Source organism: Nicotiana tomentosiformis, chromosome 1 (assembly GCF_000390325.3).
Source record: "Nicotiana tomentosiformis chromosome 1, ASM39032v3, whole genome shotgun sequence".
NCBI lineage: Eukaryota > Viridiplantae > Streptophyta > Magnoliopsida > Solanales > Solanaceae > Nicotiana > Nicotiana tomentosiformis.
The window spans coordinates 20,411,320-20,466,646 of record NC_090812.1 but is presented as its reverse complement, the minus strand read 5'-3'; the positions used below and the strand labels follow the sequence as shown (position 1 = coordinate 20,466,646).

Here is a 55,327-nt window from a genome sequence, read left to right as displayed (position 1 = left end):
GAAATAATCTCTTGTAGAATACAATAATAGACCTAATTTAGTCTGGGCATCCCTGAACGCCGTGCATAGCATGAACGCGGACCGGCCTTTTCTTAATATAGAAATATAAAAAGATAGAAGTTAGTATTGTGCCATTCTTCTATATGAAATTGTAGCAGCAGCTATAGACAAGAAGATTAGAACAATTGTTAGCTGTCTTGGTTTGTTTTAGATTTTGATAGTATTTTTCTCTTTAGTATATGAGGCTACTTAGGGATGTGAATTGTACAATTGACACATGGCTAAGTTGATTCTCATTGAATAACATTAGCTTTTTTGTTTTAAATCAGTTAGCAAATGCATCTTACCTTGTGTTTTAGTTGATTGACAAAATCAGGGTTCTAAATAGCAGTATATATTTACATGAACCCTCATAAGTTTGCCATTGAAACTTAGAAAACAAAGATATTTGAGATTTTTATGCGTTAAACGGGAAAAATTTAATTATACCTGTTGTTTATATTAAATCAATTATAACATGGCATGTGTCTTCAAACATTAAGTTTTATCACTTAAGTATAGTTAATCAACATGTAGTTTCACTTCATTTTATCGCTTAACAATTACCACTACAAATCAGTGCAGTTTAGGTAAACACTAAGTTTATTTCGTTTACCTTTCTACAGTTGCCAATATTTGTTTTCTCCTACCTGAACCTTTTAATTGATATTCACTTGCTTTGTGTATAGGAAGTTGCTAGAATTTTGTATCGATTATTGAATATTTGGTTCTTCATATTAAATCTGGACATACTAGATCTAATTTAAAACAAAATAACTTTTTGCTTTTAATAATACCCTCGACTTATATTAAGATGTATCACAATCTGATGAATGGTGAATTATTCAATCGCACACGATCAAAACTTAATAGCACAATGTAAGTTTTTAGCAGAGACGTATTGCTATTTACACGGCTCAAATAGTGTATACATTGGGTCAGTTTGATCTATATTTAGTTTTGGTTTGAGTTATTCGTCTTCTCGATTTTTATAGACAAACCAATGGAACGAATAAAAGTTGTACTGAAGTTGTTCTCCTTAAAAAAAATAACTTTCCCCCTATCCATTGATAAATGATAATGGACATATACAAGCAAAATAATGCGAAGTTGATATAATTTAAATCAGGACATAGTAGATATAATTTAAAACAAAATAACTTTTTGCGTCTAATAAAACCCTCGACTTTACCAAGAACTAATAAAAGGAAAAGTCAACAGGAACTGAAGAAAAAGAAAACAGAGGAGCAATCGTCTCCTGTTTGTCCTAAAGGCAGCAAATGGAGAAAATGATAGAGTAAACACGACTGGTATATATACAAATTGTTTGACTTGTATATTTATAATCAACTTGAATCTTTGATTATTGAATATTTGGTTCTCATGTTTAATCTGGACATACTATATCTTATTTAAAACAAATGTTTAATTTTAAATTGACAGAAATGTTCGAGATGCCTAAACTTGAAATTTTTTGTTTAGATCCCTCGTAAGCTTTATGAACTTGAAAATTTGATAGACTCGACCCCCCTACACGCTGATCATACTATATTATAAGTATGAACATTTTTAGGTAAAGTTAGTTTACTAAAATATCCTTCAAAAACTGAATGACCAAATTACCCTCTACCTAAAATTAAAATTACCTCCCATTAAATGATGTTTTATACTTCATGTTGTGGTAATAAATAATTCACAATATTTAATTTATGAAAGAAATAATCCCTATAAAGGTTGTCATACGTTCAACCGTTATTGTACACATTTTAGAGACGCTGCAAATTTTAATTAATTCATTGTATTTTATATGTTTTCATGTTAAATTGAAAATAACTTTTTAGAAAATTGTAGATGTACTCCGTGCAATGTTATTTAAAAAAGCAAACTTAGTTAGATTGTGGAATAAGAAATATACTTTAAACCTATATGGAGTACTTCAATCTCACGCTTCAGCATGTTCATCTCCCTTTTGGGTCCTAACAAACATAGTATAAATTCATCATATCGTATCATAATATATGTAATCATCATACTATATTATAAGTGTGAAGACTTTTAGTAAAAGTTATTTTACTAAAATCTCCTTCAAAAAATGAATGACCAAATAACCCTCTACCTTAAAATAATATTATTTTAATTTTATTTGAAATGCTGCTATGTGAAAATTTGAAGTTGGCCATTTAATTGGGGTCCTATTAAATGGTAAATTATAGATGCAATTAACATGTAAATGTGTGAATTGAAAAATGAAACTGGACATTTAATTAGGATCCTATTAAATGGTAAAACTATAGCTGTTATGTGAATTTGTGAACGGATAAAATGTAAATTGAAATTGGCCATTTAATTTGATACTATTAAATGGTAGGGTATAACTATTGCACATGTGAATTGAAAAGCATTTTTTTAGCACGACCAAAGCACTTTCACCTGCTGTGAATTGATTGAAAAAAGTTTGACATTTAATTGGGATCTTATCAAACGGTACTTTTTCTTAAAAATAATACCATGCTAGAAATATTTTTTCAGTTTTGTTTTTTCCATCTTCCACAGTAGATGTAATGCAGGCAGTCAGCACATTTCAGTTTTCTTTCTTTAATCTTCTATGACAATAGAAATATTTTTGCAGTCTTTTTACATTCTTTAATTCATACTATAAAAGTGTAATTCACACTATAAAAGTGCACATCAAATTATCTAACCACTGTATCACTTGCAAAACGAGGGCATCGTGTAGCTTTTTTCCTTTGAACAAGATACCAAAGCCTCAAAGTAAGACATTGAAAGACTAAAATAATCTTATAAAATTAAAAATATATAATATTCTTAAAAAAATCATTCCTATATAAACCAAACAACATGACCCTTAAATGATATAAAAGGATCCGAAGAATTTGAAAAGTTACACGAGTAATTCATCAATTATAGACTAAATTCATTCAAATAATTTAATACTACATCAAATTCATTTACTTAATGCAATTTATATATAATTGATCACCCGTTCATATATATCGTTTCGTTTCTCTTTTCCTAAAATCACTATATAACCATTTGTTTTATCAAGGTAAGATAAAATAAAGGAATCATTTGTGAGGGTGAAAAGTTTGAAGCATTGTAAATTTTTGGAGGGATGTTTGAAAATTAATATTAATTATGCTGACACAATGCTAAAAGATGGAAAGAGGAGAAAATCAGGTACAACTTATAGGTAAATTATATTAGTTAATTAGAAATTAAAAATGTCAAGAACTCTCCTGTATCTCCACTCTTTCTTTAAACTCTACTATAGTTATGGTAAATAAAGCTAAAGAAATAGTAAGCAAGAAACATGAGGGGGTGAGATCGGGGAGGAGAGTGGACCATTGGAATAGGTTGAATATGAAAATACGTTCTTAGCATGTTTTCTTAAAAATAAAATTTAATGCATAATGTACGCTTAACTTATTTTGAATGTTTAGGAGCAGTTGTATATATTTAAAATTTTAAATACAAAAATCTGAATTATGAATTTTTATTTAGTGAAAACTAATAAATATCTTTTTCTTATAATAATGTGCAACATTGCAACATATATGATGTATATGTTCTATGTCGAAATGATTCCAATTGTTACCGGTCCAGTGAAGTAGTTCTAATATCACAGGGAGAAAATTAGTTATAGAATAGTTTAGTTCGATAGAATATATTAGATTGGAGACATATCTAGAGAACAAATTTTAAAAAAAAACATATTAAGTCATTGCTCTCAATTCTCACCGATGGACTTAGTTCCAAATTCCTACCTATTTTACTCTTTGAAAAGATACAACTATATATGTTGTCGATGAACCTTAGGAGCGCTTCACATTTATTCCCCTCGTGATTTGTCTCTAATTTCTCAATCTTTTTACTTATTGTTGTTGTTGTCAATAAATATAGAATTTTTACGTCAAGGTTGTATATTTATATGATTTTTAAAAAGTTAATACTAAATAATATTAAAGTATACGCGCAACGCGCGTGCCCATAACTAGTATGGTAAAAAATGTGAATATACTCTGTTTTATGCGCGTGGGAGGGAAGAAAAATCGAAATTTTAACTTCCAAGTGAGGTGTTTTTCAATTATTAATTGTCACATAATTAAATATAATGATTTATTTGTTTCAATTGTATTTATCGTTGTTTCTTCTTAATATACATTGCATATTTTATCTCAATTGTGTTTATCTAGATATAATGAATATTTGTTTCTAAGCTAAATAAAAAAGAAGGTTTAGCCAAAGTAATGCAATACAAATATATTTTCTAAAAAGAAAAAGTACCGTGTATTTTTCTTTTCATGAAATGACTATTTGTTTAAACTATGCATTATTCGTATTCGGGTCAAATTCGTAAAATATTTGGTTAGAATTTTATTATTTTTAGCCAAAATATGAAGTTCCAACAACTTTTTTATTATTATCTTTAGCCAAATAAAAAATTATAGTCAAAATAATATTGTTCCAATTTTTTTTATGGATTGGCACGGAAAAAATAATTTACATAATTGGTGTACTTAAAAAGGTAAAAATATATATTATATTTAAAAAATACCACATAGACACAAAAAAAATCCATGTGGCAGCGCGTGTGTCACATTCCCATGGATTGTTAGCGCCCGGGGGAGTGAAGCTATTAAAATGCCAAGTTAAGAGGGTATTAAAGATCACGTGAAGTTTAATGAGTAACTAAACAAAAGTTGTCAAGTTCAGGGGATCCCAAACTATTCTGCCTTTTAAATTTGATAATAACCTGTTATTTTTAATAATACCCTTGACTTATATTAAGATGTATCCCAATCTGATGAGTGATGAATTATTTAATCGTATACGATTAAAATTTAATAGCAAAATGTAATTTCCTCTTCTTCTTTTTTGCACATGTATTATTTGTCTTATTTTGCTTTTCAACATCAGCTTGATCAATTTAATAGAAAAATTGTTATCCCAATTAATGTTTTTATCGAAAATACTCTAAATTGACGTATCCTTAAGTTAAATATCAACATGGAACATTGAAATCGGAGTTTGTGAAAATTTGGAGCAGTGTAATCTTTACTTACGTTGTAAGTTGTGCCCTGTAAGTGACGGCACGACACTTTCAACGGCAGCTTTGCATCGATATCCACACACAAATAAAGAGGATACGTTAAATCAAACTTATATACTCACTCCGTTTCGATTTACGAATCTTATTTTCTTTTTAGTCCGCAACAAAAAGAATAGTTTATTTTTCTATTTAGAAATAATTTATTTTTATAATGATTTATAGTCACATAAAATATATATATTTTATTTTATATCACAAGTTCAAAAGTCTTCTCTCTTTTTTAAAATTTTATGCCCAATCAAATAAGTTCACATAAATTAAAACTGACGAGTTATATTATAAGCCAAGGCGAACCTAAAATTTAAAAGCGACGAAAGCATTACTGTAGAATAAAAATTTAAGCAAATGGTGAAGTCAGAATCGAAACCAGGCAGACTAAAAATGAAGTTGTATAGCTTCCTAAGATTTGAATCTTATAATACCAATCAAAATACATGCCTATTAATTAAGATATATATACATATATATTTTTCGTAGTTAGGGACTGATTACCCCCTCTACCCAAAAAGTAGGTTGCCTCTGATTTTAAGTACGGTTTCCAACTTAAAAGAAGCGATAGAACAAAGAGGAAAAAGTATACAACAACAACAACAATAACAACTCAGTATAATCTCACTTGTGGGGTTTGCTCCTACCCTAGGATAGAGAGGCTGTTTCCAAATGACTCTCGGCATCCTTCCCTCCAATAACTCTCCACTTTGCTCTTGGGGTGACTCGAACTCACAACCTCTTGGTTGGAAGGGTGCTTACCATCAGAACTACACACCTTGTCTAAAGATGAAAAGTATAGTAAAATCTAATACATATTCTAATACTGTAGGATAAGGGTTTTGAGTTTTTCTTAATATTAATAGGTTAACAATAGGAGTTATTAAGTTTAAAATAAAATAATAATAAAAACAATTCCATGTGGACCAAGAAAAAAAATTAAAAAATGTCCATGTGGAGTGAGAAAAAAAACAAAATTCCACATGGAAAAAATAAAATACTATGCTTCTAGGGAAAAAATAAATGCATTGTAGTACAAATTTTAAAAATAGCTTTTCTTGTAAGTAGAAGTTGCTTTTAATTTTCTTAATATCCTTCGTGAATCATGGACAAAGACTAACACCAATGCATGTTGACACCACAATGACCGTAGGTAATACTAACACAAAAAAAAAAAAAAAAAATACAAGCGAATAACGTATAAAATAATACCAAATTATAGTATATATTTATTTTTATAAGCCTGAAAATTAATTGAGTATTTTTTGAAATCATGAAAGGACAATCAAGTGTACGAAGTATTCTGCATTCACACACTATCTAGAAAAAGTTCGCACTCTAAAGTATGCAATAAAAATACTTTACTCTAATGCAAACATCATAATTAATGTATTTTACACATTATACTAGCCTAGTTATCATTTATTTTAGGTTATGAATGAGTAATGTTTATTAAATAAATTTAGTACAATTACCTTATATAAGTGATTTAGTATTTTTACACCGTAATGCACAACTCTTAAATAAAGCTAAAGCTTTTTACCGTAATGCACGATCTAGGAAAAGCCGCTATTTATATTAAAGAAGAATTAACCTAAGCATGTTTGTCTAGCGGGGTTGACCCAGTTCCGGACCGGCCCAGATCGATATTAAACCAGATCGGCCTGGACCGGTGGTAGGGGGTCGGGTAGGGCTGAGTTTGTGGGGGTAAGGGGTTGGGACTTTTACATTTTCCTTATCTGTTAACCGGACCGGTCAAATCTGGTCAAGGAAAATCACTATTGAACCAGTTAATCGGACCGGTCTAGACCGGTTTAACGGTTATTTTATGAATTCATTTGACCAATTTGACTTTTGGCAACGGTCAGCTTCCAATTTGACCGTTGCCCAAAGGATATTTTGCAAGAATAGCCCTTTTTGGGAATTTTTTTTAAAAAAATAACACTTTTAGTAATTACTAATATAGCCCTTTGAAAAATTATAAAATACCCCCCCCCCCCCCCCCCCACACACACACACACACCTCTTCTTCATTTCTTCACTATCTCTCCAACTCAAATTCTCAATTGTCATTCTCTGATTCTTCACCTAAATTACCATAAACTATTTGGCTCTCATTTTTTTGGAATTTATTTTATCGTATTATTTGAACTTTGAACAATTGACGTTTCTTCGTGGTAACATTGGAGTTGTGAAAATCATCAAGTGTTCAATTTATTACGTAATTTGGTACACTACCTCCAACTCTTTCTCTTATTTACAATTTTATTTGCATATTTAATTTTGTTAGTATTTAAATTTTCACAATATGTTTAATATTGCAAAAAGAGTGTGTAATAAGGTTGCTAATCGGGAAAATAAAAAAAGAGGTATTACTTCAAAATCTAGTAGTAATTTAAATGACTTTACATATATTTCTGAAATATCACCTGATAATAATATAGATTATGAACAATTATATGAAGATTTCGGTATAGAAGATAATGTCACGACCCAAAAAAAAATCCGTAGGATATCGTGATGACACATAGTCTCTAAGATTAGGTCAGCCTATCAACATGCAGAATAATTAAAATAATCATAAATAGTAATAAAACTCAACAACTTAGTACATATAGAATTTTTCCCAAATCCGGCGAAAATACAAGTCACAAGCTCTAAGAATTTATTCTGAATATCTCTATACATCAGAGTAGGGTTGTGCAGAATTTGGTAAATACCGAATTACTGTACCGAGATCGAAAATTTTGGTATTTGGTATTCGGTATTTTGGTATTCGGTATGGTATTTGGTTTAAGTTTTTAAAAAATAAATGGTACTAGGTATGGTATTTTATATTTTAAAATAAAATGCCGATACCGTACCGAAATATATATTATATTACACAAAACACATATTATCAATTATAACATAAATATAAAAAAATCTAAAAAAAAATTCTTTCCTTTATTCTCTAAGTTTATCAATTAACTCTAAACAAGTAACAAGACATTTCTAATATTCAAATTTATTCTTTTATATACAGTTTTCTCTCTATGGGTCGATATTTATTGGTTTTGGACAAAACTTTTATCAACAAATATTTTTAGTTTTGTACTTTTGAGTACTTTAATTAAAAATATTAGAGTTTATGGCTCTATGTACTAGTTAGTATTCAAACCGAATAAATCGAAGTTATTGAACCGAATAAACCAAAACCGAAACCGAAAGAAGAAAAATCGAACCATACCGAATTTAATTAGGTACAGTATTGGTATAGAAGTTTATGAAACCGAATACCGAAAATACCGAACCGAAATATCTAAATACTGTATCGTACCGTACCGACCAACGAACACCCTTACATTAGAGTCTAATGAAGATAATGGAAACAACATAATAAAGATAGAGGGGGACTTTGAGGTCTGCAGACGCTGACAGATATACCTTGAAGTCTCCGCGTATTGCTAGCTCACTGATACCTGGTCTGGTAGAAAGTACCTGGATCTGCACAAAAAGATGTGCAGAAGCGTAGTATGAGTACACCACAGCGGTACCCAGTAAGTGTCAAGTCTAACCTCGGTAGAGTAGTGACGAGGTCAAGTCAGAGCCCTACTGAAAATAAATAATAAGGAACATGGCAAAAGATTTAACAATGTATAAAAACAATAATAATAATAATAATAATAATAATAATAATAATAATAATAATAATAATAATAATAATAATAATAATAATAATAATAATAATAATAATAAAAGGTATCTAATGGTATTTGGTAGTGAGGCGATGTGTTTATCCCCGTACCAAAGTTGGCGGTCACATACTGGTATGTTCTATATATGTGTTTGTGTGTATTTGTTAGAGGAAAGAGTATTATATTCTCTAATTGTCTTGTACTAGTGGAGTGGTGGTTGATAGTTATTTTTAGGTGGAAAAATTATATGTTTAGCTAAAAGTATATCCACTAAGAAGACCACTTATTTGATTTTTTTAATTAAACTGCTCATTCTGTGCTGCTAATGTTGAAAAAGTTGTACGTTTAGGCATGTTTTTCTTATTCCTTGTCTTTTCCCCCTTTTATCACTCCATATCTCATTTTTTTAAAGTTCTTGTGTAAAGCAAAGCAACCATAATATAGTATAATGGTGTCATGGTCATCTTTGAATATTGCTAACTGTATTTTAAGGAATCACTTTTTTTTTTAATTTGGCGATGCAGAGTGACATGTAATCTTTAGTTGGTGGAAGATGAATTTACATATTAAGGGAAACAAAACAAACAAAGACAAGCACACCAAATGAGAAATATCAACATGGTCACTCCCGAGTTACCGCCTCGTAGTCTCAAATCATAAATAATTTGACAATCTTTTCTTATATCACCGCGGGAGCCTTCACATTTAGTTTTAAAAATTATTTTTTCCAAAATAGCATCCCGCGTTTTAACCCACCTTATCACACCGCATGACTTCTAGTAGTTTTCCTACTAGTATCGCGTATCAAACCCACATTATCTCACCACATGCGTTTCAACACCCAGACCTTATACCACCGTATGTGTATCAATATCACAATTCGCACCTCAAGTGCCCAAATATTTTGACTTGCCAAATAAATCAACAATAATAATATTTTCCATAGTAAGGAGCTCACAACTCAATCACAATGTATACAAAAATCTCAACAAAATATTCGGGAGTGAACAACTCAACAGAATAATATTTAATAATTTAACACTTTTATTTCAATATGATTTACAACTTTTATATTTTAATACCAATTTCAATAATCGATATTCCATAATTTAACAACTCAATTAGGAATTCAACCTTCAAATAATGAGCACAAAATAAAAGGGAACAAAACTTCAACTAAACAAGTAAAGCAATTAGCAGGAAAAGGTAAGGCAAGTAGGACATATGAAAATAGAATAACGATGATGAATATAACATGATAGAATAATTTAATTAATATGTGACAGAGATCTACACAATTTAAAGTGAGAATTTCCTATATTTAGCCCGTGTACATACTCGTCACCTCGCGTACACGGCTTTCAATACATCACAATTATCATAACAATACCAATTCTAAGGAGAATTTCTCCCACACAAGGTTAGACAAGTCACTTAACTCGACTTACGTTAATTCAATCCACTAGTAGGCCTTTTCCTCGATTATCCAACCCCTAGTTGCTCGAATATTTTGCAGCAACACTTCAATAGTAGATTAATGAAAAGACTAAGAACAACTTGACCAGAAATAGATCTTTAGAGCAGAGATTGGATCGAAACCTTGACCAAATAGAACCTCGAACCAGAGGAATTTTGAGATATAAATAGAGGCTCAAGGTTATCACGTGATGTTGTTTCAGTGGTTTTTCTACAGGTTGAGTGTTGGGTTTAGATATCAAGGTGACATAATTTGAGTTAGGATGATGGACTGTGGATTTGAAGATGGGGCATGGAATTGAAAGAAGAGAGATGTCCGAAATGTTTGTGTTCTCTTCCTGCGTCCTCTATCTCTCTACTCTCTGATTTTTTTTATTTTTTATTTTTGTGAAAATGACGTGAGGTCACAAATTTTGTTAAAGGAAAAAGTAAATAATATGTACATATTAAAATAGTAAAAGACTAAATTTTATATAAAAGCAAGATACTACGTGCTAATTGCTTATACTGTGTACTTATAAATTAGAATAAAACTAACACTAAATAACAATATTAAAAATAGAGAAATATCCAAGCACTAAAAAGGTATAAGGTTTTGGGGAGGGTCAAAATTAGATGTCTACATTTGGTACCCTTTATGCCAAAAGAAACGACGCCGAAACATCAAATAAGAGCGCAGTACAATCTAAACCCATCTGAAACTTACCTGAGCCCTCGGGGCTCCTAACCAAACATCCACACAAGTTACATAACCACAATACAGCATAGAGAAAACAAAATTTCGGGGATCGGGGTTAAAATACTCATAACGACTGGCCAGGTCGTTACATTCTCCCCCTCTTAAACAAACGTTCGTCTTCGAACGAGTATAGAGGCATACCTGAAGTGGTGAAAAGATTTGGATAACGGCTACGCATATCATGCTCGATCTCCCAAGTCGCCTCATCGACCGGTTGACCCCTCCATCGGACCTTTACCGAAGCAATGTTCTTTGATCTCAACTTTCGAACCTGCCTGTCCAAAATAGCTACCGGCTACTTAAGATAAGATAAATCCTTGTCCAACTGGACTGATATGAAATCTAACACATAAGACGGATCACCATGATACTTTCAGAGCATAAAAACATGGAATACCGGATGAACTGCAGCTAAGCTAGGTTGCCATGCAAGCTTGTAAGCCACCTCACCAATCCTTTCAAGTATTTCAAAAGGTTCGATATACCTAGGGCTCAACTTGCCCTTCTCCCCGAACCTCATAACACCCTTTATGGGCGAAAACCGGAGTAAGACCCGCTCCACAACCATGAATGCCACATCATGAACCTTTCGATCCGCATAACTCTTCAGTCTTGATTGGGCTATACGAAGTCGATCCTGAATCAATTTAACCTTTTCTAAAGCATCCTCAACTAAGTCAGTACCCAATAGCCTAGCCTCGTCCGGCTCAAACCAACCTACTGGAGACCGACACTATCTCCCATACAAAGCCTCATAAGAAGCCATCTGAATGCTTGATTGGTAGATATTGTTATAAGCAAACTCTACTAGCGGCAGAAATTGATCCCAAGAACCTCCGAAATCTATAGCACAAGCGCGAAGCATATCCTCTAATATTTGAATAGTGCGCTCAGACTGTCCGTTCGTTTGAGGGTGAAATGATATACTCAACTCAACCCGCGTGCCTAACTCATATTGTACAACCCTCCAAAAATGCGATGTAAATTGCGTACCCCGGTCAGAGATGAGAGATACTGCCATGCCATAAAGCCTGACAATCTCGCGGATATAAACTCGAACCAACTGCTCAGAAAAATAAGTAGTCACCACTAGAATGAAATTAGCAGACTTGGTTAACCTATCAACAATTACCCAAACTGCATCAAACTTTTTTTGAGTCTGTGGAAGCCCAACAACAAAATCCATAGTAATCCACTCTCATTTCCACTCTAGAACCTCTAGTTTCTGAAGCAATCCACCTGGCTGTTGGTGCTCATACTTCACATGTTGACAATTTAGGCACCAAGCTACATGCTCTACTATGTCCTTCTTCATTCTTCTCTACCAGTATTGCTGCTTCAAGTCCTGATACATCTTCGCGGTGCCCGGATGGATGTAATACCATGAATTGTGGGCTTCTTAGAGAATGAACTCACGTAAACCATCTACATTGGGCACATATAACCGGTCTTGCATTCGCAACACACCGCCATCCTTAATAGTGACCTCTTTGGCATCACCATGTTGAACTGTGTCTTTGAGGACAAGCAAATGGGTGTCGTCATACTGACGCTCTCTGATACGATCATATAAGGAGGACTGAGAAACCACACATGCCAGAACTTGAATGGGCTCCAAGACATCCAATCGAATAAACTGGTTGGCTAAGGCCTGAACCTCTAGTGTTAGTGGTCTCTCTGCTACCGGTAGATATGCTAAACTACCCAAACTCCCCGCCTTTCGACTCAAGGCATCAGCCACCACATTGGCCTTCCCTAGACGATACAAGATGGTGATATCATAGTCCTTAAGTAACTTTAACCACCTCCGTTGTCACAAATTAAGATCTTTCTGTATGAACAAATGTTGTAAGTTCCAATGGTCGGTAAAGACCTCACAATGGACATCGTACAAATAATGTCATCAAATCTTCAAGGCATAAACAATAACTGCTAACTCGAGGTCATGGACCGGAAAAATTTTCTCATGTACCTTTAACTATCTAGATGCATAGGCAATCACCCTATCGTCTTGCATCAACACTACGCCGAGACCGATAAGCGACGCATCATAGTACACAGTATAAGACCCTAAACCTGTAGGCAACGCCAATGCTGAAGATATAGTCAAAGTTGTTTTGAGCCTTTGAAAGCTCTTCTCACATTCCTCGGTCCACCTGAGCGGAGCACCCTTCTGAGTCAATCTGGTCATAGGTGCAGCAATAGACGAGAAACCCTATGCAAATCGACGATAGTACCCTGCCAAACTAAGAAAACTCTGGATCTCAGTAACTGATGACGGTCTAGGCCAATTTTGCACTGCTTCAATTTTCTTCGGATCTACTTGGATCCCCTTGATCGATACTACATGACCCAAAAATCCCACGGAATCAAGCCAGAATTCGCACTTTGGAAATTTTTCATATAACTTCTTTTCCCTCAAAGTCTGAAGTACAGTCCTCATGTAATGCTCATGATCCTTCTCGCTCCGGGAGTACACCAGAATGTCATTAATAAACGCAATGATGAATGAGTTAAGATAAGGCTGAAATACACTATTCGGCAAGTGCATAAATGTTGTTGGGGAGTTGGTTAGCCCAAATGACATTACAAGGAACTCGTAATGACCATACCGAGTCCTGAAAGCAGTCTTTGGAATATTCGGGCCCCGAATCTTCAACTGATGATATCCTGACCTCAAATCAATTTTTGAGAACACTCTGGCACCTTGTAGTTGATCAAATAGGTCATCAATACGAGGCAATGAGTACCTGTTTTTCACTGTAACCTTGTTCAACTACCGATAATCAATACATATGCTCATGGAACCATCTTTATTCTTTATAAACAAGACTGGAGCACCCCAAGGCAATACACTAGGCCGAACAAAACCTTTATCAAGCAACTCATGTAACTGCTCTTTTAATTCCTTCAATTCTGCTGGGGCCATACGATATGGTGGAATAGAAATGGGCTGAACGCCCGGTAATAAATCAATTCCAAAGTCAATATCCCTATCGGGTGGCATACCCGACAGATTTGTAGAAAATACATCCGAAAAGTCTCGCAGTACTGAAACAGAGTCAACAGTAGGAGTATCAACATTAACATCTCTCACGAAGGCTAGATAAGTATCACACCCTTTTTCAACCATACGCTGAGCCTTTAAAAAGGAAATAACCCTGCTAGGAACATAATTTAAAGCACCCCCCACTCTATCCGTGGTAATCCTGGCATAGTCAGAGTCACAGTTTTAGCGTGACAATCGAGAATAGCATGATAGGGCGACAACCAGCCCATGCCCAAAATAATATCAAAATCTACCATACTGATCAGTAAGAGATCAACTCTAGTCTCAAAACCATTAATAACAATTAAACACGACCGATACACACAGTCAACAATAACAGAATCTCCCACGGGTGTAGACACATGTACGAGAGAACTCAGAGAATTACGGAATACCTCTAAATATGGAGCAAAATAAGATGACACATAGGAATAGGTGGAGCCTGGATCAAACAAAGCTGAAGCCTCTCTATGACAAACCGAAATAATACATGTGATAACTGAGTCAGATGCAACTGCCTCAGTCCTAGTTGGAAGAGCATAATATCTGGCCTGGCCTTCCCCTCTAGGGCGACCTCTACCTACCCGACCTCCACCTCGAGCTGGTTGTGTAGGTGGAGTGACAACTGGTGCAGTAACCATGGTCTGAGAAGCCTAAGGGCCCTATGGAATACGTGAGGCTTAAGTAACCTGTGGAGGTGCACTTTTCCTAAGTCTAGGGCAATTCCTCACTACATGACGAGTGTCACCACACTCAAAACATGCCCTCGGAGGACGTGGCTTCTGAGACTGGCTCGGGCCTTATCGGCTTGACTAGCCACTGAAAGCACCCCGTGCAAGAGGTACAGTAGACAATGGCGGTGCATAATAGGGAACCTGAGGTCTGGGAGTAGCCGAAATACCACTGGAAGCTGGAAGTGCTGAGTGAATAGGATGACTCACATAGCCTCTACCATAACGAGTTGCAGCTGGGGCACGAGAACTGTTATATCTGTCAAAATCTCGAGGCCTCTTAGCCTCCCTCTCGTCTCTCTCCTGGGTCCGCATACCCTCAAATGTCCTAGAGACTGCCACTACCTGTTGGTATGCGATGTCAATCTCCAGCTCTCGGACTATGCTGAATCTGATACTAGGGTTGAGACCCTCAATAAATCGGCGAATACACTATCTGACAGTAGCAACCAAGGCTGGTGCATGCCTGGATAAATCACTGAATCAGACTGCATACTCTGATACTGTCATAGAGCCCTGGCGCAACTGCTCAAACTCTGCATGCCATGCATCTCTAAGACTCTGGGAACATACTCCCTCAAGAACATATCCGAGAACTGAGTCCAAGTGAGTGACGATGCCTCAGTCGGACTACCCAACTCATATGCATGCCACCACTGATAAGTCGCTCCCTTAAGCTGGAACACAGTGAAAGAAACCCTACTAGACTCCACAATACCCATAATACGAAGGATAAAGTGGCACTCCTCAAGAAAACCTTGGGCTTCCTCTGACGCCAATCCGCTAAAAGTAGGAGGGTGGTACCTCTTGTACCTCTCGAGCCTGAGCTGCTCCCCCTCATAAACTACTCCTCTAATCTCGGGTTGTACCGGGACAACCGGTTGTACAGGTATGACCCCTGGAACATGGTCAACCTGGAACCATGGCTCTGGGGTACGGGCAACGGGAGTCTGTGCTCCTCCCCAGCCTGAGATATGGTAGGAGCAAGTGGAATCAACCCTGCCTGAGCTAGAGTACCAACACATGCTCACAAACTGGGTAAGAGTCTCTTGAAGTGTAGAGGTAGTAACAAGCGTCTCAGGTGCATGCTCTCCAACTAGAGTTATCGATGGCTCCTTTGAAGCAGCTCGTGCAGGTGTTCTGGTTGCACTACGTAGTCGTCCTCGGCCTCTAACTCAGCCTCTGCCCTGGCCCCGGCCTCTCACGGCTCTAACATGAGGTGCGAGTGTGTGATCATATGATCCAGTTGTGCATGTCCTCACCATATGTGAGAGAATAGAAAGACATAGATTTAGAATTTTGAATTCAGTAAATTCGCACGATAAGGGATCAAAGAAATAAAGCTTCCTAATAGTTCCATAGCCTCCCGAAGATAAGTACATACATCTCCATACCGATCCGCGAGACTCTACTAAACATGCTTGTGACTCATAATACCTATGAACCTAATGCTCTAATACCAACTTGTCAAGACCCAATTTTTTCCTCCGTAGGATATCGTGACGGCACCTAGTCTCTAAGACTAGGTCAACCTATCAACATGCAAAATAATTAAAATAATCATAAATACTATTAAAACTTAACAACTTAGTACATATAGAGTTTTTTCAAAACCCGGCGAAAATACAAGTCACAAGCTCTAAGAATTTATTTCGAATATATCTATACATCAAAGTCTAATGAAGATAAGGGAACAACATAATAAATATAGAGGGGGGACTCCGAGGTATGTGGACGCTGGCAGATATACCTTGAAGTCTCTACGTACTGCTAGCTTACTGATACCTGATCTCGTAAGAAGTACCCGGATCTGCACAAAAATATATGCAGAAGCGTAGTATGAGTACACCACAGCGGTACCCAGTAAGTGCTAAGCCTCACCTCGGTAGAGTAGTGACGAGGTCAAGTCAGAGCCCTACTGAAAATAAATAATAAGGAACATGGCAATAGATTTAACAATGTATAAAAATAACAAGAATAACAATAATAACAATAATAGTAATAACAATAATAATAATAATAATAATAATAATAATAATAAAAAGGTATCTAATTGTGTGTTGGGAGTGAGGCGATGTATTTATGCCCGTACCAAAGTTGGCGGTCACATACTGGTCTATTCTATATATGTATTTGTGTGTATTTGTTAGAGGAAAGAGTATTGTATTCTCTAATTGTCTTATGCTAGTGGAGTGGTGGTTGATAGTTTTTTTAGGGGGACAAATTATATGTTTAGCTAAAAGTATGTCCACTAAGAAGACCACTTATTTGATTTTTTTAATTAAACTGCTCATTCTGTGCTGCTAATGTTGAAAAAGTTGTACGTTTATGCATGTTTTTCTTATTCCTTGTCTTTTCCCCCTTTTATCACTCCATATCTCAATTTTTTTAAAGTTCTTGTGTAAAGCAAAGCAACCATAATATAGTATAATGGCGTCCTGGTCACCTTTGAATATTGCTAACTGTATTTTAAGGAATCACTTTTTTTTAATTTGGCGATGCAGAGTGACCTGTAATCTTTAGTTAGTGGAAGATGAATTTACATAATAAGGGAAACAAAACAAACAAAGACAAGTACACCAAATGAGAAATATCAACATGGTCACTCCCGAGTTACCGCCTCGTAGTCTCAAATCATAAATAATTTCATAATCTTTTCTTATATCACCGCGGAAGCCTTCACATTTAGTTTTAAAAATTATTTTTCCCAAAATAGCATCCCGCGTTTTAGCCCACCTTATCACACAACATGCATTCTAGTAGTTCCCCTACTAGCAACGCGTATCCAACCCACCTTATCTCACCGCATGCGTTTCAACACCTAGACTTTATACCACCGCATGCGTATCAATATCACAATTCGCACCTCAAGTGCCCAAATATTTTGACTTGCCAAATAAATCAACAATAATAATATTTCCCATAGTAAGGAGCTCACAGCTCAATCACAATGTAGACAAAAATCTCAACAAAATATTCGGGAGTGAACAACTCAACAGAATAATATTTATTAATTTAACACTTTTATTTTAATATTATTTACGATTTTTATATTTTAATACCAATTTCAATAATCGATATTCCATAATTTAACAACTCAATTAAGGAATTCAACCTTCAAATAATGAGCACAAAATAAAAGGGAACAAAACTTCAACTAAACAAGTAAAACAATTAACAGGAAAAGGTAAGGCAAGTAGGACATATGAAAATAGAATAACAATGATGAATATAACATGATAGAATAATTTAATTAATATGTGACAGAGATCTACACAATTTAAAGTCAGAATTTTCTACATTTAGCCCGTGTACACACTCGTCACCTCGCGTACACGGCTTTCAATACATCACAATTATCATAACAATACCAATTCTAAGGAGAATTTCTCCCACACAAGGTTAGACAAGTCACTTAACTCGACTTGCGTTAATTCAATCCACTAGTAGGCCTTTTCCTCGATTATCCAACTCCAAGTGGATTGAATATTTTGCAGCAACACTTCAATATCAGATTACTGAGAAGACCAAGAACAGCTTGACCAGAAATAGATCTTTACAACAGATATTGGATCGAAACCTTGACCAAATAGAACTTTGAACCAGAGGAATTTTGAGATACAAATAGAGGCTCAAGGTTATCATGTGATGTTGTTTCGATGGTTTTGTTTCATGTTGAGTGTTGGGTTTAGATATTAAGGTGACATAATTTGAGTTAGGACGATGGACTGTGGATTTGAAGATGAGGCGTGAAATTGAAAGAAGAGAGATGTCTGAAAGGTTTGTGTTCTCTTCCTCCGTCCTCTATCTCTCTACTCTCTGATTTTTTTTTTTTTTTTTGTGAAAATGACGCGAGGTCACAAATTTTATTAAAGGAAAAAATAAATAATATGTACATATTAAAATAGTAAAAGACTAAATTTCAGAGAAAAGCAAGATACTACGTGCTAATTGCTTATACTGTGTACATCTAAATTAGAATAAAACTAACACTAAATAACAATATTAGAACTAAAGAAATATCTAAGCACTAAAAAGGTATAAGGTTTCGGGGATGATCAAAATTAGATGTCTACATGTAGTACCCTTTATACCAAACGAAACATCAAATAAGAGTGTGGTACAATCCAAACACATCCGAAACTTACCCGGGCCTTCGGGGCTCCAAACCAAATATCCACACAAGTTACATAACCACAATATAGTATAAAGAAACCATAATTTAGGGGGATCGAGGTTAAAATACTCCTAACAACTGGTCGGGTCGCTACGGATAATGAATTAGAAATTGAAGATGAGACACCACTTACACCTAGTAGTGTTGGATTTGGTAGCAGGGGTGGTGGTCGTGGCATTAGTAGTAGACCACATGTGGCTCCGACTACTAATGGGAGGAAAAAAATTAAAGTTTTGAAATATTTTGATGAAATAGAGAATTCTGATAGAGTTAGATGCAAACTTTGTAAAGATGATTTTAAACATAAGATTGGAGGAAGTTTAGGGGGGAGTGAAACACTTAGTAGACATATGAAAATTACTCATCCTATAGAATGGAGCTCTGATTTAGATGAAAATCAAGGAACTCTAAACCCTAGTACTGGAGGACTTATGAAATTTGATAAAATGAAGGATCGTGAGGAGTTAGCAAAACTGATTGCTTTGGGTTGTCTACCTTTTTCTTTTGCTTCTTCATCATATCTGACTATGTATATTCAAAGGATTTATAATCCCGTATTTAAAGGTATCCCTAGAAGTACTTGTAGATTTGATATCTTTAGACTTCGTGGATAATATCAGACATACAAACGTTATTTGTTTGATCACCTTGCTTGTAGAGTTTCTCTAACTTCTGATATTGGACATGTTGTAAATGGAAATGATTATTTGACAATTACATGTCATTGGATAGATAATAATTATTGTATGCAAAAAACGTATTATCGATATGATGAGATCAAAGCCATACTGCTATCTTTATAAGTACTACTATTTGCGAAGTTATTGAATTTTATAATCTTAATAAGAAAGTATTGTGTATGTCTTTTGATAATGCTTCTATTATATTCTATTATCTTAAATTCTTAATGAAATATTCAAATATAAGGATTTTAAAGCCTTTGCATCATTTATTCACACACTCTTTTTATAAGATTGTTTTTTTGTTTTATATTTTTACTTTATCTTAATATAAATTACGGTAGTTATACAAAATACAAAAAAAATAATAATAAAAAAACCCGGCCCGACCCGACGCCTTTGGCTCGTAACCGTTCCGGTTCAATAAAATATCGGATGGGCCCGAACCCGGTTGGCAAAACCCGGTATCGGCCCGGATTGGTGATCGACCGGTCACATTTTTCTTCAACTCGGACCGGACCGCCTGCCCCGTCACACATAAATTAACATAAACAGTCGCCTACCCAACAACTTAAACTAAAGATAGTCAGTACAAGTATAATATGTATTTAAGTTATGTATTATATATTTATAGGTATATAATTATATATAATTAATGTAAAATCTACGTATATGACCGGCTATTTTTGCATAAATAAAAGCTAACTTTTTAAAAGAAATAAGCAATTACTAAAGACATTGTTTAGTTGTTCGTTCCAAACTGACAATTGTATCCATTCTTCTGTCAACTGTTTAGTGTGTGTCAGTAATTCGTCTGTCCTGTTGTTTATCGAAGTAACTTAACTTTGTTGTAATCTAACATAGATTTCTCCAAATCCCACTTGATTCTTCTTTCCTGAATAGGGCTCTTCTCTTCAATTCAAAACCTTATTACAACAATCTCTCTTTCTCTTTATCCCTCTTCTCCCCCCCAATTGTCTATCCAATGGTAGCAGAATCAGCTTTCTGTTGAAGAAGGTTAGACAAGTAAAGCTAATTAATTTCTTTTTTGATTTTTTTTCTTGTGAACATCTTTTAGTTGATCAAAACGACATTCATGTTTTCTAGGTAAATCGGTGTGCGAGTTGTCTAAAAATCTCCATCTTTTTTTTTTTGGTAATGATTCTTGTGATTTCTTTAGAATTTTATGCTTTTTCTTATATTTTTTCTAAAAGGGTTTGTTTTCTTTAAATTTTTGCACCAAGAAAAAAAGATCATCCTGTCTGCATTCTAATTTTGATTATCTGAACTAAACCAGTGGCTTTTCTTGATTACAGTGAAGTGGGTCTCTGGTAATAAACTTTTGGCCTATATATATCAAAGAACCTCAATGGCGAAGAAGAGGGGCAGGCCCAGGAAATTGAAGAAAGAAGAAATAGCTGAAGATTGGTGCTTTGAATGTAAAGATGGAGGAGAGCTCATGATTTGTGATTATGGGTAAGTCATTTTAGTAAAAACCATTTTATTTTTATACGACGAAACAGTTGAGGTATACCAAGCTAATCTGAATATAAAAGTTACAGTATTTTTTCCCCTTCTTGTCGGGCTTTACTTTGGTCAATGAAAACGTGGTCATGAAATGTGGGAACTTTAATTTTTTTTCTGGGTTGAAAAAGACACCTTTACTAAATTTAGGTCAAAATTGACCCTCTGCATGGTGGTTTTTACATGGATGGTGATGGAACTTTTTGTCTTTTTCCAGAACCCTAGGCTGTGTCTTGTCTTTTTCTATATTTTGCGTTAACTGGCCCTATAAGATTTGTTGATGTGAAGTAATAGCCACTGTTTGGCTTTCTGGGGAAAGGTTATTTTCTTTTCCGTGACAAACCATAAATTTCTGTGGATAAACTCAAGCTTGCTTGCAAACATTGTTAGTTGGCTCCTCATAATTCAAAAAAAATGAATGAAAAATGAAACAGGTTAATTCCTTCAGTTTTCAGCTGGGACTTCTTTTATTAGGAACTTGTCAACTTGACTTCTATGAAACGCAAAGTCTGTAGATTTACAGATGTCCAATAACAGCCTTGGATGCTAGAGTGGGGTGTGAGTGGACAGTAATTCATAACCTCATGCTCTACTTGCTGGCACAATGTATATACCTTCGAAAGAAAGGGATGGCATAGTAATTCTGGTCAACATTACTTTTAATGAAAGGATAAAGTAAGAGTGTATCTTTGGAATGTGAGGGGATGAATCACACGGACAAAAGGAGAAGTGTAAAAGGAGGGAGGTGGATTAAGTATGGTATTCCGATTTGAGGGAATGCGGGGCCGAGAGAAAATTGGAGGTAACGGAGGTAAAAAAAAGGAGAATCCATGATAGCAGCTCTTAGAAATTGCATGGAAAAAATAAGGGAGGTTCGTGATAATTTTTCAATCTTTTCTAAATTTCAGAAAGGCGTGCTTCGCTGAGGCGAGGATGCCTTGTCAGCGACTAAAAATTTAAACGTTGGGAAGTTTTGGTGCTTTTTGGAATGTATATGGGTCGGCGGGGAGGGTCAAATTAGAGGTTTTGGGTTGAGTTTTTTTTTGATAAGGTAAATTGTATTAATCAAAAGGGGGAGAACTCCCGTATACACGAAGTATACCAAAGACGTAGAGAATTTACCTCAGAACATGATTCTCTACAAAAAACGCCCAATCTTCTATACTATTAGGGACTAAATGAGTGCACCAAAAAGCGATCAAAGATAAAAGACTATTTTTAAGATGTGAAAAAGGAGACTCAATCTTCTCAAAAGCTCTCTTATTTCTCTCCCCCCATACTACCCACATGAGAGCTAACGGGGCGAACTTTCACACCTTCTGCTTTCTTCTTCTCCGAAAACCGCCCCAGCTATGTAACATTTCCTTTACAGTGCTTGGCATCACCCATTGAACACCAAAAAGATTCAGGATTGCCCTCCACAAAGCAGAGGACACAGGGCAATGCAACATAAGGTGATCAACTTCTTCCCTGAGCTTTTGCACATGTAGCACCAACTAACAAGTGTAATTCCCCTCTATTCGGAGATTTTCAGCAGTCAAGATCACTCCCCTTGCCGCTAGGCATGCAAAAAAGCACATCTTCGTGGGCGTCCTAGGAATCCAGATCGAGGATTATGGAAAAGTGGTCTCCTCTCTCACCAACATACTCTGGTAAAAGGACTTTACGGTGAACAAACCATCGCCACGCAAGCCCCATCTCCAAGAGTCACAGGATGGCTGAAGCCTGTCTTGCCCGTATAGCAGCGCCAACAAAACTTGGAGCTCCGCAATCTCCCAATCTTGCATGTTCCTCCTGAATGAGAGGTCCCATACTACCCTCTTCAAGCTCCTTGCGAATCTGTTGGACCATCAGTTCTTTCTGGTTTGAAACTATGAAGACGTGGGGGAAGGAGACCCTGAGAGTATCCTCTACACACTACCTATGATTCCAAAAGCTGATTCTCCTTCCATCTCCCACCCTGTAAGTGACCTATGATTCCAAAAGCTGATTCTCCTTCCATCTCCCACCCTGTAAGTGATGTTGCCACTGAATGCTTCCCAATTCTTCATGATACTCCTCCATATGCCACAACCGAAAGGTGTTGTGATCGCCTTGGTCCTCCAACCCCCTCCCGTTGAGTCGTACTTTTCTATTATGACCTCCCTCCATAGAGCATGCTCTTCTACCCCGAATCTCCACAACCACTTTCCCATTAAAGCTCTGTTAAAAACCCTAAGATCTTTCACTCCAAGTCCACCCCACTTCTTTGGGGAAGTGACTGTCTGCCAATTCACTAGATGAAACTTTCTAGTTCCATCCGCCGCATCCCACAGAAAGTTCCTTTGAAGTCGCTCCAGTTTTTCTGTGATGCTCACCGGTGCTTGAAACAATGATAAGTAATAGGTGGGCATACTCGATAAAGTGCTTTTGATAAGCACTTCCTTACCTCCTTTTGACAAATACCGTTTCTGCCACCCTGCTAATCTTTTTTCAACCCGTTCGATCACTGGATTCCAAACCGTAGTATCCTTATATGAAGCGCCCAAAGGGAGACCCGGGTAAGTAGTGGGAAGGGAACCCACCTTGCATCTGAGAACACTAGACAAGGCATCAATATTAGTAACCACACCTACCGGGAAAATCTCACACTTGCCGATGTTGATTTTGAGTCCTGATACTAACTGAAACCACTGCAGGACCTGCTTCAGGTAGGTCAACTGATTCATGTCGGCATCACAGAAAACCAGTGTGTCATCCGCAAAAAGCAAATGTGAGACTCTTCGGGCACTGAGCACTCCAATCGGAGCTGAGAATCCTCTTAAGAAACCTCCGCCCGCCGCACGATCCATCATCTTGCTCAGAGCATCCATCACTACATGGGGGATTAAGGGGGTCACCTTGCCTAAAACCCCTGGAGCTGCCAAAGAAATCACACGGACTACCATTAACCAGGACAGAGAATCTGACTGAGGAAATGCAGAACTTTATCCATCCCCTCCATCTTTCCCCAAACCCCATCCGCATCATAATGACGTCCAGGAACTCCCAATTGACATGGTCGAAAGCCTTCTCAAGATCCAACTTGCATAGTAAGCCGGGTTCTCTATTTTTCCTTCTGGAGTCTACAAGTTCATTTGCCACTAAGGTAGCATCCAGTATCTGCCTACCTTCCACAAACGCATTCTGGGAGGACGAAACAGTCATGTCAAGTACCTTCTTAAATCTGTTGGAAAGCACTTTAGAAATAATCTTGTAAATGCTCCCCACGAGACTAATATGCCTGTAGTCTCTGATACAAGATGCATCTTCTTTCTTAGGCACAATAGTAATAAAGGAAGCATTGATACTTCTCTCAAAAACACCATTCGCATGGAAGTATTCAATGGCTTCCTTCAACTCCCCTTTGATGGTGTCCCAGAAGAACTGAAAGAAAGCCAAGGAGAAACCATCAGGCCCGAGGGCCTTATCGTCAGCACAACACGACACAGCCTTGTGCACCTCCTCCTCCTCGAAAGCCCTTTCTAGCCACTCACTATCTCCCTCCCCTATATGGTTGAACTCTATTCCCCCAAAGTAGGCCTCCAACTAACTTCCTCTTTATATAAGTTCTCATAAAAACCCGTTATAGCCCCTTTTACCTCCTCCTCTCCCTCAATCCTCACCCCATCCACAACTAAAGACTCTATGAAGTTTCTCCTTCGATTTGCGACCGTCACCCTATGGAAAAACTTGGTATTCGAATCCCCCTCCTTTAACCAGAGCACCCTCGATTTTTGCCGCCAACTAGTCTCCTGAGCTATTGCTAACTCGACTATTTCCCTCTTAACCTCCCCCAATCTCTCTTTCTCAGATTCGTCTAACTCCCCCGCCCCTTCCCCTCTTTCTAAGTCCCCCAATTCATGCATAAGCTCCCTCATTTTAACCTCTACCCTCCCCAAAACTTCCTTATTCCACCTAATAATATCTCCCTTGAGCAATTTGAGTTTCTTCGAAAGACGGTATGAAGGTGACCCTGATACCCCGTAGCCTGTCCACCATTCTTTCACCTTGTCCCCGAATCCTGGCACTTTCAACCACATGTTTTCGAATCGGAAGGGAGCACGCACCCCCTCCCTCTGCATCCATCTAGCAAAATAGGCAAATGATCTGAAGTCAACCTGGGTAAAGGAATCTGCAGCACATTCGGCACCAGCTCATCCCACGAGGGAGATGTCAGGAATCTATCAAGTCTAGACCTTGAGTTGGAATCCTCCGCCCTGGCCCAAGTAAACCTTTCCCCTGACAGAGGAAGGTCAATGAGAAAGTGATCATTGATGAAGTCAGAAAACTCCTCCATGGCCCTCGAAATCCCACTACACCCTAATCTCTCCTCCGGGAATCTAATAGTGTTAAAGTCTCCCCCTAGAACCCATGGAATGTCCCATTCCCCCATAATATTGGCCAGTTCCTCCCAGAAAGACACCTTGGACCCTTTCCCTACCGGCCCATACACTCCCCCAAATCCCCACTCACTCTATCTTTGACGAGAGCTGCCAAAGAGAAAACTCCCTTCCTAATCTCCTTTACCTCCAAGCTTCTATCATCCCACATAAGTAGAATGCCCCCGGCACTTCCGCTGCTGGGACCCAATCATATTTCACCCAACTACCTCCCCAGACACTTTTCATGATCGCATCCGACAAAACTTCCATTTTGGTCTCCTGAAAACAAACTAGGTTGGCACCCCACTCCCTAACTCCCACTTTGATGATGGCCCTTTTGTTTGGGTCATTCATCCCCTTGACATTCCATGAAAGGATCTTAACTTCCATAAGCAACAATAGCCCCAATTTTCCCACCCCCCTAGCCGAGGTCCCTTTCTCCATGTCACGCACTCGACCCCTTCTCTGATACACCACTACATCCCCTATTTTATTTTGATTAACACCTTTACCCAACTCCCTCCCCTCGCCTTCGTAACAAGGCTGTTTCTCAATCTCCCTCAACAGTTCTAGCACCCTATCTTCCTTCCCTTCAAAAGAAACACCTAAGAACTTCCCAAAGTTTAATAGTTTATCCTCCATCCATAAGGACATATCCCCTTCTCCAATTCGTGACTAAATTGGACATGCGTCTTCTGTAATTACCTTTTCCTTGCCCCTATCGGAGGAATGCAAGACCATAGCATTGCTAGTAATAGGAACTCTGGGTGCTGGGTGGATCACGTCGTTTCTTTGAGAGGCACCAACCTCAGGAATTAATGCCTCTCTTGGAGGAGATTGTATTGTAACCTCAGCATATCTAAGCACAATGAGAGATGAGGGGGCGATGGAGCTGGGTCCATCAGAGGCGGGGGGCCGTGGAATAACACCGCTAGCTTTAGCCGGTGCTGCCCCTGGAACAATGGCCGAAGAGGGGCACAAGTCCCTAGTGCTTGGTGAAGAAATAACACTGTGTGAGGCATCATTGGCAGAAGAAGGAGGAGTGACTGCTCCCATATGTTTAGGAGCCTTAACGGACGCAGCTTGATATAAACTTGGGGCCCTTTGGATCGATTCTAATAGAATTGGGAAAAGTTGCTGGGCCCATGTGTGGAGGCCCAGGACTATGCTTGCTGAAATCTTTCCCGACCCTATAATTGTTAAAAGAGTACCGACCCATTCTACCTTTCCAGCCCGCATCACTAACCCATTCACGTCTTTTTCTCCTGTTAAAATTTTGTCTTCTGTTCCCAAAATCAAACCTCCCGTCACTTCTCGATCTACCGTCTGTTTCCAGCTTAATCCACTGATCCGGTGAGCCCTCCCCTCCCCTCGGAAACTGATTTCCCCTTCCCTCCCTTCTATTTGACCTTTCCTTTTCTTCCGCCAAAATCACAGGCATAAAGATAGGGCGAAATTCAGGGCTCAACCAAACCCTGTAGCTCAAATAGCCATCTTCCACCACAGTGGAGACAGAGATTATGCCCCCTTTCCTCACCACATGCCTTACGCGCGAGAGATCGTGCAAGCTGCAAGTGACATCAATGAAACCCCCACAGATTTCCCCAACCTTCTTGAATAGGTCAAGACACCAGAGATGCACCGGGAGACCCACCATGTTGACCACCAATGTTTCGCCAGCGAAACGAGGGTCGAGACACCCATCGTGCTCCACCCATCTGTCTAACTTTAAGAAATCCCCGTCGAGCCACCTGTTTCCTCTGACAAGAATTTCTGAAGCTTGAGACTCGTCGACGAATCGAAAAAGATATTGCGTGTCCCCCAGTTGCGATATTTTCAGCCCGTCCTTGACGTTCCATGCCTCTGCTGCCCAGTTCCTAACAGCTTCTAGAGAAACAACCCATTTGGAGAAAGACCCAATCAAACAAGAGTCCAAGAAACCTTTATGCCTGAGAGTGTGCTCCTCAGACAGCGAGAAGTGTGGCTCCTGCCCTACGTCAAGCTTTCGCTGGCATCTTTCCCCAAGTTCGAGGGCTGGCCAAGATGCAGCTTTGCTAAAAGACATGCTTTCCAATTTTCTAGATTCTAGGGAGAAGTAGGAGCTTCTCTCTGTAGAGTCCATCATAGCTAAACCAAGAGCCTCGCGAGGAGACTGACTGAAGAAGAGAAAGTGAGAGGGAGTGAAATCTGGCCGGAAAAAGACACCCCAGTCGCCGGAAAATAGCAAAAGTGGTCGGAAATTGGAGGTTGATGGATGGGTGAGGTCGGAACAGTCTCGCGAAGAGGCTGTCTGAAGGAAAAAAGTTGGGATCTGGCCTGGAAAGGTGCCACGCGCCGGCGCGTGGGCTAGGGGTGGTTGGAGATCTGCCGCACGTGACGGCGCGTGGGGTGTCAGATCCCGGCGATTCTTTTTGGGGTAGTGTCGCGACAGGGTTGGCTCTCGGATGGTGGTGGTGAGGTCCTAGGATTCATGATTCATGGTGGTGGTGAAGGGGTGGGTTGGGGTGTCTGTGTGCTACAGTGTCTTAGAAGGGGATTTCTTTATTCCTTTCCAGGTTCATGCTTCTAAAGGAAGTGTTTCTATCTCCTACTACAGTGATCCTATGATATCTATCATTGAATCTGCATCCTGTACAAAATCTTCCTTACACCAAAAGTGAAACAAAAATAAGCAGTTCATCTTGATCTTCTGTAAGGAGTTGCTGTGTCCTTCAAAACATCTACTGTTAATGTTAAGAGTCCTTCATGACCTTACTCTTTAAGAATTTTTTTTTGGGCTGAGTTATCCACCTCTATGGTGGAATGGGATTTTCCATGGGTTGGGGGGAGGGGACCTCAAAATACTATTATTAGCTTTCTGGAGGAAATGATGGGATGCAGAACAGTGTCTAAGGGCAATGGAGGAGTTCTGGAAGCTCATTGATAACCATTATCTTATTAATCTTTCTTTCATTGGGATTGGCCAAAGGCGGAGGAATCGACATCAAGATCAAGACTTGTTAGATTCTTGGTGTCAACCTCCTAGGAGGAACAGGTAGCAAATGTGCTTCAGATTCCCTTGCCAGCGCTAATCTCGCCCTACTCTCCCATCATGCTAGACTAGAAGGTAGTAGAGGTACAAACATGCAAGCTCATCTCAGATTTGAGAATCTGCAGCTAAAGGCAGGATTTCAACATAGAGTAGCGGGCTGGTGCAATGGATTTCTAATCACTGGCAAACCATCATTCCAACTTGCAAAGAAGTTAAAAATGCTGAAAGGGGCATACATGTGTGGAATAGGGAAGTTCTTGGGAGGGTAAATGTGAAGAGAGCTTATGAAGGAGTTGGGGGGAAGTTGAGAGGGGCGAAAGGATGACGGGAAAAGAGAGGAAGAAGGAGGCGAAGAGAGAGATAACTACGTCGGCAATAGCTCAAGCGACTAGTAGGAGACAAAAATCGAGGGCTTTATGGTTGGAGGAGGGGTTTTTAAATACACAATTCTTTCATATGGTAGCAGTAGCGAATAAGAGGAGAAATTTAGCCTATGGAATTGGATGAGGGGTATATTAGGGAGATGAGGTAAGGGCAATAGAGGAATTTTTATAAACGCTTGAGTGATTATGTAAGATCATTTCTACATTTTATTGCACTTGCTTGAATACAATAATGCTTTTGTCTTTCTCTCTCTCAACTTAGGCCATGTTCAATTGAGAAAGCGGAAGTATGGATGAAATACACCGTGTATCTTCGAGAAACAGTGGCACACTAGTAATAATAAGCATGTCCTCTAATTTAATAGATGTAAACAATCTTTTCTACACAGTCCGTATGCAAAATTAAATTCAGTTTCTTGGGGTTCATTCACTCTCGCCGCAATTGCAGTTTATTTCCTTTCTCATAACTCAAAGAGTTAAAGAAGTTCACGGTGCACCGTGATTGATTACTTTTGCTGCTGATGTTTACCCTTTGACTTGGTGACTAATTTCTTTCTCTACATGTACTTTTACTAAATAATATATTTTTTATTTTGCAGGCAATGCTTGAAAGCGTATCACCCTGAATGTGTGGGGATAGCTGACTCGTTTCTGACAAGTGATAAACGTTGGATATGTGGCAAGCCTCTTAATTCATTCTCCTTCAAGCAAATTTAATATTTTTAAATTTACTCTTTCTCCTTTTGTTTTGTCTGTAGTATTTCTTCTTTTGCTAATTTATCGATTTTGAATTGCCAAAGTGAAGCGTTAAAGCATACTGTATATTGAGCGAGAAAAGGCAATTGGATTTTGAGTTCTGTTATATTTAGATTTTTCAAAATAATCACTGGAAGAAAAAACTGCCTTTGCCATTTTTCCATGTATACTAAAATGAAAAGAGATATGAATTGCTCTCCTTAGATTAATGCTTAACTACCTCGCCTATTTACCCTATCATAGTTACTTGGATGAACTAAAATAGTTTTCTTTGATGAAGAGACAATGTAAAAGGGACAATTAATTATATAGTAGGAGAACTGGAGAAGTCCCTTGAAACTATATGTTGTCTACAAGGAATTACAAAGATGCCACTTTGACAAACAAGGTTTCCAGTGATTTGAATGTTTAGGAAATACTTGTTGTAAGCTGGTGATTTTTTGTTTTTTGTTTTGCAAGTAAATAATTCTCGTTAAGGAATAAGTTTCCAACAAGGACAAATGATTCCTCCTGTAATGGTATGTCGTCCATAGTTGCTGAAGTTCTCCTTCATGCCAGTTTAGCCATTTTAGGAATAAAGTTAATTTTTTGGATCCATTGTAATTACACTCTTATCTTGCCTCAATGGAATCTTTTGATGGCTGGATGCTACATTTAAAATCTTAACAACTTGCTAGTTATGCTCAGCTGCCTTTGGTCGCTTATGCACTAAAGTGTTGCTTTTAAATTTGCTCATTATAAATCATCTTTGTTTTCTCATCCAAATTTATGAACCACATTGATCTCCACCGGAGCAGTTCGGGTATTCCAAACCTTCAAAAATTCCAAAGTTTGGACTCATCAGTCCACCAAACTCATCACCTGAATCTCCCTCTTGTAATAAAAGTGATTCTGCTGTTGGTTTCAAGGTAAATATGAAGAGAAAATTTGCATTGGGGAGCCAATTCACGTGCTTTCCATATGGAACGGTTACTCTTGAACATTGTTTCTATCAGGTGATCTAGAATAGCATCCAGCCAAACAATGTTGCAAAACATGGGTAAATAAATCGGTGCAAAACTGCTCCTATTAGGCAGGGTGGCTACGTTGATAACCAATTGTAATACTGAAAATTTGCTGTATGGGATTGTTTTTAAGGGTTGGAAATCTATGTGCATTTTATTGCCTGTAAAAATATTTATTACTTGTAGACATTAGTTAAACATGTCAAAACTAGGGAATGAATGTTATATGGCAATAATTACTTGAACGTAGTTAGTGCCTACGCGCCTCACGTGGGTTTGGACGAGGAGGTTAAAAAATGCTTCTGGGAAGATTTGGATGGGTTAGTGCGGGGTATACCGTCCACCGAGAAGCTTATTATAGAAGGTGATTTTAACGGCCACATTGGGAGGTTGCTTGGTGGATATGACGGTGTGCATGGTGGCTTCGGTTTTGGAGATAGAAACAGAGGAGGTACTTCATTGCTGGAGTATGCTAAAGCTTTTGAGCTGGTGATCGCTAACTCGTGTTACCCGAAGAAGGCAGAGCACCTGATAACTTTTCGGAGTACGATGGCCAAGACCCAGATTGATTATCTACTTCTGCGGAAATGTGATAGAGGTTTATGCACGGATTGCAAGGTCATCCCTAGTGTGAATCTTACGACCCAGCATATGTTTTTGGTTATGGACTTAGAGATCAGGTGGACGAAGAAGAAGAGGGCTATGTCTGGTATACCTAGGGTCAGGTGGGGTGCATTGACCAAGGACAAGGCCCAGGAGTTGGGGGAGAAGTTGCTGGCTATGGGGGCCTGGAGGAGTAGCGGGGACGCGAGTTGTATGTGGGCTATGACAACAAATTGTATTAGAGAGGCGGCGAAGGAGGTGTTAGGGGTTTCGAAGGGTTTTTCTGGTGGCCATAAAGGGGACTGGTGGTGGAACGAAGAGGTTCAAGGAAAAGTAAAAGCTAAGAAGGCGTCATATTTGAAGCTAGTAGAGAGTATAAACGGGGGGCTTGAGTGCTAACAGGGAGGGGTATAAAAAGGCTAGGAAGGAGGCAAAGTTGGTGGTTACTGCGGCTAAGACCGCGACGTTTAGTCGTCTATACGAAGAAATTAGAGATAAAGGCGGGGACAAGAAGCTGTACAGGCTGGCGAAGGTGAGAGAGCGGAAAGCCCGGGATCTGGACCAAGTGAGGTGCATAAAAGACGGGGAGGGTAGAGTTTTAGGGGAGGGGGCACAGATTAGGCATATATGGCATTCTTACTTCCATAAACACTTGAATGAAGAGGGAGATAGGAGCATTGTGCTGGGGGAGTTGGAGTACTCGGTGTGACATCGAGATTTTGGGTACTGTAGACGCATACGAGTGGGGGAGGTTGTAGGGGCTATGCGCAGGATGAGTAGGGGTAGAGCGACTGGGCCGGACGAGATCCCGGTGGAATTCTGGAAGAGCGTGGGTAAGGAGGGCGTGGAATGGCTTGCTAGGTTGTTTAACGTCATTTTTAGGACGAAGAAGATGCCCGAAGAGTGGAGGCGGAGTACGATGATTTCGTTGTACAAGAACAAGGGGGGTGTCCAAAACTGCAACAACTATAGGGGTATCAAGTTGTTAAGCCACACGATGAAAGTGTGGGAGAAGGTGATTGAAGGGAGGTTGAGGAGTAGTGTGTTCATTTCCGAGAACTAGTTTGGTTTCATGCCGGGACGGTCGACTACTGAGGCCATTCACATTGTGAGGAGGAGCAGTATAGGGCGATGAAGAAAGATTTGCATATGGTGTTCATTGACCTGGAGAAAGCCTATGACAAAGTCCCGAGAGGTTCTATGGATATGTTTGGAGGCTAAAGGAGTGCCTTTAGCGTATATTAGAGTGATTCAGGACATGTATGATGGAGCTAAGACACGGGTTAGGACAACAGAAGGAGACTCTGAATATTTTACGGTTGTGATGGGGTTGCATCAGGGATCAACACTTAGCCCGTTTTTGTTTTCCCTGGCAATGGATTCATTGACGCGACACATTCAAGGGGAGGTGCCTTGGTGCTTGTTATTTGCGGATGACATAGTCCTGATGGATGAGACGCTTGGCGTTAACGAGAGGCTAGAGGTCTGGAGACATACTCTGGAGTCTGAGGGTTTCAAGTTGACCAGGACCAAGACAGAATACTTGGATTGCAAGTTCAAGGGTGTTACCCAGGAGGCTGACGGGGATGTGAGGCTCGATACGCAAGTCATTCCAATAAGAGAGAGTTTCAAGTATCTGGGATCTATAATTCAGAAAGACGGGGAGATAGATGAGGATGTCACACACACCGTATCGGAGCAGGGTGGATGAAGTGGAGGCTCGCTTCCGGGGTCTTGTGTGATAAGAATGTGCCGTTGAGACTTAAGGGTAAGTTCTACAAGGTAGTGGTTAGACCGACTATGTTGTATGGGGCAGAGTGTTGGCCAGTCAAAATCTCCCATGTCCAGCAGATGAAAGTAACTGAGATGAGGATGTTGAGATGGATGTGTGGGCATACTAGGTTGGGTAGAATTAAGAATGAAGTTATTCGGGGTAAGGTGGGAGTGGCCCCTGTGGAGGCTAAGATGCGTGAGGCGAGGTTGAGATGGTTCGGGCATGTTAAGAGGAGAAGCACAAATGCCCCAGTCATGAGATGTGGGAGGTTGGCCTTGGGAGGTGAGAGGAGGGGTAGAAGTAGGCCAAAGAAGTCTTGGGGAGAGGTGATCAGGCGAGACATGGCGCAACTTGAGCTAACCGAGGACATAACCCTAGATACAAGGGTGTGGAGGTTGAAGATTAGGGTAGAAGGTTAGTAGGTAGTCGTGCGTTTCTCTTTGACTTCTATAGTTCGATAGTATTAGTGCTAGTACGGTACCCTTTTTTCCTTAGTGTGCTATATTCACATGTCTTGTTCTGTTATTACTTGTCATCAGTAATTCCGTAGTTTGCTGGCAGTACTTCGTTCATATTCTCGTTTGCTGCCTTGGATTTAGTTTTCTACATTTATTGTCTTGTTATTACTTGTTATCGGTACCTCTTTCATATTCTCTGTTGCTATCTTCGATTTAGTTTTCTAATTATTTGTCTTGCTATTACTTGCTATCAGGGTTTCTTTCATCTTCTTTAGCCGAGGGTCTATCGGAAACAGTCTCTCTGCCCTGGCAGGGTAGGGGTAAGGCTGCGTACATCATACCCTCCCCAAACCCTACTTGTGAGATTATACTGGATTGTTGTTGTTGTAGATTGTCTCTCAACTTGCTCTTTATGTGTAGCCTAATTTTTTTTCTGATTATCTATCCCAATTTTATTTATAAATGTATGGCGCAAGGTCAACTATTTTTGGATTGGTTAGTCTGTTTAGTAAATGACTTGTCATGGCTGATGCTTGTACTTCCTTAATCAGCAAACACGAGTCTATTTGATAAGTTTTACGTTTTTAAATCTTGCTAGAGTTTTTATAACCTTGTTCAACCATACTTGTTTTTGAGTGACTTAATTAGTTAAAATCAGTGAGCATTACTAGGACCATGTATTGATTTTTTTACTACACTTGATTTAAGTTTTCAATCAAAATTTTGAAAGATCAAGATGAGAGAACGTAGATCGACTGGCCACAATGCAATTGGTGGAAGTAGGAATAACCAAAAGATATTTCTGTTGCATTTTGATTGGGTTCATTTTAATAAACTAATAATTGCAGCACCTAAGGGTATCCTCTAGTGGCCAATAAAGTGGGTAAAAACCTTGGAGACCAGGGTTCAAATCTCGGACAAAACATTAGGTGATTTCTTCCCATCTCCCTAAGCCCGGGTAGGCAGAGCTACCCGGTACCTGTGCTGGTGGAAAGTAGCAAGCACCTGGTAGCGTAGTCGAGTTGCGCACAAGCTGGCTCAGACATCACCCAAGTAATAGTTTCATTCTTTTTGTAAGTAGTAATAATTGTATTATTGTACGAGAAAATTCTCTTGTATACAAGTGCTATACAAGAGTAGAGAATCTAACAATAATATTAATTATGCCTATTAATTATGTATGAATATATGCTAACTTCATGGGTGTACCAAAACTTTACAAAAACGAAGGAGTTCTTCTAATTTAGGAAGAGTTTTTCTTCCCTTCAAAAAAAATCCTATTTCTCTTCTTCTATATTGTCCACATAAGTACTAAGGGTATACATCCCATGCTATGCTCGTCATCTTTTTCTTTCCGAAGGCCTAATTAAGGAGCATGTTTTTATTCATAACACACAACCCATTGTACTCCGGAGAAATTCAAAGAGGCTCCCCCACAATTGGTGCACAACCTTGTAGTGCAAAATAAGATGGTCCACGTCTTCCCTAAAGTTCTTGCACATGTCGCACCAACCTACATGTGTTACTTCCCTGCTTCTAAGGTTCTTGAGAGTAAGGATGGCCCCTCATGCCCCTAGCCTAGTGAAAAAGCAAAGTCTTCTTGGTGTTCTATGTTGTGTCTTCTGGTGTCCTCTATGATAGAAAGATTCAACCGAGAAGAGTCCAACTTTCCCATCCCAATTCCAGATGTCACTTGTTACATTTTGAGAAGAAAATATTGACATGTGTATAGTAAACTCTTAATAGTTTTGAGTTAATAGTCTCCAACCAATCTCTAAAACGATGGCCTAGCGGCTAGGAGCTGGAATAACAACCTTGGGAACCAAGGTTCGAATCCAAACGGTGAGTAGTTATCCAGTAGTTGGAAGTAGCAGATGTCCAAACAATTAGTCGAAGTGTACGCAAGCTGGTGTAGATACCACAACGATATACATTTCATCAGAAGAAGAAGAGAAAATCTTCTCGATGAATAGCAGATTTCCAAAAGCAATTTTATTCCAGCTAACAAAGTTGATATTTCTAATACTTAGTATTAAAATATTTTAGAAAAAATCTTTGGAGTGTTATTGTCATAATTGAAGGTGATTGGTACGTAATTGTCATAATTCGATCCATGGAAGCATCCACTAATGCTTACGTTAAGGTAGACTGTCTACATCAACCCCTTCAATCCCTTGGTGTGCGGCCTCCCGCGGACCCTGCATGAACACGGGATGCTTTGTGCATCAAGTTACCCTGATATGCAATACATAGTATATTGTTGTAATTAACCTAAGTCGTTCAAGATCTTTTAATCTCCCTCCATAACATATGTTTCTTTACAAAGATGATGGATAAAATAGAGATAGAAGTTTTAATGGAAATTTTATTATGAATTTATGATAGCTCTTTAAACGAGTTTGCATATTGCCAAATACCATTATATACTTTTTCCGTTCCTAAAAGAAAGTCGTACTTCTCTTTTTGGTCTGTTCCAATTTGGAGTTCAATTTCCTTAAATAGAAAGTCTTAGATATTTTATACAACATAAATATTTTGTAGGACCACATTACCATGATGAATACAATTTTCCTTACTCCATTCCTCAATAACACAAAAATTAATATTTGATCTCATGTGCTTTCAAAAACAAATATTGAAGAACTGATCTTGTCAATCCTTCTCTTGTTACAGCGCCAAAAATTAAACGAGGAAAATACATCAGTATGGGGAAGAGAAAAAAGTTTGCTTGAGGATTGATTATGAATCTATTCCATTCTAAATGCACAAAGCTTAACTTGTAGAGTTTTAGTTCTGTTGATGGCATATGAAAAGCTCTTGTTGATTTTGAGTGATGAGGAAACCAAGATCGAGAAAGATTTGAGACAACCCCTCTATAACTTTTAATGTCTAGCTATGGATGATTTTACAGCAAATTGGTCCATGTTTTATAGATCAAATCATATTCTCTAAGAATGTAAGCATGCAAGCTTCAACAATAATTTGCATATTCAGACTCAAAGAGTTAATGTGACGTTTCCTCTACACCTACTGATGCAATATCTTGGCAAACTAATTTCTTAAACTTCATGCGGAGTCAAATTGATCAAGCAAGATGAAGCTGAGATTTTTGTTACAAAATTTGTGGCATAATAGAAACTGAGATACTTGTTTTTCAACAACATATTTAACAAAAGCACCACTATTCCTTATGTAGCTTCTTTTTGCTACTTTATTGTGAAATTTTTTGCTAACTGTCTTGGCACAAATGGAAAGAGTTACTTTCTAGGCAATTTCGGAGGGTCTCACATTTCTCCGTACATAGTCTTTTTGATGCAGTTGCATGGTGTTGGAGAAAACCTACTCGTAGAGAAAGGAAGGAGGATAACTGCTCTTTGCTAGAACCAGTATTTTTCTTTATTCCTTTGTGTAGTTAGTGTTTCTATTTGTTGCACAAGGCAGGAGGAAAATAAAAATAGAAAGGAACCAAAAAGAAGATTAAAAGTATTTGGTGGCTAGCCCTATTTCAGGATGAGCAAGTATGATAGTGTTGATTTAATCCTGAAATTAAAACTGCATAAGGAATTGTTTTCTCATTATTTGGAGATAAAATTACGATAAGGAAATTGTTAAGCTCAAAAGTAGTCTTAGATTTTAAAAAAGCCTTATATGTAGATACAAGTTTGAATTTCGTCACCTAACTGAAGCCATAATTCTCTAGGGTTCGGTCTCTTTAAATCATAAGTGCGTATGCTTAACATACCTTGATTATAATATGATAATATACTTGAGTCAAGAGAATATAAAAGGGCTTAAAATAGTAATATACTAAGAAATGGATTGTTGGAATCACATTTTCTGGAGTGTTGAGTTTGATTTAGAAACAATTTTGCCTCTAAATTACAAAAATATATTAGAATAAATTCAATTGTTTTATTTGGCTCCAAATTGATACTGCACCACTTTTTGGAATGATGAACTACAATGCTAGAGTATATATGTGGTAACTGCTTCTGAAATAAATGAGTTTGTCTGTAATCTCAAACACATTAGATTGCACTCAAATATTTTTAGTGTGAGAAGGCACGGGAGAAAATATGTTATTGATATTGGATGATAAATACAATACAAGAGGTCCCTATTTATAGCTATACAATACAAGGAGATATTACTCCTCTTCCAATGTGGGACAAGACTACACTATACATATCTATAAACTAACATTTAGTTTGAGTACTTATCTTCTGGTCATGTGTTGCCTTTTTCATTACATAGAGTTAAATAATTGTGTGAAAAATATAATCAGTTTTACCATGTTCCAGGATGGCATAAATGCTTAGTTTGCCAGAGAAGTCCAAATTATCACTGTTATTGTTGTGATAGAGCTGTATGCTCTCGGTGCATTGGTCGAGTCGAGTTTGTCCTTCTTAAAGGGAAGTATGGATTCTGCAATAACTGCCTAAAGCTCGCATTGCTCGTGGAAGAAGACGTGAATGTTGATTCTGATGGGGTATGCATGACTATTATGGTTATTCTCAAACTATTAAGTTTTGGTTCAGTACTAATTAATTGCTTACTTTACTATTTTGGAAATGTTTATCTTTACATCTGAAGAAAACTTGTCATGGGAACTATTAACTGAACTAGCCCAGGAAATAACTTGAAATGCACCTTACTAGCATGATGCTTTACAGCATTGACATATAATTGTGTTTTATATTCATGATAGTAGGAGATAAATGAAGCCAAATCTCGAAAGCACTTTGAGACCCAACAGGCTTTGACAATAGGAAAGTATGAGATGCTTTATGTGTCTCTCTTTAAAAAACTATCTATATTCATCTGTGATTATTTTAAAAAAAGTAATAGAGATTATATAAGGAAAAAGACAGAAAATCCTGTTCAATTTGTAAGGTGAACTGTATTTTATGGAAGTTTAAAAAGTTACTTGTCTCTTACAAAGTGGCTTCACACTGGTTTAACAGGAGAGGAGCTCGGTAGACAAAGTTGTATTTAAGGGGCGTAAGTTGGATCATCATTTTGTTGTTTTCTGGATTTTCTTCTTCTAGGGTTCCGAAGTTGAATTTATTCTAGCAACATGTGATGTGGATATTATGATAATTGATCTTTTTTGTCACAAACTCTATTTAACAGCTAACATTTCCTCGGTTTGAGCATGTAAGATTACGTCTTGTGGTTTTATCACTATTATCAGATTGGCAATATTCAGTTAGAGGAGTCTTCTTTTATTTCTTGCTATAATCTTCCTCTCTTATTTGCTCTGTTAATCCAGTAGTTGATGAAGTAATCTGTTTCATTTCTCATACGAATGATTGTTGTTTTCCAGGAAAGCGTAGACCTCAGAGATCGGGAAACATACGAGGGCCTTTTCAGGGAGTATTACGAGATAGTAAAGGAAAAAGAAGGATTTGACAAAAATAGTGTTCTTGCTGCTAAGGCTCAACTAGACAAGGAAAAAAGTTGCCGTATTAACTCTGATTCAGATAAATGTAGTGATGAAGAGGATGAATTTAGTGAAGAAGAGGATGAGCAACTCGCTTCGGACGATGGAGATTTAAATGACGGAGAACCTTACAAGAAAGGACTTAAAAAGAAGAGATGTACACAGCAAAAAGCAAAGATGCAAAGAACAGTAAAGTCAAAGAAAAATGAATTTGTTGGATGGGGATCAAAAGCTCTAATTGACTTTCTTCAGTTTATTGGCCAAGATACTAGAGAAAAATTATCTCAATATGATGTGACCTCGATCATAAGTAAATATGTAAAAGAACATAACCTTATCCATCCAGTTAAAAAGAAAAGGATCGTTTGTGATGTTTGGTTACAAGCTGTTTTTGGGAAGAAAGAGGTCAACAGACACAGAATATATAGCCTCCTTGACAGCCACTTTGTTGAAAATGAGGAGCGATCAGAAAAGGATGAGCTTGATCATGATCTTGAAGACAATGACACAGAAAAGGTGGCTGAGAAAAAGGCTGAACAAAACAAGATGTCCTCAGTCAAGTATTCAACTGCAGCTCAAAGTCCACCTGAACAAAACAAGATGTTCTCAGTTAAGTATTCAACCGCAGTTAAGAGTCCGTTTGCAGCCTTGATTCCTGAAAATATCAAACTTGTTTACCTGAAGAGGAGCTTGGTGCTGGAGATTATCAAACAGCCTCAGCCAATTGAAACAAAGATTATAGGAAGTTTTGTCCGGATCAAGTTAGACCCATGTGATTACAAGCGGAGTAACTCTCATCAGCTTGTGCAAATTGCAGGTTGTTTTAACAATGAGTTCATACTTTGATTTATCTTGAAATAGTTGCCAAACATCCCTCGCGTCTTCCATAAGAAGTTTTTGGATAATTGGACAGTAACTTACCAGAAGGCCTGTTTTTTCCCATTTTGATTGATTTATGTTTCCTTCACCTTTTGTTGTTATCATGTCATTGATAATATGTTCAAGCATCTAACTATAATGTTCCTAATAGCACATGAAATGAAAGTGAAACTTGAAACTCGTTTTTCATCTTCCCATGAACTAAGGGTGTGTTTGGTAGGAGGGATTTCCCATTTTCCCATGTTTGGTTGGCTTAAATATTTTGAAAAATATTTTCTTCATGAACTCATTTTCCTCTAATTGGAGGAAAAATGTTTTCCCTATCAAGAGAAGGGAAAACTTTTCCAACCTTCCTTCCATTCCCCATCCCCACCAACGCCCACAACCCACCCCCACCCTAACTCCACCCACCCTCGCCCCACTCCCACCCTAAATAGAAATATTATTAATAGCACTTTCTTTTCATGTTATAGATAGAGCATTTTTTTTTCATTTCAACAAATGAGTATTTTTTTTTCATGATATAAAAAAAGTTTTTTTTTTTTCGTTTTAACAAAAGAAAGTACTGTCTTTTCATGATGTAGAAAAAAAAATTCTTTCATTTCAACAAAATGAGTACTTTATTTTCATGTTGTAGAAATAGTACTTTCTTTTTCAACAAAAAAAAAAGTATTTTTTTTTAGTATGGAGCACTAAGGGGGGGGAAGCATAGGAAACATAGGGACTTGAGGGAAGGGAGATGAGAGTAGCATAAAAAAATATTTTCTACTCTCTAACCAAACACTAGAAAATATTTTCCGGAAAAGGAAAACTCACCAACCAAACAAGGGAAAATAAGTGATAAAACAACTCATTTTCCATGAAAAACATTTTCCTTCGTACCAAACACACCCTAAATTTCCTTTTGTTAGTCATTTTGCTGTGTTCTTAATATTGTGAGGACAATTTAGTCTTAACACCCTTCTGTATTTTGTTTGGAACAAACAAACCTTCTATGGTTTTAAATTTTATTATACTTCCTCTGCCCATGTTGTTTGGTACTTTTACTATTTGGGGAGTCAAACCTGTATCTTTCTTTGACTACAAATATGTTAGAATAAGTTTAAATCAGATTTTACCTAAATAATTGTGATTAACAGTAATTTCTATCTTATTTTTAAATATGTAAATATTTTTAAAAAATATTAAAAAGTGAATGTCTGAATTCACATAGAGAATTAAATAAGTTGACTCCGGATTGTACAACTCTTTTCGCGATGGAGGATGACGGTTGCTAAACTTAAACATATTTTCTTCCATCCGGAAGAAGAGTAGAAGACCTAGTTCGACTAGCATCAATTTTGAGAGAGAAAATTAAATATAGGTTACTATAATTTAATTTAATAGGAAGATGTTTTAATGTGAAAGGGTCACAAATAAGGAGCCTTTTCGGTGAAATCTGCTTATCATTTCATCAACATTACTACTAATCCTACTCAAGGATGGCCATGGAAACAAATTTGGAGGGTCAGGGCGCCCACAAAAGTGTTATGCTTCACATGGTTAGTAGCAAGGGAAGCTGTTCTAACTCGGGATAATCTTATTAGGAGAGGAATTCAGCTACAAGCTAGGTGTAGTCTTTGTGGCAAAGATGTGGAGTCAGTTTTCCATCTCTTTATACACTGTCCAGTCACTACTCAACTTTGGCATTTCTATCTTAATTTGGCTGGAATCTCATGGACAATGCCCAATAACACTGCACCTCTTCTAAGTGTAACTGGAACAATGGAGGTGCAAATATTAAACAGAAGAAATGGTAGAAAGTAGTTCATGCTTGCATCTGGTGGGTCATATGGAAGGAAAGGAATGCCGGAGTTTTTGAAGATAGGCCTAGCTCTTACCAGAAAATTAAGCTTAATTGTTTTTTGTTATTTTATTTTTGGTGCAAAGAGAGCTATAGGGAGGATGTACATTCTTTACTAGATTTGCTAGAAGAAATGTAATCGAACAGAATAGGCTACGCAATCCCAAATCTTTTGGGGTCTGAATGTGGCTTACACAATCTCTTGTAAATATTTTACTCTTTTATAAAATTTATTACCATTATCAAAAAAAAAATTAATTTAATAGGATGTGGAGAAATTTGAAAGTAAAAATTTGAAATGTGAATAAAGTGGAATAGATCACTGAAAAGATATGACATGATGAAAATAAGACAAAATCAATCTATTAAAGATTATGATTAAATTGGGGAGAGAAAAGAGCAAGCAGGTCAAGTAAATGGGATGGAGAGAGTGAGGCAAAGATCATTCAAATCTTATTCCATTCTTACAAGTCTTATATAGAATATTATCTTCCCTTTAAGATCTTAATCTTCAGCTTGCTTCCAAACTGATTTCTTTCTTGTTCAAGCGAGTTTTCTCAGGGATCAAGCACGGATCAAGCGATAACTGCAACAGCGAGATTTTTCTTCAAGTTTCAAATATGTCCACAGATGTTTGCTTGACCATGCTTTCTGATGATGAGTTTTCTAGGGTAACCTACTTCTTTTTAGAAATCGGTCTATTCAATCATTACCTACAATTTGACATGATTCTGCAGCTACATATACCGCAAATGGCTGTGAATATTTTTGTATGCCTGCTCAGAAGTCCACTCAACTTCTTCTCATTTTGAGGAGGCAGATATACACAACCCTTATCATTCTACCAATGCATTCATGAGATATAGAGGTTAAATGTTGTTAATCAAAGTCTTGCATGAACAAATACTTGTCGCGCTTCTAACTTGGTGTTAGATGTCAAAACTGCTGACAGCTTCCTTGCAAAAGAAGTAGTTGCTTTTTGATGTTGATTATTTTCAACGTTATATTTGTTGCTCTTCTCCAAGTGTAAATGAAGCTAGGTGTGCCAAAGCATTATGTTGCTCTTCTAAAAATATCATAGGTTTTCTCTTGTTTTGAGAAGTTGTTGTAATTGGCTGTCTAAGATTTTGGCTTTGTTTCATTAAAATAAGATTTTAACCTAGGTCAAGATCCCAAGTGGAGCCAATGATAGGCTGTGTGGCATGTAGATTAGCTATCCTTTTCTATATCGAATGGAGGAAAATGGTTTTTTTGACCTTTTAGTTAGGAGGAGTAATCTGCACTGCAGAAATCGTATCTTCCTACCTTTTCTAGTTATGGTAAAAACCAAACTCAGTGACTGAAGACTGGCTTCGTTTGGGTTACCAATATTCTCAACTTTGTGAAGCTGAGGTTGTTTTGCCGCGTGATCATCAAATTAAAAGTAATGTAAAATATCATAGGTGATAAGATCTATGTTTGATAGCATTCTAGAGCCACTGGACTGTGCACATGTAATTGGCAGCACTCATATTATTTTGTCATTCTAGAGCCACTGGACTGTGCACATGTAATTGGAAGCACTCATATTATTTGTACAGTCTTTTGAGCATCCTCTTGGTGCTTTTACATTAATGAGAATTGAGAAATACTTATCCAAAACAATTATAGGCCTAATTAGGAAGGTACCTACTGATTGTTCCCTTTTCCATTTACTTTTCAGTTGAGAGTTTGTGATCGTTTTTGAGTATTTTTAATTGTGGAGGACAAAACCCGATTGAACGTTTCTAGTACTCTAGATCTAAATGGAAGCTAGTTTTTTGTTGTTTCAGAATACAATATAGTATCTGACCATTAGTTGATTTGAAGCTGTTACTAGTATTCCTCTATACTTGAGAAACATCCAGTGAGGAACTACCCAGTGACTGAACTCAGCTTTCATGGTTGACCCTTCAACTCAATGTATTTTAACATTTTACTCTGTGTTTCAGGAAGAATGTGATGATCTGAGAGAGAAGGTGAAAAAAGGCCTGCTTAAAAAGCCTACAATTGTAAGTATTTTTTGCTTGCATTGTGACATAACTATTCCATTGAAACATTGTCTAGATATTCTTGGATGACTGAAAGCTTTAATATGTTTAACTATCATATTCTAGCATTTTTACCCCCAAAAAAAATGGCGTGATCTCCCTGTTCGCACTGCTAGTGCAAGCAGTGGTTTCCCTCTAGGACAACCAATTTCTCTTTTATTATTTAATGTTATAGCTTGTAGTATGGATTACAATTGGGAGCTAGTTTCTCCAGTCTAAAAGAATTACAGGCGCACAAGTGAATTCTCAATCTTCCTCTTCGTCTAATCCATTTCCCTTATCGTTGTTGATGGAAAATGGGTCACTACAATGCGAAGAAGGTTGATGGTTAGTTTCTCCAGTCCTGGGCTCTTGCAGTTTAAATATTCCGTGTACTTGATATTGTCCTCAGTTTTGGTGTCACCAAGTAAAAGTGCGTGGTAGCTGGTCCTTATTACTGTCTTCCATTTCAAATAAAGAGCATGCCCCGCTGAAACCCATTGTACATCTTTCTTTTTGAGCAAACACTACAGCGCCAGCAAGTGACTTCCCATCGTCTGCATGTCACATAATTTTCTTTCCTCCCAAAGAACAAGATGACTTTAGAGTTGCATTAATGGGAAGGTTTTAAGGTAACTGGACATTGAATATGTTCATCTAGAACACCACTTCAGATCAGCCGAGCAACGTGATTCAATAGTGGTTACATGGATTCGTCCACTTCTTGCCCAGTGGGAGATAATGAGGGACTCTTCCAGCTTGCCAGTTTACATAATGCCTCTTTTGTTGTTCCCTTTCTAGTATATGGAGAGTCCTTTTGAATTGTGTGTCACCTCTACTAAATGTTTAAGGTATTAGAATGCTTGTACTTTTATGTTGGTCTTCTACATATCTGAAAAGATATAAGCGCAAAGCGCAGTGCATCAAGTTTTCCAGTTATAGATTCATCTGAACTCCAATTTTATTTAGTACTACCATAAAACTCTCTCCTTTTTGCAGGTGGAGCTTGAACAGAAGGCTAAAATCCTTCATGAGGACATCACAAAGCATGTATGGTTTCAGTCTTACACTACTAGTTTATACTCCATCAGCATGAGAATACAGAATATGATCCTGCAACACGGATCAAGTGTTATAAAATGATTTCAGCTTCCATTTCAGTAACATGAAAATATTCTTCACCTGTTTTTTTTGTATCTTCAATCAATGTATTTGCTGAACATCTGAATATCTGATGCCACCCACCTTTAAAATTATTTGGTTCTTCTTTTTCCTTTTTAATGTCAGAGGATTGCTCGAGAGCTGGATTTATTGAAGAAACTCATTGACCGGGCAAATGAGAAAGGATGGAGATATGAATATCCTTTTTTCTTTTCTTTTTTGGTGACTAATAGCTTGTTTGGTCAAGCTTCTCCAATTCTTGAAAAAAAGTGTTTTTTTTTTCAAAGTTGAAGTGTTTGGCCAAGCTTTTGGAAGAAAAAAAAAGTGTTTTTGAGGTGAAGCAGAAGCAGTTTTGGAGAAGCAGAAAAAAGTAGCTTCTCTCCAAAAGCACTTTTGAGAAAAATACACTTAGAAGCTGTTTTTAAAAGCTTGGCCAAACGCTAATTGTTGCTCATAAGTGCTTTTCAAATTAATTAGCCAAACACAAACTGCTTTTCGCCAAAAGTACTTTTTGAAAAAAGCAGTTTTGAGAAAAATCACTTCTCAAAATAAGCCGATTTTTGCAGCTTAGCCAAACAGGCTATAAATAACATGACTTTCTGTGGATCACCAATTTTAGCGTCTCTTCCTTCTCATTTGTGTGTGTGTATTGTTGTCTCGCTGTTCTTCATCCTGGTCTATTCTGCAAAGAAAGGAAAGTGTTTCCTTAACCCCTCTGGTCTTTACACTTTTCCGGCATTTGGAGAGAAAAAAGCTCCTACAGCAACCTTCGTACCTGTCATGTGTGCTACAGAATATTCCCGGAGTGATTCCTGAGGAAGTAGAGCTTGAAGCTCTGGCTAAGGATGAGAGCGATGGTAATGAGATGCAGCAATGCTCAGATAAGACAACCCCTCCAAAGCAGAATATTTTGGGAGTGATTCCTGAGGAAGTAGAGCTTGAAGCTCTGGCTAAGGATGAGAGTGATGGTAATGAGATGCAGCAATGCTCAGATAAGACAACCCCTCCAAAGCAGAATATTTCGGGAGTGATTCCTGTGGAAGAAGAGCTTGAAGCTCTGGATAAGGACAAGAAAGATTGCAGTCAGATGCAGCAATGGTTGGATGAGACGACCAAAGTTGTCATATGCAAAGAGGAAGATGGAGCAGCTCGTGAACCCTCTCCTTCAAAACTTCAGTAGCTCGCTTCTAATGGAGGGGAAAGATGTGCATCTATCAGTTGCAGATATTACCTTGGTATATTAGTTGCTAGAAAGGTTATTCAGTTCTAGCTTTGTTTTCTATATTATAGCCAGTTAAACTTTTTCCAGACTGCTCTAGCTATAAGAAAAGCCGGATGAACTCGTTGTAAACATTTTGTGCTTGAACTTTTGGGTCTTCCCTGTTGTGCACACTGAAAAGCGGGGAGTCATTTACAAGTAGGCATATTAATGTGGAAAATCATCTAAGTGGTGATATGAATGAAATTTAGAATTGGGCGTCCTTTTCTCAGAAAAAAAAAGAAGCAAACCAGTGTTGCGCATATTCTGCAGAAGGAAAAACTGGAAGTAGTGTATTACAGTATTAGAATAGCCTCATCAGTTACTGTGAATGTTATCTGAACATGTCAAAACATTCCCTCCAACAATCTTTCATCTCCAGCCATTGAGATCTAGCTCACTCTTTATTATTATTTCTAGAGTGTTGCGAAATTTTGTCGAAAGTGTCTAAACTAAAAAACTGTGGCCAAATTAGTCTGAGATGTACAGATATCACCATTCACAATGACTGATGAGGCTATTCTAATATGTTTTCTATTTGTACAGTGCATGGTATAATCTCCTTTCAAGTACATTACGGTATTTATGACTTGTCTGCAAAATTTGGTGCAAAACGTGATTCAGACGTCCGGTTGAGATATTTCATGTTCTTAAGTTTCATTGAAAATTTCATTCGTTTTGGTGTCTGATTCGTAAATCTAGGTGTTATTTAGATGTTTTGATCGCGCGAGCGAGTTCGTATGATGTTATTACACTTGTGTGCATGTTTGGTTTGGAGCCCGAGGGGCTCGGGTGAGTTTCGGATAGGCTACGGAGTGATTTTGAACTTAGAAGTATATCTGATGCCTTTACTGTTGTTGGTGCACTGCTGCAGATCTCGCATCTGGCTCGCATTTGTGAGCCTTGCTTTTGCGAACAAGGCTTCGCATTTGCGAGCAAGGGCTGTATTGGGGGAGTCACATTTACGAGGTAAATGTTCGCATTTGCGAGTTGCCGCTTTTGCGAAGGCAGAGTCACATTTGCGACTCAGTGTGTCGTGGGCTACCTTCGCATATGTGAAGGAATGGTCTGCATTTGCGAGTGGTATGGGTCTGCATTTGCGACCAAAACATCACATTTGCTATGACTGGCTATCTGAGAAGGGTTCGCATTTGCGACCTCTTTCTCGCATTTGCGATGTTCGCAATTGCGACGAACAAGATATCACAATTTCGACATCAACATCTGGTAAAAGAGGGGGGAAACTGGATTTAGCTCATTTCTTTCAAACTCTCAACCCTAAACTCCCTAGAGACGATTTTTTCAAGAGATTTTCTTTCTAAATTCATTGGTAAGCGACTTTAATCTACTTCTTTTCAATTACCCATTACATTTCATAAGTTTTCAACATCAAACCTAGGATTTTCATAGTAGAAATTAGGGTTTTTGGTAGAATAAGGGATTTTTTTTATAAATTTGGGATTTAGATCTCGAATTGAGGTCAAATTTCGAAACTAATTACATAATCAGGTTCGGGGGTGAATGGGTAACTGAGTTTTGGTCCGAATCTCAGGTTTTGACCAAGCGAGTTCGAGGTTGACTTTTGAAAAAAGTGTAAAGATCTTAACTTTATGTATTGTAAATTTGTAATTGATTTCCTAGCATTATTTAATGTTATTGAGTCGATTTTGGTTAGATTCGATTGGTTTGAAGGCGAATTTTAGAGGAAAGACCCCGGTTGAGCTTTGATTTACTTGCGGAGCGAGGTAAGTGTTAGGTCTAACCTTGATTTGAGGGAAATAGGAACCCTTGAGCTATGTGCTATGTGAATCACATGTGTAGCGGTGTATATGCGAGGTGACGAGTGTATATACGTCGTCAAAATACTTGTTTCCATGCTTTCTCGCATTTCATTAATTATTTTATTCTATGTCTTAATCGTTACATGCTTTAATTGTTATCTATGCCTTAACTTGCTACTTGTCACTAATTTCTCTCATATTAAAATGTTCGGTTCTCCCATGTTTCCATGATTAATTGCTACTTGCCTTAATTGTCTTACTTGTACACTTTAGTTGTCACATATTTGACTTGTCTTGTTGCTTAGTATTAGTTGTAGCATTTCTTGATTTGGTACGAGATTCCTTTATGGTTTCGCTTTCATATTCGTTAATTATAGAGATTCTCGTGATTTGAGTTGTTGAGTTGATTTCATTTATTAATTTTGCTTATGGATCGGGTTGCACACTGCAACAGGTGGAATAAGGGAGGATTGATATTGATATGGTGGATTCGGAATACACGTCGCAATAGATTTCGTATGTGATTTTGATATGGTGGAATAAGGGAAGAATATGTTAATGAATCTGATTATATGGTGGGATCGGATGCGTGCCGCAACGGATTTTACATATTATTATAGATATTGATATGGTGAAATAAGGGAGGATTATTTTTGTACGGTGGGATCGGGTTGCACGCCGCAATGGGTGAAATAATAGAGGATTGTGTTTGTACGGTGGGATCGGGTAGCGCGCAGCAACGGATTGTGTGTTTTGTATTCATTATTATATTGTGTTAGCTTTTGATGCTTTCATACAAGATTCTGAGTGCTGGACCGATTCCGAGGATTGAGTTTATTTTCATAAGTCAATTGCCTTACTTTCCTGTTATTATTATTATACCGCGTACAAGTTATTGTAAGTGACCCGCCTTAGCCTCGTCACTACTTCGTCGAGGTTAAGCTCGGCACTTACAGTGTACATGGGGTCGGTTGTACTCATACTACACTCTACACTTCTTGTGCAGATTTTGGAGTCGGTCCTACCGGCGGTCAGTAGATTGCTCGGATTGATTGATGAATTAGAGACTTGAGGTACAGTTGCTCGGCGTTCGCAGCCCTGAAGTCCCCTTCTCTCTTATCCTAGTTGTTTATTTCATTTCAGACAGTTTTACTTTCATTCATACCATTATCCGTATTATTCTAGTCGCTTGTGCACTTGTGACACTGGTTCTGGGATTGTATCTAGATATTGTGGTTACTATAGTTTTTCATACTCTATTTTAGTTATTACAGTTTAATTGGTATCAGTTAATTGGATTTGTTAAAAATGGCTAAAACTATTCTAACGTTGGCTTGCCTGGCAAGTAAAATGTTAGGCGTCATCACGGTCCCGAAGGTGGAAATTTCGGGTCGTGACATATGCAAGTGGATTTATAACAACATGAAGACAAATCTAAGATATGGCAAGATTTTCAAATCTCAAGTTGGACATCCACCTTCTATGCAAATGGATTTATAACACTCCCCCTTGGATGTCCATTCAAAGATAATAATGCCTCGTTAAAATTTTACTAAGAACAGTGGAAAAAAGTCTAGTGAAAGAAAAAGAGTACACATATCTTATAATATTTTGTAATACGCATTGAGACTTGAGTGATGCCTCATTAAAAAACTTACCACGAAAACCCAACTGGGACAAAATCTTGGTTAAGAAAAAAAGAGTGCAGCACACATTTCTTCCCCTAATAAAATTTCTATTTGATATCTCGGAGACGACGCATTCCAATCTTATATCTCAACTTCTTATATGTTGATGTCGGTAATGCCTTAGTGAACAAATCTACTAAATTATCACTTGAACGAACTTGTTGAACATCTAATTCACCATTCTTTTGAAGATCATGCGTGAAAAAGAATTTTGGTGAAATGTGCTTTATTCTATCTCCTTTAATATATCCCTCTTTTAGTTGAGCTATACATGCAGCATTATTACAATGTTATTGGAATATCCTTTCCCCGTGAAAGACCACATATCTCCTGGATATGTTGAGTTATTGATATCAACCAAACGCATTCTCGACTCGCTTCATGAATAGCTATTATCCCTGCATGATTTGAAGAATTATCAACCATCGTTTGTTTTGTTGAACGCCATGATATGACAGTACATCCACGTATGAATAAATAGCCTGTTTGAGAACGACCCTTATGTGGATCTGACAAATATCCTGCATCTTCATACCCAATCAATTGTGACCTGGATTCATTTGAATAAAATAATCTAATATCAATGGTCCCTCAGAGATATCTGAATAGAAGCTTAAAACCATTCCAATGTCTGTGTTGGGGAAGAGCTAAATCTTGCTAACAAACTTACGGGGAAAGCTATATCTGGTCGAGAATTATTATCAAGATACATTAATGCCCCAATTGCACTAAGATATGGTATTTCAGCACCTAAAAGCTCTTCATCATTTTCATGAGGGCGAAATGGATCTTTATTTATATCAAGAAATCTCACAACCATCGGGGTACTCAATAGATGTGTTTTATCCATATAAAAGTGCTTCAAAATATTTTGAGAAAAATCTCACTTTATACCTATTAAGCCCAAACTATTTACCCTTTAATACCCATGCCCAAACTATTTACTTTTCCTGCCCATGCGACCCAGACTATTTACGCGGCCCACCCATTAGCGGATTCCCATACTCAGCCCAAGCTATTTCACCCAGCAGCCCACGCAATTAGCGAATTCCCATACCCACCGTCATTTAATGCCTCATTTAATTTGTCTTCGTCCTTTAACGCTACAGAGTTAGTTTCAAAGCCTCTATAGCCAAACCATGAGAAACCATATTTCACCCAGCATTTAGTGATTCGAGTTTTGAATTTTTTCTTCAGATTTCGTTCTATCTCTTCGTCTAATAGTAATTTCTGGGCGAAATTTTTGGATGTGAAAGTACATTCTAGTGAAAGTGGGTTTTCAAAATCATAGAATTTTTGCGTTTTTCTTTGTACTTTTGTGAATCAATGTCTGCGGGTTATTTTTTTCACTATGGGTCGGAAGCATTGAGCGCGTAGATGGTGGCGTCATGCACAACATTATTCTTCAACTCAAGTAGCTGCTGAATCAGTTGCCTCAGCCATGTTTGGTCCTAGTTTTTTATTATTTTCTGATTCTCCGCCTGTGTTTAATCCTAACCCTAGCAGTAGTCGTGTTGAAAATACAACTGAAAATGTAGAATTAGAGGGTGAAAAAGGCAACAATATTGATGTTTCGTTAGTCGATGGAACTCCCTACCAGTCATTACCCGAAACAAATTCTGAACCAGTCATAGCAGGTGTTGCGGTGAATGATAAGGGAAAAGCTAAAGTTGTTGAGGATTCTGAGTTAGGGGGAAGCCAGCGTGAATCCGTGCCTGACACAAAGACTCAACCAGCAGGGGCGGATGCATTGTGGTAGATGCGGGTTCAATTGAACCCATAACTTTCGACACGGAGTAGAAATTTATGTGTAAAATTTATTAAAATTGTAAAAATAATGGATATGAACCCATAACTTTAAAAAATATAATGGGTTCAATGTTAAAAATCTTAAAAGTTGAACACATAGAGTTTAAATCCTGGATCTGCCTCTGTCAACCATTCGATGTTGATTGTAGCGATGGTTCTCAAGTAAAGAAGAAAAAAATTGGTGTGGCACCCAAGAAGGTAATTTTTTTAAAATTAGTATCTTTGCTTTTGAACATATAGTACATTGTTATTTTTTGATTTCCTGGTATTCTTTTGTATTATATTATAGTTATAATCAGTTGTGTGAACTGGGAACGACCCCGTACAACTGTATACCATGTTGGTATAGTTATATAATATATTAGTATCATATGTTTGTTGGAATCTCAGTTGCGGGAAGGACCCCATACAACTATATACCCTATTGGTATAGCTATATACTATATTGGTATCATACCTTTTTGGTTGTATTAACTTCCTTTAATTGGTACGCTATCTGCTTTTTCTTTAATAATAGTAGTATAGACAATATCTTAAAATATTTTATTATATTAATATGTGATACACTATTTTTTTTTATTTTTTTCTTTATGCATGTGTGTTATGTAATAGTAGAATAGTCATATATAGTTGGCAAGAACTAACCAGTAGAACTGTATAACTTGTTGGTATAATTATATGCCATATTGGTATCATATGGTAGTTATAATATTTTTTGGTTGTTTTACCTGCATTTTAAAGTGAATTCTATTTCTGAAATTATTTATATGATCATGTTTTGCATTGTTGAGATTCCCTTGTGCCTATGGACATAGAGTATGTGTATTATGTAATAGTTTTATAATTATATGCAGTTATTGGAACAACCCAGTACAACTATATACCCTGTTAGTATAGCTATATACTATATTGATATATTGGTGTCATATGATTTTTGATCCTTTTTTGGTTGTATTTAATTGGTACACTATTTTTTTTCCTTTAATAATAGTAGTATCGTACAATATCTTGAAAATAATTTATAGTTGCATACCTTTTTAATTTTTCTCTTTATGCATGTCTGTTATGTAATAGTAGTATAGTCACTTATAGTTGCCGGAAATTAGTCAGTAGAACTGTATACCCTGTTGGTATAGTTATATGCCATGTTGGTATCAAATGATAGTTGTAACATTTTTGATTGTTTTCGTTGCATTTTTAAGTGAATTTTATTTCTGAAATTATTTATATGAACATGTTTTGCAGTGTTGAGATTTTCTTGTGCTTGTGGACATAGATTATAAACCAAAGGTAGATTGGGATACCAATTGCAATGTCATTCGTCTGTTGAAAGAGAATTTAACAAAGAAGCAACTTCGGATGTTTAAGAAAATATACTTTGGATATTTTTTGGAACTGCCACCAGTTATTGTGTAGATTCGGGTTATGCACCATTTACTTATTAGAGAAGTACATCATTAGGTGAAAAATGAGATGCGGTTTATAGTGAGTGATTCTAGGTTGTGCTTTGGTTTGGGTGAATTTGCACTCGTTACTGGGCTGATATGTAAGGGTAATACAAGTATAGAGAGCGTACGAGAGAATATGTTGATTTCAAAATATTTTGGGACTGCATCTGGGACATTGGCACAACTAGTAGACTGTTTTACAAAGAAGAAATAGGAGACAGCTGATGACGCGTTGAAGATATCAGTTCTTTATTTTGTGAACAACTTTTTACTTTCTCTGCTTGAACCAAATTTTATTTCACGATCTTACATTTACTTGGTTGAGTACGGTGATTTTAATAATTACCCCTGGGGTATCGATGTTTATAACGCTACAATCGACTCGTGTTCCAACAAGTTTCAAGATAAGCCTTCTTTTTATAAACTTGGTGGCTTCCCGTTGGCTTTACAGATTTGGTTGTATGAATGCTGCCCAAGTTTGGATGGTCACTTTGCTGATCATATTGGAAACAAACTTCCACGAATTCTGAATTGGGTAGTCAAAGGTCAAATACAGAATGAGCGAGTTGCTTTGCGAATGTTTAGCTTGCAACGCGAGCAAGTAATTTTCTCATACTTTTATTGAATCTTTTAATGTTTTGATACAGTAGTTTAGTCACGGGTAGTTGTAACAATATCCCAAAGCAATGATATACTCTGTTGGTATACATGTATACCATGCTGGTATCATATGGTAATAGGAATCTTTTCTGCTACTTATAATTTTAATTTTCTCATACTTTTATTGTATTTTTTAATGTTTTGGTACAGTAGTTTAGTCACAGGTAGTTGTAGCAATATCCCAGAGCAATGATATACTCTGTTGGTATACATGTATACCATGCTGGTATCATATGGTAATAGGGATCTTTTCTGCTACTTATACTTTTAATTTTCTCATACTTCTATTGTATATTTTAATATTTTGGTACAGTAGTTTAGTCACAGGTAGTTGAAGCAATATCCCAGAGAAATGATATACTCTGTTGGTATACATGTATACCATGTTGATATCATATGGTTATAGGGATCTTTTATCTTTCCATGTTTTGTTATCATTTCTATCTTTAACTAGTGTCATTAATAATTGCAGCTAAAGAACATCACCCCAACTGATGTTGAGAAGCAACTATTTGATATGTGTGGTCTAAACTTTGCAATTGAAGTTTATTGCACTGACAGTCAGACTGATAGTTTTCAGGTTTTTAGCACTCAATTTCCAAAGACACAAAGTATGCATCAAAGTACTGGAGGTGATTCTGAACCTACCAGTACAGATTTGTTTTTTTTTTTTGCTGTTATTTTTTGAAAATAGTACTCTTGATTATACTTTTATATATTTAGTGTCTGGTTTTGGTGGGGTTAGTCGAGAGGGTGGTTCCAGTGGTGTCAATGTGAAGAACGTCATAGCAAGGCATGACGTAGTTACTGATGATTTGCATTTTGGTAAAATGTTGTATATGTAATTTTTTTATTCTTTTTTTATTTATTTAACTTTATGTATTTGTGCGTTAACTAACCTTTTTAAAACTTTTTTCAGCCCCCTTTGTAAATAAGCATGATCTTGGCTTGGATTCTGACATTGAACTGTCTGCATCTGCAATTGATAAAATCACTGCCATTACACAACAGGCAAAATATAAGCAGCCATCTCATGATGTTAAAAAGTCTGGACCTGCTCCGTTGCCATCAGGAATCGCTGCACAGACGCGACCAGATGTTGTTATTGAGTCTAAAGCTCCTCCTTTACTACAAAATACTGCTCCATAGGGTACGATTGTTGATGTTACTAATTCTGAAGTTGGTATATAAATGAGAGATTTTTTGTAGTTCTTTTATTTAAATAGTGATGTTAATAATGCTTTTATATGTTCAGCATCTCGAGTTGATGGAAACGGATGTAGGTGGCAATAATGTGAATTTTTCTTTTGGTAACATCTTCTTTATATAGCTTTTCATTCTTTTTTGAAAAATTCTTAACTTTGTATATTTGTTGATTCACTAGCATTTTGTAATTTAAGCTCCATGTCGACACGAGGGTGACCTTGACTTGGATTCTAATTTTGAATATACTGATTTTTAATTTGATCTAATTTCTTCCATTACACAAGGAAGGAGACGTAATGTAAATCAATCTGAAAATGAACTGACAACTCGTGACGTAAATAAGTCTAAACCTGATCAGTCGGTATCAAGAACTGTTGTCCAGGCGCAAACAGATGTTGAAACAACTCCTGCAGTTTTTACATGGAGAAGATGCCCTGTAGCTGTAAAACAATCGTAGTATAGGAATGACTGGCAATCTGG

General features: G+C 37.4%; 1 protein-coding gene across 3 annotated transcripts; it reads left to right on the top strand.

Annotated features, from left to right (window-relative positions):
* Window positions 1–20,419: 20,419 nt before the first annotated feature.
* LOC104114921 (zinc finger CCCH domain-containing protein 19) lies at window positions 20,420–46,537 on the top strand. 3 transcript variants are annotated; one of them, XM_070179046.1, is made up of 11 exons: window positions 20,420–20,704; window positions 20,795–20,842; window positions 21,004–21,163; window positions 29,628–29,707; window positions 37,925–38,112; window positions 38,950–39,883; window positions 42,350–42,459; window positions 43,759–43,818; window positions 44,836–44,886; window positions 45,124–45,195; window positions 45,725–46,537. In XM_070179046.1, exons 3-11 carry the CDS (start codon window positions 21,057–21,059, stop codon window positions 46,175–46,177), a joined length of 2,055 nt encoding a protein of 684 aa, XP_070035147.1. In that variant the 5' UTR covers window positions 20,420–20,704; window positions 20,795–20,842; window positions 21,004–21,056; the 3' UTR covers window positions 46,178–46,537. The 3 variants fall into 3 exon arrangements, with proteins under 3 accessions (XP_070035147.1, XP_070035143.1, XP_070035137.1); XM_070179042.1 differs by lacking the exon at window positions 20,795–20,842 and having other exon boundaries at window positions 20,420–20,794; XM_070179036.1 differs by lacking the exon at window positions 20,795–20,842 and having other exon boundaries at window positions 20,421–20,704.
* The last annotated feature ends 8,790 nt before the right edge of the window (window positions 46,538–55,327 follow it).

Coding starts and splice junctions, on each gene's coding strand:
- LOC104114921 (XM_070179046.1), top strand. CDS start 21,057: ATGGCGAAGAAGAGGGGCAGGCCCAGGAAATTGAAGAAAGAAGAAATA. Junction 38,113..38,949: donor TGAATGTTGATTCTGATGGG/GTATGCATGACT, acceptor GTTGTTTTCCAG/GAAAGCGTAGACCTCAGAGA. Junction 44,887..45,123: donor ATGAGGACATCACAAAGCAT/GTATGGTTTCAG, acceptor TTTTAATGTCAG/AGGATTGCTCGAGAGCTGGA.